This window comes from Impatiens glandulifera, chromosome 1, assembly GCF_907164915.1.
Source record: "Impatiens glandulifera chromosome 1, dImpGla2.1, whole genome shotgun sequence".
NCBI lineage: Eukaryota > Viridiplantae > Streptophyta > Magnoliopsida > Ericales > Balsaminaceae > Impatiens > Impatiens glandulifera.
The window spans coordinates 88,199,861-88,271,949 of record NC_061862.1 but is presented as its reverse complement, the minus strand read 5'-3'; the positions used below and the strand labels follow the sequence as shown (position 1 = coordinate 88,271,949).

The following is a 72,089-nucleotide window of genomic DNA, read 5'->3' as shown; positions in this document are numbered from 1 at the left end:
ATGCTATCATCAAGAGATCTGTACAGAACATCTAGAGCCATGTTGTTGAGGTTGTTCTTCATCTTTTCTTCACTGGTCCATTTGGATTTCTCCTTATCGATCTTGATAGGACCATCTGTGATGACACTCCACATGTCGTCATGGAGAGAAGAGAGATGAGCACGGACTCTCTTCTTCCACACAATGTAGTTTTCCCTAGAGAAAGTGGGAATAGCGGTAGCACTACATCTTTGGTTATGGTCGACATTCTTGGAAAAGCATGAGAGCAGAAGCAAGGCTTTGATACCAATTGATAGGATCGGCTTAATCAATAGAGACGGGGGTTTGGCGATTGATGAAGGCTTAATAAAAATGGTTTGATAGAAATCCCGTTAAGGATTTAAATCACTTTTTATTATACGCAAACCCTTGTAAACACTTGAAACAGAATCAAGTGCGGAAATGTTTACTTAGGTTTGAAGTTGGGAACCAAGAATGAAAATATGACAGAAAGACACAACACAGTAGTTTGTTTATGGATATTCAGAGAAAACTCTCCTACGTCACCCCTTCTTCCAACCACCGAAAGGATTCACTATAATATGCTTTGAATCAAATATTGTTTGCACGAATAGCTCATTGTTGAACAGAACAGACTCTATTCAACTTACAAAATGAAGAATATCACTCAACTAATAAAGTGATTTGATTTTAACTCCCTATTGATTAACACACAGTAAAAGCAGGAAAGCAGTTGGAAGATAGAATAATCTGAGTATGAATAAATCGAATAATCTATAATTTCGGTGATACTTCCGTTGTCCTTGAAAATCTTTTAAATAAGAAACAGGTACTAACGGTCGAATCTTCAATTAATGACACATGGAGAGCTACCATTAGAACGCCTCCATACTACACAACAGACTGTAAATACAAGGATCGTGGAAATACAAAACTGGGAGTGCGCCGAATATTCTTCAGGGATGTACCTGCAAAACAAGTAGTGTGAAGGATATTCGCTTACGTGGCATTGGTTGATTGGTTGCAGCTGGTTGTCGTACTAATCTTCACTAGAAAGTGGAGCAGGAGTAGCGTATAGCTAGAGCACGTAGGTAGGCGGGTGCTAGCTTCAAGCAACTGCTTAAGCATGGCATTAGGCGTATTTCAATTAGACGACCTCGTCTAATGAAATCAGACGTCCCCGTTTAATAGCAATATCCATTAGACCACCTGGTCTAATGGGATTAGACTTCACGTCTAATTACAATCACTTCAGACTAATTTGAAGGAGTTAGACTGCACGTCTAACTTTCACTAGTTAGACTGCACGTCTAACTTTCACTAGTTAGATTGCACGTCTAACTTTCACATTCCATTAGACTCCACGTCTAATTACGGTTCCCTTCAGACTAGTCTGAAGGAGTTAGACTGCACGTCTAACTTTCTCTTTCCATTAGACTCCAGGTCTAATACCGTGTGTTAGACTGCACGTCGAACTCCGCTAGTTAAATTGCACGTCTAACTCAACCAGTTAGACTTCACATCTAACTCCGTGTGTTAGACTGCACGTCTAACTCCTCTAGTTAGACTACATGTCTAACTCAACCAATTAGACTTCCCGACTAACTCCGCTAGTTAGACTGAACGTCTAACTCAACTAGTTAGACTTCACGTCTAACTCTGTGTGTTAGACTGCACGTCTAACTCCGCTAGTTAGACTGCACGTCTAACTCAACTAGTTATACTTCACGTTTAACTCCGCTAGTTAGACTACACGTCTAACTCAACTAGTTACACTTCACGTCTAACTATGTGTGTTAGACTACACGTCTAACTCCGCTAGTTAGACTGCACGTCTAACTCACAATATAAAGGCAATCCGTCTAATGAAACTCATGTAGACTTAGTCTAATAATCTGTTTCTAATACACCTGCATCAAAAACACTTAGACATCTTAAATTGAGTTTTATATATGTTCATCATAAAAATTCCAATAGTCAAACTACTTTGACACTTAGTCAAAATAATTTGACCCAACAGGATCAACTAACACAGACATTAGCTCTGTCTCCCCGAACGCTGACGGAACGTCCCGAGAACGCTGAACGCGCACAAAACAACGTCATTTTAGACTTCGATCTTCGTCTTCATCGCGACGCTGTTTGGATAAGGATGAAGAACCGTGGATGATTTCTCAAACTTGAAACTCCTTCTTCAATCCATTTTGACTCATTTAAATCCTGAAATGATCACCCTACGATGGTGATCATTTATGACTATCAAAATAGGGATGAATCATAAATCATCCCTATTCCAACGACTTCAGCCAAGAATATCCAAAATCCATTAATAGTTTTTGGCCGATTCAGGTCACTTGAAGCCAACTGACTTATGAATGCTATAAATACCTTCCCAAAGTAATTCCGAAGGTAGAGAATACAATCTCCACCTTTAAATTGGAAGATTTCAGAAATCCGCCATTGAAGCTTAAAGCTTCTGGATTTTTCGAAAATTCGTTTGATACCTTAAATCTTGGATCCAAGCATCCCAACAAAATTCTTTAAGGTACAAAGAGTGTTCTTCAATCCTTAGTATGCTTAATATCACCCTCTAATTCATATTTACAGTTTGAATTTGAAATTTTTATATTTTAAACTACAAAAGCTTGTATGCTTGATTTTCATAGTGTTTTATGGATGGAAATCATTTATAGGATCATTTGGAACTATGGATAGGATAGAACCGATCAATCGATCTAAATAACAAAAACCCCAATTTGAATTTTCAAAATAAAAAAACGAGTTTAATGTTCTTGAGTTAATTACGTTGAATCATAGCTCAAAAGCTTTCCAACATGATTGTAATGATGTTGGGCAACTGTTTGGAAAATGTTTGATCCATCCCGATCATGTTTAATCAAAATCAAAATTTTCAAAATAAATTAAAACTTTTGAGTTCTTGAATTGGTCAAAACGAACAGTCATTGTTCTTTTTTTGATATCAATCAAGTATATGTAGTATAAGGAAGCTATTAGATATCTCCTTACAGTTTAAAACGATTTTAAAATTAAAAATCCGATTTTTTTTATCACAAATTGTTTTGACCAAATTGATCATCATCCAAGTCAATTGATACCTTGAAATGATGATCAACATGTTCCTGGGAAATTTGTAATGTTGTTCAAGCTCTTAGATCAAAGAATCAGAGCTAAAAAACAAATTTAAAAACCTACACTTTGGTGTTTTGACCAAGGCTTGCTAGCCTAGGACTGAGGTCTTACTAAGGATCCTCTGTCCGGACCTACACTTTGGTGTTTTGACCGAGGTTTGCTAGCCTAGGACTGAGGTCTTACCGAGGATCCTCAGTCCGGACCAAAACCTAGGACCGAGAGGTTAGACCGATGTTTTTGAACTAGGACAAAAAAATCCGACCGAGGATTTTCACCTAGGACTGGTAGTTCTAACTCTGGTTTGAGAGTTTTAACCTTGGGACTGAGACTCCTTAACCCTAGGATCGAGATTTCTAACCTTGGGACTGAGTATCCCTAACCCAAGACCAAGGGACTTAGCCTAGAACTAGCCCTGAATCGAGAGGTTAATACACCTTGACCGAAAAACCTCTCCCTAGGCTAGTCTAACACCAATAGGTTTTTACACCTAGACCGGTAATCCTAGACAAGGATCTAGATCCTTAACATCCTGACCGAGAGAATTTAACACTCAGACTGAGAGCTCCCGAGCCTAGACCGAGGGTCTTCGGACCCCGACCAACAAAAACGAACCCCACCATTGAGACTCTGGTCCTAAGGTCTGTTTGGTTCCACTTTATAAAATATAAAATTATTTTTGTAATTTTAGGACTTCAAATCATTTCTAAAAATCCCGAAAAATTAAAAAATGCATTTTAAATATTTTTGGGATATTTCGACAAATGCTCATTTGGTGTTTATTTCTAAACCCTAATACCTTTAAAAATGACAGTTATTCTTTAGGTGTTTCCACCCTAGTTTTCATCCGGTACAGGTACCATCATTTTATATATTGTTATTTCAATATTTTAAATAATGTTAAACCTAGAAGAATGACTAGGACCGAAAGAATAATCGGTTAAAACTCAAATATTATACAACCGATTTTCAAAAGATAACTTTATAAGTAGAGAGTTTTTAAAACGGGTCCGGAGGTGTAGTGTGAAAGCCCTTTCTCAAGTATCACCAAACTATAAACTAAAAGAAAACTTTGTCAATACGTTTGTATATGTATGCACTTTTATTGATTTTTAAAAATCAATTGACGACACTATTTCAAAATAAATAATCTTTTAAATAAATTATGTTTAATTAATTTAAACTAATAGATTTTTTATAAAATCAAACTGTAATTTAATTACCATAAATTCTCGAATTATTTAAAATTGAACCTCCGAAATTAATTATTTTTAATTAATTTCAAAAAGTTGTCAGGTATGAGTGACATCTTTTAAAATTAATGTTTTATTTTAAAAGAAAGTTCCTGATATGCAAACCGATGTTGAACTTCTTGAACCTCGAGTTTTTCACTTGAACCCACACAAGGGTGTTTTCTGGGGTTACACCATTAAAATTTTATGTATTCAAAAATTATAAGAGACCATTAATCTAGTTGTTTGATTCTCGTCAAATACATAATTTGAAATTTGTACGTATATATTTAAGTGGACATAATGATTATACATTTATGTGGACATAATGATTCTGTTTAGAGTTACATTATAACAAAAAAGACTTTCGACGACACTTAAAAAGACTTCTCCCAAATCGTAAAAGCGTCGCCAAAGATATTACCGACACTTATTCTTGCGTCGCCAGAAGCAAGGTGGGCGCATGTTATAACGACGCTTAATTAAGCTTCGGTAACATTAATTTAAACGTTGCTAAAGGTCTATTTAATTTTTAGAAATTCTTAATATTATAATATTAATTTATTTTTTACAATTTTATTTGAATATTTATTTGTTTTCTATTAAATTAAATAATCATTAAGAAAATTATTTTATACTAATTATTGACATTTTTAATTATAACAAAATTAACATAAATTCTCTTAACACAATTATCTAATAAAATCACAATTATCTCATAATATCATATCATAGTCAAAAGATTCAAAAGATTTCAAACAAACAAAATAGTTTTGAACAATAAAGTTAAAATAGAAAATAGAAATTGATGATTTTCATCTACTTGATCTTCTTCTTGGGTCTCACTGCAATTATGTAAAAGAATATTCTTTTTAAGATACGAAATAAAAATGTATTTTAATGTGAATTAAATATAGAAAAAATTTGAAAAAAAAAACATGTTTGTTGTGTCCACATTTCTTCTTCCTGATAACTCAATGATGAATATTTCAGTCAGTAATCAATAACATCATAAGAAAAAACCTAATATAAATGATTAATTTTCCTTCTATAGTATTATAATTCAAACAAAAAGTATAAACTTTCATATAAGCAGATTAACCATATAAGAAGAATAATCAGCACATCTAATATTATAATTAGATATCTAACAGTGTACTGCTAATTATGAATATTGCAATAATCAAAACAAAAAAGACATAAAAAGGTAAAACAAATACCTTACGTAGATTATTTTTGCATAACCTGGAAGATGACAACTCGAGAATAAATACTTCAGTTAGCCATTAATACTGTCAAAAGAGAAAACCAAAACCAAATGATTAATTTAATATTTACAATACTATAACTCAAACAAAAATATATAAAACTTTCACATAAGCAGATTAACCATATAAGAATAAACATCTAATACAAGAAGATAAGAAGAAGAATCACAAGATCCGCACATCTAATATTATAATTAGAGTTCTAACAATGTACTGTCAATTATGAATATTGCAATAATCAAAACAAAAAAGACATAAAAAGGTAAAATAGAAAGACCTTACGTAGATTCATTTTTGCATAACCTGGAAGATGAGAACTCGAGGATGAGTACTTCAGTCCGCTATCAATACCATCAAAAGAGAGAACCAAAACCAAATGATTAATTTTATATTTACAGTACTATAACTCAAACAAAAATACATAAAACTCTCATATAAACAGATCAACCATATAAGAAAAAACATATAATACAAGAAGATAATAGAAGAATCATAAAATCCCCACATCTAATATTATACTTAAAGTTCTAATATTGTACTTCCAATTATGAATATTGCAATAATCAAAACAAAAAACATAAAAAGGTAAAAAATACCTTAAGTAGATTCATTTTCGCATAAAGTGGAAGATGTCTCGACAGCTCCCTTGTCAACCAACAAAGATTCTAACTTATTTATTTGTGCTTGCATCTTTTCTTGGTTAGCAACCATCCTCTTCAATTCTTGTTTTATATCATTAATATCATCAACCTTTGTTCTATCATCCACAGAAAAGTCAACAGTCCTTAAAGATTTTAGATACGCTTGAAGACCCAATCCTCTCACGGGTCCATATGTATCAGGACCAATCACTTGTGAGTATATATCGCTATGAAAAGCTCTTATGTCTTGTCCCTCCTCAGAAGGTGTTTATAATACAAGAAGATACTAGAAGAATCACAAGATCCCCACATCTAATATTATACTTAAAGTTCTAATATTGTACTGCCAATTATGAATATTGCAATAATCAAAACAAAAAATATAAAAAGGTAAAAAAATACCTTAAGTAGATTCATTTTCGCATAAAGTGGAAGATGTCTCGACAGCTCCCTTGTCAACCAACACAGATTCTAACTTATTTATTTGTGCTTGCATCTTTTCTTGGTTAGCAACCATCCTCTTCAATTCTTGTTTTATATCATTAATCTCATCAACCTTTGTTCTATCATCCACAGAAAAGTCAACAGTCCTTAAAGATTTTGGATACGCTTGAAGACCCAATCCTCTCACACGTCCATATGTATTAGGACCAATCACTTGTGAGTATATATCTCTATGAAAAGCTCTTATGTCTTGTCCCTCAGAAGTTGTTTGGATTAACTTGTTTTTAATTAATTCCTAAATGTATTAAATTTAACGTTAATACATTTTTAAACACATATAAAATGTATACGCATAACATAGAATGACATTGTTAAAGAATAAAAATATAACTTATAGGACTTGTAAAAAATGTTGTAAGAGTATTCATTTAGATCAAATATAGTAGAGTGAAAGAAAAATAAACAATCTAATGAGGCTACCTAGAAATTAATTCATAGCACACCAAATTGATAATATTTTAATTAGAAAGTGTGAGGAACCAAAATATCCATAAAATAATGATTGAGGAAGTAAGTGATATTCAAATCAATTGTCAATCATTCAAAGTATTTGAAAATGAAAATATTAGCAACGAATAAAAAATTCACGGAATAAACAAGTTGACCACGAGAATATTTTATAATGTTAAAGATAACGATCAATTATCTTTAGATAGTATTAGTTTATTTTTACTTAATGATAATTGTCATGATTTCCTATTATTAAGTTGTTTCTGTTCATTTAGTAAATAAATATTATATTTGTTAGACTAATAGATTACTTAGCGCAAAAACCTGATCTAAAGTTATAAATGAGAAGTTTATGGTTTAACAAGAAGGATGCAGCTAAAGGTATAATTTACAACTTATTTGGTCTGCCTGAACCAAAAACGAAAGAGAAATCTGGACAAATCATACACAGCTATTGGACCATTCTATATGATATGCCTTTTATGCATATTGATACGTAAATGTTCTGAAATCGTAATATCAGTATAGCATTCATGTAGATCGACAAATTAATATAAAAAGACATGTCCATGGAAAGAAAAGAGAAGTGAGAAAACCTGGACATCAAGAGCAAAAAGAGCACAATATTATGTAGATTCCTAGAGAAGAATTTAACTCTTCTTGGAAGCAATCCAATCAGTCTCTTCTCTTTGTGTCAACTGAGATTCTTATTATCATCAACAATAGCGGGATTCACGTGAGACAAAAATTAATGGGCCACTCCAAACAATTGATAATATATTTTTATATAATAACATATTTTGGTATCAGAGAAAGGAGGTCGATGTTGTACGATGTTGTACGCGGCTGAAGAAGAACAAGAAGTTAATCTAAGAGATTAAATGTGGAGTTTCATTTTCACTTCTAAAAAATAATGGTATGTTTTTAAGTCATTTTAAAATAATAATAATAATAAATAAAAAGTAACAATGTTATAAATAATATAAGACTAAACGAGAAATTAATTAGGAAGTAACGTACATGATACATCTACAATTATCAACAAGACAACTTAATTCTCATTTCTGAGTTCATTTTAGAATAATTTGCTACAAAGAATTTGTGATTTATTAAATACATTCCAACTGTTGTTAAAAGGAAATATTAATACTTGATAATTGAATTTCAGCTATAAACAAACAACCTAGAAAAATCACATGCCGATGCTGTGTTTACTCCATATATAGTTAAAGAACAAGAAAACCTTCAAAACTAATAAATATACTTTATTAAACTTTATAAATAAAATAAAACCGGTTATCATTTGTCGTACATGTTTAAGTAGCTATGAATAGAAGAAACCAAGAACAAAAAGCGGTAAATTATACAGGGTTTTTGTGTAATCGATCAACCGAGTATTTACAACATAATAGATCAAATGATCAATGGAATTCCGGTGTAAAGCTATAACACGTTGAAGTGAAAAAATATCTTCCTCTACCACAAGATATGCCTAAATTTTCAACTATTCTATAGACAAATGGCTCATTGGGAATACTCTAGATAAGTTCAAAACAAGCTCGAGACTGCTACAAAATATGCAATAATTTCCTCATGCAACAAGCTTTTTGGCCATGTGTAAAACTTAGCCTTCACATTGCATATATTCCCTCATCTAATTGGACCATGAACAAATCTTACTATAAGTTTATCAAAAATAACAAATTGATTACCAATACTCAAATTATTCAAGGAAATGAAGAACATATTGTAACCAGTACTAAATTATCCATTGCACAAATCTATGTGGATTACACTAGAAATAACAAGCTACAAGAAACGCTAGAAAAGTATTTATATAAATAATGATGAATCATCTTAAACAATGGCATATCTACTTATGGACTATCTGGGTGGTAGTCCTGGTGACCCAAAATATTAGATATATATATATAATAAATTTTGTAAAATATGTTTTAGCTCGGATAAATTTTAACAGAGCATTACTTCTCACATTAAATGCAAAGTACATCACAATAAAGTAGGAAATGAAAGAGCTTAAGAAAGAAGAAGAAGATGCTCTCACCTCTCTTTCTTTCGCAGCAATGACAATTCAGTATTTAGGGTATACCCCATTTTCACACCTTTATCTGGAACATTGTCATTTTTCTCAAAATAATTTGATCTTTTTTCTATGAAAGTACTATAGAGTGCTTGTTTGTTTTCGGTTGATATTTTTTAATTTTTTTACCAAACACGATTGATTCAAAATACAAATACCTTACCTTTATAAAACCCAATAACCCATTTTGTGAAACAGGATTTCTTCTAAAATTTACTCAAATGGGTGGCAATTGGCTGGCAGTGGACACATCGTGGGTGGGAAAGGGAGTAACTTTACAGAGACATAAAATATTATAACAGCATAAAAAGATTTTCAAGTTTCTTCGGCTAAATTGTCAACAAAACAAACAGTCTAGTCTGACTGACAAACAGATAATAAACTTAAGTAGAGTAGATAAATTCAGTTTTAACCCTAAAAATTCCAATCTTGATAAAACCATCAAACAACAATAGAACAAGAAAGAAGAGATCAAATCCAACACATAAAATTTGATCACAGTAGAGTGTCAACTTATTCTTCGACACAAATAAGATTAAATATTATATTAATTTACTGTACCAAAATATTACTAACAAACTATTTATATTATAACTATGATACAGTTTTCTCTCCTTCAACCTCAATGTTCTTTGATTGTTTAAACATAATTTTGAGAACACGCCACAAACAAACACCATCTAAATATGAAGAAAACTATATACCCTAATTCATACATACTTAGAAGATGGATTAAAGGGAAACCAATAAAGTAACGAATAAAAAAAGGAAATCAAAATCGTTTTACAGAACAAAATGACCAACTTCAGGTAGAGAAACTTTTGGGTGCAAATTTATCTACACCACTTCACACTTAGCCTTCTTAAAAGACAACTTAGCACAACAACAGGATCTAAAGTTATAGATGAAAAGTTTGTGGTTCAACAAGAAGGATGCAGCTAAAAGTATAATAGAAGGATGCAGCTAAAAGTATAATATACATCTTACTTGGTTCATCTGAACCAAAGACAAAAGAGAAATCTGCACAGATCATACACAGATCATACGCAACTAATGGATCATTCTATATGATATTCCTTTTATGCATATTGATACGTAAATGATTTCAAATCGTAATATTAGAATAAAATTCATGTAGATCGACAAATTCATACAAAAAGACACATCCATGGAAAGAAAATATAAGTGAGAAAACCTGGACAACAAGAGCAAAAAAAGCGCAATACAATGTAGATTTCTAGAGAAGCATTTAACTCTTCTTGGAAGCAATCCACTCAGTCCCTTCTCTTTGAGTCAACTGAGATTCCTATTATCATCAATAATGGCGGGATTCACATATAATAATAGTAGTAGAAAGCATAGCAAAAAGATTCTCTTGAAATGAATGTGCGCCTATTCACACATTTTCCAATAAAATTAAGTTGGGTTAGTCATTCAGATTTCAGACACACAGTAATTTCTGATAGTAAGGTTGAAGCTTGATTTGTCAACTTCAAAATGTAGGTTTTAGAGACTTAAGAACATTATTATACACATTTCTCTTGATTTACATATAGTACCTTCTTGAAATACCATAACACCATACACATTTTTTTCATGTCTAAGTAAAAATATAGGGAAGACTGTAATTCATGGTTGTTCATCATCTGTTTGCTTTAGGACAAAGTGAATCAACAAATAGATCTCATGATTTGCCTAATTTCTTTGTGTCCAATTTACTAATTTGAGATATAAAGTAAAAGAATCATATCATATAAATATGTCCTTCTTAAAGCATATAAACAACTTGTTATGCATATATTTAATTTTTTAACAACGTGAGACAAGATACGAAGAATACGAGAAACAACTAACCGTAATCATTCAATTGTGACGATGATAAGTATTAAGACCTCGAACATGGGCTTGGAATTTTCTGAAAACACCCAATTGGAGAGTTCAGAATGTTACAATGTATGAAAGAAAAACCTATATACATGTGAGTGTGCTTGTAAGTTCTAATTTGTATGGAGAGTACATCAGCTCACTCATAAAGATGATTCAATCAACTATAAAGAAGTATCTATAATAAAGAAAAACAGTGACCTAAATAAGTCAAATATATACCATAATTCATCCTTAAAACAAAGAAGTATAACCATTCTTCACTCATAAATATGGTTCAATCATCTAGTGCAGCGATATACAACTTAGCATCAAAATCCAACTGAAAATAACTGAGAAATCCAAAACACTACAACAATGAGCAAAACACTAGGTCGGAGAAGAATGTAACTAACCTCGTGTGCGCGACAATCTGGCTGCGGAGAGTCGAAGGATGATAGTGTAGATGAAGGCAAACCCTAATGGTTGGAGAAGGATGTAACTAACCTCGTGCGCGCGACAGTCTAGCTACAGAGAGAGGAGAGAGAGGAGAGTCGAAGGATCAGAGTGTGATTAATGGTTTTTTTAGCTGATTTGATAACCATCAGACAAAGGATCTATGTAGAAAGAAAATGAGTTAGGCTCTTCTAGAAGGACTCCGTTAAAAACTTGAGTTAGGCTCTTCTAGAAGGACTCCGTTAAAAACTGACTCCTAATTTCAAAATATATATAAGTTAAATTTTTATTATTAAATATAATATAATGTTTAATTTATTTATTTTTGGTTATATTATTTTTTATTTAATTAAATTTAAATACTGATTACATAAAAGATAGGTGTTAATAAAAAATTTTAATAATATTATAAAAAAAATTAAAAATTATGAATTCAATTTTAATGTAAACAAAATTTTAATTCAAATTTATTTAAAAAAATTATAATAGTGAAATAAAATATTTATAAAGTTTAAAAATATAACATAGAAAATATTAAATTTAGAAGAGTTAAATAAAGTTTAACAAAGTTTGTATATAAAAAAATAAAGTTAGTGGTATATATACAAAGGTTGGCAAAAGTTTTTCTTTTTATAACTTTTATCCACGCTTGATAAGCGTTGATATTTAAGGGTGGTTGAAGATGTATTTTGTTGTAGTGTTAGAATGAAGCTTAATTTGAACAAACAAATATTATTAAATTTGTGAATAAATACATTACTAAAATATATTTTATAACATTATATCATCTAAATCAATACCCAGGTTTCACAGACGATTTCAACTTCAATTTCTCTTCTGAAATTGCTTCTTCTTTGTTATGTTTTGTCCTCGACAGCCTAGATCTAGGATAGGTTTTGACTTCTAAGCTAAGGGGTAATGATGGCGAGGGAGAAACGTATTCGTGGGTGAAATTTGAAGGGATACAGATGGAAGATGGAGGAGATAAGGTTTCTGGAAGGTCACCGACGTCGATCGCGGGCTTCTGGCGTTCGCGAAGGAGATGAACAAAACGACATCGTTTTATTTTAAATGAATTCTCTATTGCGTTCTGTTGGCGTTTCGTCGGTTGCTGGAGCGGGCTAACTGGGTTAGCATCCCATTAGCTGATCTCATGTGGACCCGGGCATGCGCTTCCTTGGTTACAACCGGTTGCGTGGAGTGTCCTGGCGCGTTAGATGAAGCTCAGGCACTTATATGAGTGCCACAAATTCTACTGCAAAGTTTAAACATAATTTTTGCCACACAAGATTATTATTTTATATTTTTAATAAAAGAGTTATTTGAAATCAAATTTTTTAACCATTTTCTGCGTTTTTCTTTACAAAATTAATACACAAAAATATTTTTGACAACATAATAAAAATATGTTTATTTATTTTATTTTTGGGTATTTTGGAGTATTTATATAATGTTTTTAAGCCATAAATTATACATAATTTATATTTAAAATCATAATTAAATTATTTTAACCCCTTTTGGGGTTTAATTTAGGTAAAATGAATACAATATTTTAACCCTAAATTGTTTTTTATTTTTATTTAATTTTTCTAATTAGGATTTAATTATCACCATAATTAATCCTAATTCCCTTTTAACTCTCTTTTTGATTATTTTGAATTAAAGAACTTCAATATATTATTTTAATATTATTATAAATTAATAATAATATTATAATTTAGGGTACGTTAAATTTTCATGTTTACCATTATACTCATTTTTATCAGATTTTTTTATCAATTGTAACTATATAACGGTATCTCTTTATGTGTGGAGTAATTTTATATTTTGTGTGTATCAACATCCTCAAAATTTCTACACCATAATTGTGAGACATGAACTATTGTCATTCAAAACACTTGAATGCTTCATGAGTGTAAATATTACTTGAATCCTTTAAGAGCTCAACTAGATAGTACAAAATGACACACTAGTAGTTGATTTAAAATCAACTTTTAACTCCTCATATATACGATCATCAATGAGTCTTTTGAAGTGATTGAAATTTTCTATAAACTTGTGTCTATATGAGACATACATTTTCAAAACACTTTTCATACTCTCACTTCTTTGGGTTTTAATCATATCCATACAAAACATATATTGTCAATATGTTAAACCCCACTTTTTCCTAATGAAAAACATATGCATCAACTAATCATTGTCTTAAAGTGCCTACTTTGTCAATATTTGATTCCAGTCTTTAAGAAAATATTCATTTTCATTAAAATCATATATACATTAAGCAAAATCCTTGGAAAACACTCTGAACTCATGAAAGACTTCACTTAAATATATGGCTGCATTTTAATAAATATTTCAAATACACAGACGATGATTTGTTTCAAGCCATTTTAATACTAAGGACGTTGCCATTACCGCATCTTGACCTGTAAGAATAGTTGTTTGTGTTTTTTCAAGCATAGATGTAGTAAATGTATCAAACAACCATTCAAAGTCAAAGTAGTTTCATCATATAATAAAGCTGCACAAAAAGTTATGGATTGCTTGTGATGATTAACACCAACAAAAAATGCAATTTTACGACTTTCATTGTTCTTCTTATAAGTCGTGTCAAAACAAATAACATCTCCAAAGTATCCATAATCAACTCGCACCTTAGCATTAGACAAAAAATAATTGTTATTAAATCGTCGACATCAAGCTGAATAATATGATAAAAATTGGGATCATCAAATTGTATTTTCTACAAATATTCTAACACACCCCTAAATCCCTAATCATATAATGTTTTGTTCTTTTGGATCGCAAGTTATTTTTGTAATTTTAGGAATAAAACCTAAATTGTTCCTCTCACCTACTTATTTGTCATAAAAGTATGTGATGTCTTTTGAGGGATTTTCGAATCAGATGTCATCTCAATTTGTAAACTCGCAGATGTAGTTATATTCTTATGACATCTATAAAGCTGAGATTTCATTGGACTTGCAAAGGATTTTTATGCTCACTAACAAAGTCCATTACTTTAAGCACTTCATTTTATCCCCCTCATTATCCTCATTTTAGCCTCACAACTAAACATTATTTGAGGACGACTACATTTTACATAAACGTTTTCACTTTTTTTCATTTTACATAAACATCTCCTTTGACCTAGTGCACTACAACAAAAAATTCTATCTGGTATTGAACCTGATTTATCATTGTATTTTTAACTGCGTCTTATACCAAATCCAATTTCTTTAGCATATGTTAAATATAATTCATAGACATCTTTTTTCTTCTCAAATTCCCTACCCATATGTGGTATAAATTATTCTGAAATACATAGGGATAGTACTCTCCAAACTCTACCGTTTTGATCAAAATTTAATTGACGACAACAAATCGTAGATTTATTCTCAATTCTAGATCATAAAAAAATAAATGTTTTGATAAAAAAATATACAATTAATATAATTAATAATTTTAAAATAACAACACATAAATATATTTCAGTTTTCTTTTTTCTTTTAAAAGGCAAATATTAATTTTATTTAACAATCGTATACAATAGCTCTCGTGTTAAGCTCTTCTTATAGTAGGCAACTCTCTGTACACTAGCTCTCGTGTGATGCTCGCTTTACACGAGAGATGATGTACGACAACTCTTTGTATAACAAATCTCGTGTGATGCTCGCTTTACACGAGAGCTGATGTACAACAATTCTCGTGTGATGTTCACTTTACACGAGAGTTTATGTACAACAACTTTCTTTGTACATCAATTCTTGTGTGATGCTCATCTTACATGAGATGTGATGTACAACAATTATTATGTAGAGAAAACATCACACGAGAGATGAGCTATTGTGTAAAGCGAGCATCACACAATAGTTGTTATACAACAGCTCTAATGTGAAGCGACCATCACACGAGAACTATTGTACACCAATTCTAATGTGAATGTCTCTATACACGACGGGAGATGATGTACATGAAACATGCTCTCATGCTAAGCGTGATTCACATTAAATACGTTACCTACCATTATTATCGTTGATATTGTTGTTGGATATCGTGATGTCGTTGTTTGTTACCTGAATATTAACAAAATATAACATTTCACACGAACCAAACATAACCATTTTGTTAGTTCTCAAAATCGTCAAGCGTGTTCGCGAGTTATAGAGCTTGTTTCCGGTAAAGAAATTGTGAATGATCTAGAAAGAGAAATCGTAAATCATAATAAAATGGTGAAATTAGAAGAGATGATTGATGATGTGAAATGATTATGGCAGATGAAGTGATAGAGCAAGATGTAAATTTAGGTTACTAACGGACTGACGAATGACAGAACGAGGAACGGAATGGCTCGGGCTTGGGTTTCAAATTTATTTTTATTTTTATAAAACCAACTCAATTTTAATAATATAATTTATGTTTTATTTTGATGGTTGGAAGCCGAGGGTAGATGGGTTTGGAAACAGAAGATCCAAACTTGGATGTATCAATATTTTCCTTAAAATAAGTGAAACCATATATTAACGGGATTATTAAATTTCTTATTTTATTTATTAAAGTTGTATTATTACTTACATTATTTAAAATTAATGAAACTATTATATTTTCTATAAAATATTGAATATAACTTTCATACATTTGCTAGTAATTTATGTATTATCAAACTTAATATATTTAAAACAAATTATTTTCTTATTTATTTAGTGTCCATGTTAAAACTATACGAAGTAAGACATATACTTTGTTCACAATTGGAATATCAAATATCACTTATAAATACAAGTTTAATAGTTGGATTATATTAATATTTTTACTCTTGATATATTTTTATATCGAAATAAACTATAACTGAAAAAGTATGAGCTACATATTTTGTCATATCATATTTTGTCCTTTTCTAGAATTACAATGAGTTATCTACAGTGGCTAAATTGTTAAGATGTATACAAAATAAATGTATTTAAATTAATGTTTGTTTCCACACTTACTGTTATAATTTCTTATACAATAATTACATGCGGGATCTTTCAATACCATTAATCATAGTTTTAGACTATGCTAATAAGACGAAGTTGGTTGGTTGCTAGAGGCACCCTATTTTCCATTTCTTTTATGGATATACTATGTCTTGTAGCCGACTATGACATTGGTGGCAGTATTGTTGAACCTCCTCCGAATCCAATGGATATTTTCCTCGATAATCGTGATTCCCCTAAACATACACTAGAAAAAGAAAAAAGAAAACTCCAAAATTGGTTGTAGTTAGTAAAATTAACATAAATTATGAATAATAGTATTAATTTAAAATTTAATATTTAAAACCTGATAGAATAAAAAATTGTGAGAATTAAACTTTTAGATTATTAGAAAATTGAGAAAAATTAATGAGAATGTGATTTAAAATGTTATTAATTATTCATTATATAAACAAAATTAAAGAAAAAATGGTCTGAAAAAGAAAGGTTAAAAGTAAAAAAAAAAATTAAGATGAATATTGCAGGATGATAGGGCATGGACATGAAAATTTATTTTATGCTGTTCGTGTTAAAAACGGGATAAAAAAAATAGCCATCAAATTAATGAAAAAAATGGAATGGTCCATAGTCTCGTGCCTTTGATCGTGTTGTTGACTCATCATCAAGTCGGGCTCGTGTTTGTGTTGACTCATCGTCATGTGACTCATGTCAGGTTCATGCTTGTGTTGACATTACTCTTGACTTGAAAATGTTGGATATGATACATAATTAGTTACAATTTGAAATTTTGTTCAGCCTTAAACTAGGTTAATCCTTGTAAAGTTTGAAATTATGTGGCTTGTTAAAGATTCATGTGATATCACCGCTTTTAAGATGAATGTGTTCATGTTCATATGAATTTGATTTACATATTGCCAGTTTGAAAATAACTGCTACCAAAATTATAACTTTAAAAAATATTTAAAAAATTATAAATTTATCTAAAAATTAGATATGAGTGTCAAATATATTTATTTATAAATACATGCTATGACAAAATTATTTTTATAAAATTATTTTTATAATATATATTTACATTTGATTTAACTATTTTCTGTTCGAATTTTCTTTTAAAATTATTATTATTATTATTAAAATAAACTAACTTAATTATTTTATAATAATATATTTTTAGAAATATTTTAATAAAATTAATTATGATATAAATATATATTTATAATACAATACTAAAAAATATAATATTTTTTTATATTATAAACTTATTCTAATAAAAAAGAATATATTTTAAATAACAATATATTATAAATAGAATTATATGCATTAAAATGGTTAATCTTATTAAAATTATTTTTAATATTATAAAAATCACTTTTTTTAAAATTTATTATAATAAGTTTATAATATATATTTTTATTGTATTATATATATATTGAAAAAATTAATCTTATTGAAATATTTCATTTTAAAGTGTTTGTTTAAATATATATGATTCTAAATTATTGTTATTTATTTAATTGGTTATATGTTTAATAAATATTTTAATAATTATTCTAAAAAATATATTATAAATAAAATTTTATATAAATAAAAAAAAAATAATCTTATTAAAAATTTAAATTAAAGTGATTGTTTAAAAATATTGAATTTGAAATCATCATTAAATTTGACAATTATAAATATTAAAATTAATAATGTTATTCAAAATTTCAAAAACAAATCTTTCTAAAATTAGAATATTATATAAATTAAAATTGATTAAATTTCATATGTTGTTTAGAGGTTTTGTATTAAATTTAAAAAATGTTAAATTTCTTATTTCTTATTTTTTCATAATTAAACTAAAATATTAAATATATATTATAATAAAGATTTTTATTGAAAAAGTAAGTGGTTCCTTGTAGATTATCTCTTAACTATTAACACGAACTTCACGATTCAATTTTTTTAGATTTAAATGCAGATAACGGTACTATTATTTTAGACACAAGTAGAAAAAAATTAACACAAATAGATTTTTTTTTATAACTAAATAAATTTGATACATATGGTTAAATTTGTAAGCATAAAAATATAATATTTTTAATAAATAATTATATTTGATGATATTATATGTTTAAAGAGGTTAATGATAAGCATTTGTAAATTTAGTGTTCTGTGTGATCAAACCTTACCATGTGTGAGATAAAAAAGTAAAAATAAGCTTCAATAACACATGTAGTCATATTTACCCCTTTCTAATGGATAGAATGATTTCATTTTAATAATATTATATATTCAAATCTTTTAAAACTTATAATATATTAATAATAACAAAATAAGTATCACTGTTAAAAAAAAAAGTTTTACCGAAAGATTTTTTCGACAGATTTATATGCCAAAAGGAAGAAAACTGTCGTCAATAAAAAAAATGTCGTCAGTCTCTACATTTCTTTCGGTATTTGGTGACAATACCGAAAGATACAATCTATATCTTTTAGTTTTGAATCCATTTACAAAACAGTCTTTTTTTTCAAAATTTAATACCGAAAGATATAGACTATATCTTTCAGCTTTAATCCCTTCCAAAAATTTTAAAAAAACGGCTAAGTGTTGGGTTTTCTTTAATGGATATACCGAAAGATATAGACTATATCTTTCGACTTTGATCCTTTTCAAAAAAAAATCGAAAAACGGCTAAGTGTTGAGTTTTCTGTAAAGGATATACCGAAAGATATAGACTATATCTTTCGAGTTTGATCCTTTTCAAAAAGAATTTTAAAAAACGGCTAAGTATTGTGTTTTCTTTAAGGGATATACCGAAGGATATAGACTATATCTTTCAGCTTTGATCCATTCCAAAAAAAATTCAAAAAACGGTTAAGTGTTGGGTTTTCTTTAAGGGTAAAACCGAAAGATTTGGCTAAATCTTTCGGTTTACCCACTTCCCAACTGTTTTTTTTGTTATTTAAGGCCAAACCCGAAAGATTTATGTATATCTTTCGGCTTAGATGGTAGATACTGAAAGATTTAGTATAAATTTTTCGGTTTGGTCACTCTTCACTAATTTCTTTTCCCTTTTTCAATTTGTCTTTTGGTTTCTAAGTACATGAATCTTGTTTAATTGTCCAAGCATATTAATTGTGAGACAATATTTCAAGTTTGGGTATTGTGATTGAAGTTACAAGTATATGTTTGTGTTTGATTATATAAAGATGTATATAAGGTTTGTGTTTGATTATATTTAGAATGAGTGAGTATGTTTTATATTTATATGTGTAGGGTTTGTGGTTAATTTCTATGTATAAGATTATGTTTAGGTTTTAAAATAGAATATAATCAAGCTTAAAAAAGTTAAAATAATAAATTTAAAAGGTCGAATACCGAAAGATTTAGCCAAATCTTTCAGTTTTGAAGGGTAAAACCGAAAGATTTGGCTAAATCTTTCGGTTTTGGTCACTTCCCAAAAGTTTGTTTTTTTGGTTATTTAAGGCTAAATCCGAAAATTTATGTATATCTTTCGACTTAGATGGTAGATACCGAAAGATTTGGTGCAAATATTTCGGTTTTGGTCACTCTTCACTAATTTCTTTCCCCTTTTTCAATTTGTGTATTGCTTTCTAAGTACATGAATCTTGTTTAATTGTCCAAACATATCAATTGTGAGTCAATATTCCAAGTTCGAGTATTGTGATTGAAGTTACAAGTATATGTTTGTTTTTGATTATATAAAGATGTAAATAAAGTTTGTGTTTGATTATACTTAGAATGAGTGAGTATGTTTTATATTTGTATGTATAGAGGTTTGTGTTTAATTTCTAAGTATATGATTGTGTTTAGGTTTTAAAAATAAAATATAATCAAACTTAAATCAAGTTAAAATAATAAATTTTAAAAAGTCTAATACCGAAAGATATAGCCAAATGTTTCAGTTTTGAAGGGTAAAACCGAAAGGTTTGGCTAAATCTTTCGGTTTTGATCACTTCCCAACAGTTTGTTTTTTTTGGTTATTTAAGGACAAATCCGAAAGATTTATGTATATATCTTTCGGCTTAGATGGTAGATACCGAAAGATTTAGAGTAAATTTTTCGCTTTTGGTCACTCTTTGCTAATTTCTTTTCCTTTTTTCAATATGTGTTTTGGTTTCTAAGTACATGAATCTTGTTTAATTATCCAAGCATATCAATTGTGAGTAAATATTCCAAGTTTGGGTATTGTGATTGAAGTTACAAGTATATGTTTGTTTTTTATTATATAAAGATGTATATAAGGTTTGTGTTTGATTAGACTTAGAATGAGTGAGTATGTTTTTATATTTGTATGTGTAGGGATTTGTGTTTAATTTCTAAGTATAGGATTGTGTTTAGGTTTTAAAAATAAAATATAATCAAGCTTAAATCAAGTTAAAATAATAAATTTAAAAGGTCTAATACCGAAAGATTTAGCCAAATCTTTCGGTTTTGAAGGGTAAAACTGAAAGTTTTGGCTAAATCTTTCGGTTTTGGTCACTTTCCAGCCAAAGCCGAAAGATTTAGGTAAACTGTCGCCCAACAAATTAGGAGTAATACTGATAGTTTTAGGTAAAATTGTCGGTATTGATTCTTTATATCGCGAATTGGGCAGAAACCCTCCCCTGTTCTCTTTCTCCGCCGAAACCATCTGTCTCCGCTCTCCATTGAATCTGCCGCCGCCACTCTCTCTCCGACGACGCCGCTCTCGTTTCTATCTCCATCTGCTGCACTCTCTCTTCCCGCTGATTTGTTCGTCGATCCCGTACGCAGGTAAGTAGATATGTCTTCCTTCCTTTCTTTCTTTCGTGTATAGATCTAGCCATTAATTCTTCTTTTCTTCTTTTGTTTATAGATCTATTCTACATTTCTTTGGATTCATAAAGTTTGGTCTTCAAATCAGGTTAGTATCTCTCATTTATATATTTGGTAATTCATTGTGATAAATCCTTGTAGAATAGTTAGTATGAATTAGTATGTATGTATTGTGATATTGTAATTAGAATTATTGGTTCAATTAGCTGAATTTCTGAAATTAGTATGGATTTATTGTGAAATTAGACTGAAATTTGGTGAAATTAATTTAATTGCTAAAAATTTGTGAAATTAGTTCAATTGGCTGAAATTTGGTGAAATTAGTTTGTAATCTTTGTTGACTGATTAATATGTATTGTGATATTGTAATGAGGATTATTAGTTCAATTAGCTAAAATTTGGTGAAATTAGTATGATATTATGAACTTTGGTGAATTAAAAGTATATGGATTAATATTGAAGTTATTGTAGATAGTTATAAGTATATATATATTTTGGCGAGTCAAGCAAAACAAATATTCTACGCCCATGATATGGCATCACGACCCGATTGGAAGATTGTGACAAAAATAAACACGTTTGACAAATATATAGTTAAGATTAGATTTATGTTTACCTTAAACTTCAATATGCTCGTATTAATATATTTGTGTACATGTATCATGCCTCCAAGAAGACTCATTAAGACATTTAGGGGGCTCATTTCACAGGTTGACGACCTTAGCACCCGATCTTTAAGTAGCCGGGGGAGCATTTAGGGGAGTCGACAATGGACCCGATGTTCAATCCGGTCCCAATAGCTTCTTCCCCCACCAAGAAACCAAACACATGATGATGATCTTGAGGAATTCATTTAGAGTACATATGCGGAGCATGAGCAGCATTAAGAGGATCCGGAGACTGAGCTAGAGCATCGTGAGGATCCAAAAGATGAGCATGACCAGTCCACTCTAGACACTGTTGGTGCCGGTAATTTTTTCACTAATATTTATTGTTTATATTCATTTTGACCACATAATATTAATTTGCTACAACAAGTCTTCCTCCACACGGAGACGAGGTCATAACAATAATATCAAACTTTCGAGAATGCCCCAAGGATTGAGGGTTCCATTTAGATTTAGAGATATAGATGGGAGGCCAGATGGTGATGCTAAGCGTATATGGTCTAGACATGTTGGATCGATGGTGCGAGACCCCACACTCATCTCGCATCGGCAGCTAAAGTGGAAGGCCTTGAGTACCGATCAGCTGAATTTACTATGGCGTGCCATGACAGTGAGAAATTGTCCTTGCATTTAAGTAACTTTCAATTGAAGTTTAACATTTGTTGGTTTTTATTTTTTAGAATCCATTCGAGAGCACATATATCCCTCTAGACACGTATAGATAGACCAAGATTAGGAACGGATCTAAGAAATTGAGTTAGGGTGGGCTTAAAAATAAAAAATGGGATACACTTAAAAAATAAGTTAAAAATTATGAATAATCGTAAATTTTGCCAATTTTTCTATAAATTAAAAAATTAGAAAATAAATTAAATTAAAAAAATAAGAAATTATAGCGTAATATATATAATATATATTATATATATATATATATATAATATATATATATATAATATATATATATTCGTGGATTCCTCTATTTTAGATTCGTCCCTTGTTAAATATTTAAAAATAATAATTATTCATTGGAAAATATTTTTTGAATTTAAACAAAATAAAAATACCCAAAAATTATAAAAAAAAAAACTCAAATAACCATATCAAACAAACTTTAAAAAATAATTATTTAGACTCAATCACACATTTTTTTTTTCAAAATAATAAATATTCAAACAACCTTATAAAAAAAACACTCAAATAACCATATCAAACAAACTTTAAAAAATAATTATTTAGACTCATCACAACCTCTTTCTTTTTCCCAAATAATCAATATTCAAACAGCCTCATAAAAAACACTCAAATAATCATATCAAACCAACTTTAAAAAATAATTATTTAGACTGGCCATAACCTTTTTCTTTTTCCAAAATAATCAATATTCAAACAACATATAACCTCTTTATATATTAAAAAATAAATTACACAGCAGCATGGAAGACTGAACATAAATATATTTTTATCTTAATGTTATATAATAAAAAAAAATTATAGCCAAGGTAGGGTTGGGCTTAAGCCGAGCCTAGCCCTTTAATTTATCCGTCCCTGACCGAGATGACACACGCCAAACAAATATGTGATAGGTGACGCTCTGATTTGAGTCGGGATTACGTGCGAATTCATAACGGAGATGAGGCGACTGTACTTGTGTGTTCCCCACCATGCTATGATCCCGCAGATTGGAAGTTCCTCTGTAGAAACCACTATTTCACGGAGAGTTTTAAGGTACGTAAAATTTCAGAAAAGAAATATGTACCGACGACAGTTCTAACTATAGTTTTATTTTAAATGTTGAAAAAAAGGTCAATCAATATTGGAAACCAAAGACAAGTGAGGTTTCCCCACCATACGGGTAGTAAACCATTTTCACGAATGGAAAAGAACCGGTATGTACATTATTCTATTCGATTAAACTTACTATAAATAATGTAACTAATTTACTGATTTACAATTTATTTGAACAGAAGGATAAACTTGGACGTCCACCGACTATTATAAAGAGGTTTAGAAAGACTCAAACCCCGAGAGTCACCAAAGACAACCCGACCTCAATGTCGGACCGACTGTCACAAGAGAAGATCGTAAATTAAAGTTTAATTGAAAATTTAATAGAATTATAGCTTAATTATTTAATAAAATTTTAAAATGTGCAGACGGAGATGGAGCAAGTAATTACTAACATAGATGATATCTCCGACTTCAAGGTGACCAAGAGAGTGTTTGGGCCCCAACGACACGAGACGGTGATAGGTATGGAGTCAGGCGTGCGGTCATCGCGCTTTCACGGTGATCGGCGGATGAGTGACAATTCTCAACGTGGAGGGTCGTCGCTAAGGGAGGAGAACCAACAGCTCCGGGCGCGAGTCAATAAACTTGAAAGTAACAATGACAAAATGCAAGCTAAATTGACGGAATCTTAATAAAAAATTGCATTTATATTATCATAGTTACCGTATCAACCACCACCCCCGAGTTAGTACATTTCAGTAAATGTGTTTTTCATGCATTACGTACTTTTTGGATGTGGATTAGTTTATCATGTTTGGATAAGTACTTTTTGGATTAATATACTCTATTTCGTATTGGATTAAGAATTTTGGAAATGTAATGAATTTTTTGTTTATAAATTGTATTGTATTTCTTTTTGTTTGGCTGATAATTGACAAGTTAATGTTACGTAAAAAATAAACAAAATCATTAAAAATATAGGGAATACCGAAAGATATCAAGGAATCTATCGGAAAATCCTATTTACATAATTCCGACAGTTTTACATAAATCTGTCGGAAAAGCCTATTCACATAATTCCGAAAGATGATACCGAGAGGTGATTGAAATCTGTCGGTAAATGTGATACCGAAAGATTCATTGAAATATTTTGGTAAAGGCTATACCGAAAGATTTTCAATGAATCTTTCGGTAAAGGCATTTCTGAAAGATTTCAATAAATCTTTCGTTATTTATCTAAAAAAAGATTAAATAGTCTATTCGGTTTTTATATATTCGAGTTGTTGTTAGTCTAATTAGAAGAAATACAATCTATGTTAAAATGTCATTTTATAATTAAAGTCGATAGATCTAATCATATCTCTCAGAAAAGGATATGGCGAAAGATATGCATAAATCTCTCGGTATAAGTTTTACCGACAGTTTTGTTATCTGTCGGCTAAAGCCTTTAAACCTTTACCGACAAGAACAATGCCGACAATCTTACAACTTGTCGGCAAAGGGGTATTACCAACAGATATATATAACTTTTACGAACAGATTAGTTATACTTTCGGTAAAAGACTTATTTTTACTAGTGTATATATATACTTGATGTATGTAAATTTATATGTAAATACTAAATATATTTCAAAATCACAATCGATTTAAAGGATTTTCTTTAAAAAAAACAAAATAAAACTTTTATGAGAAGTTAAAAGTTTTTTTTTTCTTACCCTCTATTGTTTTCTTTAGTTTGGTTTGGGTGTCTTGTTTTTTTCTCACTAATTGGATCAAATTTTTCATTCCAATTCTTTTATAATTTAAACAATATTTTTAAATGTTGGTGGATCATTTGATACACATACATTCCGATTATCTTGGTGATCATTATTCGAGTCTGTGTTGTCTCCTTATTAGCAACATTTTTCGAGTCTGAATCTGATTTTTTTCACTAAAGTTGATCTTCCAATATGTATCCTCCCATTATTGATAATGATTTCTCATTTTTCTATTCATGTACATAGATGGTTATTTATCATTTGACAAAAACCTTCTTTTGGCGTTGTTTACCAATCATTGGTCAAAGACAAATTTCATTACCACTTATAATATTTGGTAAAAGTTCTTCCAACACCGTATGATTGGTTTGTTCGATTTGCTTTATTTCATCATTCATCGTTATAAATTTTTGGAGTCACTCCAAAAAATATTATAAAATTATTGAAATCTTTTAGATTAGAATTTTAATTATTACAAATTTATCTTATTATTTAATATTTAAATTTAATTATTTTAATTAATAATAATTAATTTATTTTAAAAAATAAATAATATATTTTGAGTGCTAAAAATTAATAACCAATGATGCAACAAATTCATTCAACAAATGATATGTTATTGTACATGTGTTATTAGAACATTTTTTTTATTTTTTAATTATACACGGTAAATGTCACCATAAAAGCATTTAATATTTTCTCAATTGTTTAATATTTAAAGTTATTATTTAGTAATTTATCTCTATTTAATATTTTATTCTTAAACTATTATAAATAATATTTTAAAATTATTAATATATATTATATATATTTTATAATTTAAAATGTATTATTAAATATTTTTGTTATTTTTTATTTTATTTAAAATTATATCAGTAACAAATTCTTAATTATTAAGGTAATCCAACTTAAATCATAAAATACTAATATTCAATATAAATGTAACTCAAACTATTAACTATAATGGATTGAGTTTCTAATAAATTTCTTACAAAAATAAAAAATAAAAAAATATTTTTTTAAAGAAAGAACGGAAAAGTTTGAATAAATAAATAAATATATATATATATATATATTTAAAAATTATATATTTATATATTTTATTAAATTGATTTGTTTATTTATTCTATTTTTATTTATTTTAAAAAAAAATAAATATTTAAATTATTAACTGTAAATATAACTAATTAAAAAAATAATTAAGAATTTTATATTCTCTTAAATATATATTTATCAAATATAATATATATTTTAATATATATATTATTATTTAATTTATTATGAACTCTTTTATTACTTTAAAAATAATATAAATAAATAAATAAAAGTAACCAAATATATAAACATGTATTTACAAATAAAAGATAAATTATTAAATAAGAAGTAAAAAATAAATTATTAATAGAGAGAAGCAAAACAAATTATTAATTAAGAGAATCGAGATAAATATACATTTTAATTTATATTTAATCATTACTACCTTAATCACCCTCCCTCATAATCATTAGATACCTCATTCGTTTCAAATTTGTTTGCTATCCTTGTATTTGATTATTTTAAAATTATTTAAGAAAAGGTTGTAGTTGAATTTGTGTATAATAAAGTTGGATATCTAAAAAAAAAAGTAAAAAAATTAAAAGGTCAAACAAAAAGTAGAGTAAAATATAGAGTGATGATAAAATATAAATAAAAAAATTCCCTTATTGCAGGTCGGATCGGGTTTATTTAATATAATAAAATTGATATTTAACCCGTATAAGATATCAGATTAGTTATTGACCCGATCCAACTGATCTGCAAATATGGAGGGTCCGAAGTCCGATTACAGTTCCAACGAAGAAGAACTATATATAGAGAGAGAGAGAGAGGAGTGAGGACGGTGAGAACTGTTATCGACGTCGTCATTAGAAACAAGAAGAAGGTAGAGATAGAGATAGAAAAGAAACGAAATACTGGAATTGGCGGTTTATTTTCACATTCCAGGTTCTTTCACTCAATCTCTTATGCTTATATCTATAGTTTAATCTCCTATATCTGTCTGTTTGATGTTATCAATTAGGAAGAAAACTAGAACTTGTTTCTGTTTCTTTACATAAGTTAGACGACAATCCCTAGTAGCCCCAGTTTTCAATGATAGAGCTTCTAGTAATTCCATGCGAATTAGACCTAACCCACAAATTCATACGGTAAACTTTGCAGTTTTTCTTTCTTCACAAGTTAACGAGTTGATTTTTCTAACCTTATCATTGAAATTGGAATGAAATGATACTCATTTACGAACCTTGTTTTGAACCTGACATATTGTTGTTTGTTCTATTTCATTCTTGCCATAGTTTTCCTCCTTAGGTTCAAATGTCATGCGATTTTGTTAAGATACAAAAAAGATCAGCAATGTCATTTTGTGTAGAACTAACTTGCTGCTGGTGGTGCCCAACCCATGTTCTTGAGCTTAATCATCACTCTTTCCTCTTTCATTCTGCTTAAGCACTTGCTAGAACAAGTTGTAGATTGTTGAATATGGCTTTTAAAGATGCTAATTTGAGTTCTGTCACTAGTGAGGATAGTTTAGTCTTTGAGATTTATAAACCATTGAGTTCCCATAATTTATAGAATTCGTATCACCCTGATGAGATGTAGGTAGGTAGGTAGGTAGGCAGGCAGGCGTGATTTGAAAAATTGTATTTTGTCACAATCACGATCCCTTTGAACCCTTTGAATAATCGTCAAATTTAAAATTGAATGTGATTTGCTTTCCATTTGGCATAAGATTGTTCTAAAGGTCATGATCCAGGTTATAGTTTTACTTTGCTTCATTTGGTATAAATTAAGATGATCTCTTGTTTTATGATCCAGATTATAATGTGATTCCTTTTGCTTAATTTGATATAAAGATAATATTTTCTAAATAACAATTCAGGTTATTTTATGGATCATTGTGATTTTTCACAAATACAATAAATGTAGATCATCATCCGGATCATAAAAGGTGATAACAAAGAGGTTGTTGTTCTACTGTTTATTCTTTTATTGTTTTAGATCAGTGTCAGTAAGTCCAATAGAAGTAAAAAATAACACTAGAATTTAATTAGATCATTATCTAGAAAACAATCAGAAACCAAATCAAAGCAAACAATATCCCATACAACTACAAATTTGACGATTTCATATTGCATTAAGATACAATTCAAGTTTTTCATGTCTAAATTATTCTTTCCCATAATATATAAATTTGGGACACTAGAACTTGCTATTCTTATGATTGTTATCATCACTTGATATAGAGAGGAGAAGTTAAACTTGATTCCTGTATGTTCTTCTTCCCTGCCTTCTTCTTTTATTCTTTCTTTTTGCTATATAAAAGGAATTCATTCAATGAAAATAAATACAAACATGTGGGATATCAATAGTAACGATACCTGATTTTGTTTAGATTACAAGTTCATAGAAAAATGACTGTGTTATTGTCAGATTATGGATGATAAAAAGCAATCAAAGGAAGTTGCATTGGATGATCTAACAGGTGATTCGAGACAAGAACAACCCATCGTAGATGAAAATGTGGGGCAAGTTGTTTCGGCCGAAGTGAACATGGAAGCTTCCATTTCATCAGACGATGTGACGAGGGCAGGAGGATTTGGAGCTAGAGATGACATTAGCAGCTTTCTTCCGGTTGCAAGTGACTCAACAGATTTCGAAGCTTCTCTTCGTGATGCTCGAGAATATGAAGATCCTCAAGAGGAGATTAAGAGACCCGGCCTTGGATGGACTGAATCTAAAAAGTAAAAATAAAAGAAAAAGAAAAAGAGACCATTTTGCATTTCAAAATTACAAAATGTGACTTTTTTTTAATATCAGGGTTTATTCCTGGGAAGATAGTAATCACTAATCAGCGTTCTTAGTGACTTTTTTTTTGTCCTCTTTTGTTGTGCAGGACTCTTTTTTATATAATGTATTTTAAATGTTCCTTTTTTTAGACCTTGAAGATAGCATTCTTTGTTATGATTGAATAGAGATGTTTGGATAAGGGATATAATTAATGAACAGTAAATTAATTACCTTATACACGGATTCATTGGATCCACTCTAATTCGGTGGGAATGCTATCGATGGAATGCTATATATAGCATTCCCGTTTTCATCAATTTCTCTTCTTCTAAGACCATCTCCAACAGAACTGCAAATTCATTCTTATAATCTCTTTTTAGCTCTAACCCTATTGCATATCCAAATTCAAAATAGGAATAACATATTTTTCTCTCTTCAAACAACTTATATTGGTGTATATTTGTGTTGTTACAGTTCCTCAAACACAACAAAATCTAATCAAATAATAAATAACCCTTCAACTTTCTAATCAAATAATAAACAGCCCTTCAACTTTACAGATATTTCAATTTAGATATATTTTTTATATAATTTATTTTAAAATTTTTATTTATCCTTTTAACTATTAATTTAATTGAATTTTATATTTAGTTTTGTATAAATTTATTTATATATTTAATTTTTTATTTTTATCTTATATATATTATTATTAATATTTTTTACGTATCATAAATTTATAGTAATAAATAATATTGATAAAAAAATTAAAATTTAAAAAAATACAATAATTACATTTCTTAAAAAATACTTAAATAATCTATATTGTGTTTATTTTATAATGTTTAATTTTTTTATGTGTATAAATTATTGATTTATAATTAATTTTAACATAATTTTCTTTAATGTGTGTGAGTTTGAAAAAATATTGAGGTTTAATTTGTAAAATTGATAAATATATAAGTGGTTATTGACAAAGTTAAAAAGTTAGGGTAAAATGTAATATTTATAGAATATTTTTTTGAGTTTAAAAATGAATTTTTGAGTTGGAGATTAATTACTGTTTGATGTGACATTTACTTTGATGTAATATTTACTCCATTTTGGGTTTAGGAATGGATATATTGGTTAGAGATTGTGTAATGTTGTATGTGTCATTTGCTCTTTGTGGTCACTACGTATATTGCATCTCAATAATAATGAGTGTTTAACAACTACTCCTTCGTTGAGCTTTATCCTTCTTCCTTACAATTGGAGTTGCCTCTGAACATTTACAAGTTTGATATTTGTATGTTTTTTTTTGCTAGCTATAATGAATTAAAAAGAATCTTTCAAATTTCTATCCTTTATATTGTTCTGCTACTTCACGTTTTAAATTCAATATTTTATGTTAGTTGCCTTCATTTAGAGTGGATGATTAAAATGTTAAATATTGTCGACAGGACCATTATCCATTTTAAGTAATTCCTTCTTAAGGAAGCACTTACATGGAGAGATAAATTTAGTAGGCTCTCTCTTCACATGGCAACATATACAATATAAAAGTAACATTTGAAAACTAAACTTACAGTTACTAAAAAAATCATAAATTTATTTATATTTCTGCATTAATATTATTCATAAACTAAACTGATTTTATAATATGGGATAAAATCTAATAACTTGTTCATCATAATATTATTGTTTTTCATTTGGATGCAGACAATCTTGGTAATATAATTGGCAAACTAGAGAAATAATTAGCCACAAAACTTCCATAGTCATTCACGATTCACTAATCTAAGAATCGGAATTAAAATTAAAACTGAGAGCTCTAATTTCAATTATTAAGTTTAATAGATATTTTATTATTAAGAATTAGAATTAAAATTAAAATTTTAATGAAATTTAATTCAGTGTAATTTTATAATTTTAAATTTCACTCTTTTTTTTTGTTAGGAATTGTATGATTTTTTTTATGTTAATTTAAACAAAATAACTTATTATTTTATCATTTAATACATGATTAACGTTTTCAATCGATATTCTTTTTTAAATTTAGGATGTTAAAATCTTGAACCGGTATTTTTTTTTTTATTTAGTAAGTTAAAATTATAAACTGATGTATATTTTTTTTAAAAAAATTTAAGAAGTTAACATGTGAAACCGATATTTTGTTTTTGAATTTAAGAAGATAAAATGTTTAACCGATATTTTTTTTAATTGGACTCGAAACTTAAACAAAATTCTTGACATTTAACTATATTATCCTTAATGGTCTTATCAAACCAATATTTTAATAAAATAGATAATTCTAATGTCAATTTTAATTCTACTCCTACAAACATACCTTTAAGGTTGGACAATTTAGTTTAAAATTTGAGTCCATCTGTGACCAAATGACATCGCAATATACTATTATTACAAATCTTTTGATTGTTTCGATCTAGGTTTAAATCTAAATTTCTAAGTGCGACAAAGGCAAAGATGGAGGATGATATTGATGAAATAATTAGCATTGTGATACCTCAAATGAATGTTGACAAAGCTTATGAAATTTGTTACCAGGACGGTGCGAAAAAGGAAGTTATGTCGGCGCTATCAAGACATTTGAGATGATCATTTGTGTTTGGGTTTGTTCAATAATTTTTCAATCCGTGAACTATATATGAATATGTGGTTTATTTTAAATTGATAGTATCTAGGTCAAATGCTAGTTTTTGTTGTATCTAGATATTTTCAATACTTTTGATACATACATTTTGAGGGAAAAATAAAAATATAAGATCTAGTTGGAAGGTTGGTTTTTTTTTTTTTTTTTGTTAGACATGGAAAAAGAAATTAATAAATAAAACAATATTTATAGAAAACATATATAATTTGACTTGATATTTATTGGTTCTAATTGTTTTTTTTTTATGCTACTCTAAAAAATATTTACATTTCATTGTGATGCTCATACATTTATCATTTTTTTTAAAGTTTTTATTTTATAGTCTTAACAATTCTTAATTAATTATTTTTAATATTAGACAATGAAATTTTTGCAGATAAAAATCAACTGCGATATAAATTAACAATAATAAAAATTAACTTCATTCAAATAAACAAATTATAAGCAAACCAAACATTATTAATGATAATGGTAATAATTATATGGTCTTAACAAAACAATAATTTTTTTATCAATCATTATCGTTCTTTACATTTAATTAATCTCAATCATATTCCAATTTTTTTATTTAAAACGATCGCCCACCTTAGATGTTTATATAATGGTGTGTGTAAAAAAATTGAATTATTTTGTAATTTCAATTCCTATGTTTGTTTGATTATAATTTCAATAAAATTCAAACTATAAATACTAAAATTTAATTTGGGACAAATTATAGAAAATTTTAAAAATTATAAATTCATAAAAGGATAAAAATAAAATAAATTAATTATTTTGATTTAATTAAAATAATTTCTAAAAATAAATTAAATAATTATATAGGGAAAATTTTGTATCCATTTATCTCAAAATAATTAAAGTAGAGGCAAAAAATAAATTAAATAACTATTTAGAAAGAAGGTTATATCCATTTATCCCAAAACAATTAAAATAAGGCTAAAAATAAAATAAATAATTATTTATGAAAAATATTGTATTTATGTGTCCTAAAATAATTAATAATATAAAGGCCAAAAATAAATAATTATCTTATAAATGTTGTATTCATTTAAAATAAAAATAATAAAGGCCAGAACAAAATTAAATAATTATCTTGGATAAGTATTGTATTTATTTAATTCAAATAATTAGAATTAAGTCAAAAATAAATTATATAATTTTTAGGGAAAATATTGTATCTATTTATCTTAAAATAATTAAAATTAAGAGTTTAAATAAATTTAAATAATTATTTTGGGGAAAATGTTATAGCAATTTAAATTGCAAAATAATAAAAATAAGCTCCAAAATAAACAAAATAATAAAAAAAAATAGGCAAAAATAAAATTTATGTCTATTAATTTTTTTTTTGTGGTTTGCAGATAAATAAAAATAAAAATAAAATGTCAAATGGACCAAAGCACTTTGGCCTAAAGCAAATAGGCCCTAGGACACGCGAAGCTTAGGCGCACAACCATATGGACAAATAGAGGGTTAATGCATAATGTAACAGAAGAGACACATTTCGCCCAACACGGACGGAATGCCCAAGGTCACTCCCAACGACGTGTTTGTGATCCGAGTTCATCTTCTCCCCCAAGATAAATGATAAGCACGACTAATTTCTTTGAAAATCAGTACGACTAATTTCTTTGAAAATCAGTCATTCCTTATCTTCGTCCATTCTCAACTAAATTGATTAATTCTGTTGAAGTAAAATGACTGTCTTAGTTTCGCGATCATTTCACATGCAGGCCTAGCCTGAGTCATCTCTATGTGGATAAAATTAGGCTAAATAAGTGACCGACTGTAGACATAGAAATTTTACGTACCCCAACTTATAAATAATATTATTATTTTTATAATAATATTAGGAAAATATTTTAAATTTTTATATTCAAAATATCTCAAATAAGAAATTAAAACCTAATTAAAGGTTAATTATTGTGATAATTAAATCATAATTAGGAAAATTATTCAAGATTCCAAAATAATTTAAGGATAAAATATTTTATTTATTTTACCTAAATTAGACCTAAAAAGAGGTTAAAAATATTTATTTATGATTTAATCATGAATTATGTTTAATTTATGACTTATAGCAATTAAATAAAATACCCTTAAATTCTCAAAAATGCCAAAAAAAAAGATATGATCTGGATATCCTCTAACACCTCTCATGAGTGTTCTCCAAGTGTTGGTATAAATCTAGAACGCCTTTATATCAATTTATAATTGAAAGTTTTGAATGTTTTCAAATTTTATTGTATGATCGGATTTCATCTGTTCTTGAGCTTGATTGTGTGATTTCTTTGTTCAGAATCATTATATACATGAAATTTCTGTTGAAAGAGAATCGATCAAATAACTTGAATAAAATATTTGAAAATTTAAATTTGAAAACTGGATTTTAAGATTTTTTTTGTTCTTGGTTTTAATCTGAATTTTTCGATTCAGTTAGTTGTTATACATGTTTGTTAACATGTTAGAATGATCTCCAAGCAATTGTAATAATGTTTTGATCATGTTTGATCGAACTAAAATTTTAAAATTTAAACTTAAAAACTGGATTTTTGAAATATTGTGTTCTTGAGTTTAATCTGAATTTATTGATTCAATTAATTGTTATACATGTTTGTTAACATGTTAAAATGGTTTCTAAGCAACTGTTTTATCATTTTGATCATGTATGATCAAATATTGTTTTTGATTTTTTTTGGATTTTGATTAAATCTTCAAAAAAATGTTTTTGATGCTCTTGTTTTGGTTGTGTTCATCTATATTCAACATTTCAAAGCTAATAGAACAAAAAGCAGATCTTGAAATGACCTAATTTGAAAATCCAAAAATTTGACATAGTAATGGTATTTTGAAATTGATCATTGTAAAGACTTCAAAGTCATGATTTATATTAGGTATTTTGTTCTTCATAATCATATGAACTAACTGTAACTTACGGATCATGATTTAATGATCCCAATTAAAAGTTATGGACTTTTGAATTTTTTTTTATCAAAACAAGAACACTCGGTCCTAAGATTTTAGCCTAGGACCGGTGATTCTCGGTCATGTTCTTCAGTAGAGACCGAGAAAACGAACCCTAGGTTTAAACTCAGGACTGAGAAAATTGACCTTGGACCGAGGATCCCAAGACTGAATTTTCTGACCCGGGACATGTGTTCTTCAGTTAGGACCGTGGACTAGGACCGGTGTTCTTCAGATAGGATTGATCCCTCCCATTATCCTATGACCGATGATTAGGATTGAGCTTCCTAGACCTAGGACCGGTAAACCTAACTCTATCCTTAGACTTAGGACTGAGCCCTCACTTAGCCTAGGACCGGTAAACCTAACATATGATTGATATTTCTAACACTAGGACCGAGCCCTCACTTAGCCTAGGACCGGTAAACCTAACCTTAGACCTAGGACCGACGTTTCTAAGCCTAGGACCGAACCCTCACTTAGGCTAGGACCGATAAACCTAACCCTAACCCTAGACCTAAGACCGAGCCCTCACTCACCTAGGACTAAACCACCCAAACCCAACCGAGCCTAGATCGGCTAAATCATATCTAAGCCCTAAGACCTTGATCCTAGAGGCCTGTTTGGTTCCATTTTTCAAAAATCCAAAATTATTTTGGTAATTTTTTAGTCACACCCCATTTTAAATGGTATTCCTGAGGTTAGAACATGATTTTCAAATATTTCTGGATGTCTCCCAAAGAAAATATTTTTGATAAGACTTTGTTTGGATACACACTATAACACATTTCTCTGATATTTTCAAGTTTTGTTAAATCGAAATACCAGCGCAATATGTACACACCCCTTTTTAAATAAATTTGTACAATTATTTACGCGAGCTAAATATATCCTTGTTTAGGACCCCTAGACTACTAATTAAAGAAATAAATGTTATAAATAAGTTTATCATAGCCAAATCTTTATTTTCATGAATCGTCCTTAGGCGGGCACAAATGACATAACATGAAAGCCCTTTCCCGAGCGTAAACAGACAACGAACCCCTTTTTAGTAACTCTGGTATAAATACGTTTATGTATCATTTAATTAATTTTTATAAAATCACTTGGCGACTCTAATTTTCAAATAAATAATCTATTAAATTAGTTATGTTTAATTAATTTAAACCGGGTTATGGATAAATTGTTATTTAGCCCCCATATTATTAAAGTTTGTACAAAGAATTAATTATTTTTACATAATTGATTTCTCCCACTCCATGTATTATCAAAATCTTTTTAAAACTATATGTTTCATTTTAAAAGATGTCTGGCATGCAAACCAAGGTTGAAACGCATCGAACCTCAAGTAAAGACTTTGTGTCCTCTCCTCATATTACCACGTGTCCACAAAACGATGTTGTTGCTTCCTCTCCCCAGCCCCTTTTCCGGTGTGCTCCATCGACCATTGATGATTTTTGTCCAAAATCCGTCCGACTCAAGCCATCACCGACTTCGGCAGGCTATAAAAGGGATGCCCGATGAAGACGAAGTATGAAACAAGTCATACATCATCAATAATTTCCTAACAAGATCTGTCATTAAACATTTTAAGATTTTTAGGTGTTTTAGAAAACTTTGTACAAAACTTCTAAGCTTAATTATGGTTCATCCAAAATTTTAAACAAGAGTTTAAGAGTGTTTTCCAACTCACTATAAACTATCATTTATGTTGTAATTCGTGTTATTAACAAAACTTCAAAATTTTACAATTAAGTTTGTGTTCATAAATACCGCGCGAATATTCAATTTATTGATTTGACTTTTATCTAAAATCATTTATAAGATTTCTATCAAAAACGAATTTGAATCAATCAACCCGAATAAAAAATACCTAATTTTGATTTTAAAATTCAAAAAACAAATATATGTTCTTTATCTTTAGCTCAAGAATGAATATCCAATAAACTACCCAACTATTTGTAAACGACTCGATGGGAGTATTTCTAAATCAATCCTAAAGTATTTGAGGCATGTATGTTCAAATTTAAAAAATTCTAAAAATGCTTCGGATTTTAAATCTATTCAAACTGACATCTAGTTGGTTTTATCCAACTGGTTTTAATTCTAATGACCTTAAGGAAATTGTCCGTAAACTTAGAGTTCAAACAAAACCTTGAATCAAAAAAATGAATTTTCCAATTGAAAATGGTATTTTCTGTCAGGGGCTCCGTTGAGGTCCTTGCCAGTTGAATGACTACTCTGTATTATGTCAAACAAGTTTTAAGTAAGGAGTTAGGGATGGAAATGGGATAGTTTGGGGTGAGAAATACATTTATCATCCCTGTCCCATTTTACTTAGCTGATTTGTTTTTACTACCATCTCTGCCTCGTTCGGTTTGGACAATCATTTATACCATATTCTCTAAAAACAATTATATAAACTATTTTTTTAATATAATATATATTATAATATAATGAAAACTTATATTATTATACAAAAATAAACTTATAACTCGTATAAAATATAATGAATAAATAAATATTTTGGTCATTCTATATATTTAATTGTGTTTATAGTGTTCGAGGCAAAATCGAGATAAGAGATTTAGGGGTCACAAATATCATCCTCGCCTCATCCCCGATCAACTACCGGTCAAACTAGGGAATAACTGCCCAAACGTGGCAATTCGATTCGGTTATCGTTGGGCGTTTCAAATTGTCACCTTAGGGGAGATGTCCCCATTCCATTAAAATAGTTCTATCATTTCAAATTTCAAATATAGCCAAAAATTTGTGAAGTAAATATCATTCTTTAACGGACACATAATACATGGCATAAAAGTCCTTTCCCAATACATTAAATATAATGAATAAATAAATATTTTGGTCATTCTATATATTTAATTGTGTTTATAGTGTTCGAGGCAAAATCGAGATAAGAGATTTAGGATCACAAATATCATCCTCGCCTCATCCCCGGTCAACTACCGGTCAAACTAGGGAATAACTGCCCAAACATGGCAATTCGATTCAGTTACGTTAGGCATTTCAAATTGTCACCTTAGGGGAGATGAAACTCCCCATTCCATTAAAACAGTTCTCTCATTCAAATTTCAAATATAGCCAAAAATTTGTGAAGTAAATATCATTCTTTAATGGACAAATAATACATGGCCAGAATAGAATTTCTTAAAATTATTTTAAAATATAATTTTTTTAATCAAATTTATCATTTCGGTTCCTCATCTTTTTTACGAGAATCGAGATATTATTAAGTTATGAGTTTTTATTATTAAATAAAATAATGGTTAGCCTAAAAGTTGATTTGAAATTATTTTAAAATTTAATTAATTTTTTTAATTAATCACGCCTATACACGTGATGCTAACTTTCTACGTGATTTTGTAATTCTTAATCTTAATCTTTTTTATTCATAATTTTAATTTTAATTTTTATATTTATATTTTTTAATTCTTTCAAAAAAATTATTTTATTATCGTAGAATTATCTCAAATATGGAAAGTCATTAGCAAATCAATCAATTAGACTAAGTGAGTTGTTAATTGACTGAGAATGGAATGTTGAGAAAGTCAGTAGAAAATCAATCAATTAGACTAATTGATTTGCTAATTGGTCGTTGATTGTCAAATCAATTATATGTTTTTATTGTTTAAATCATTTCATTTTCTACAAATGTAATTTTTACTATTTAAGCACTAGACTTTTTATGTAAGAGACACAACCAATAAACGAGCAATAAAATTTCTCTTTTCTCTTTATTTTTTATACATGGTATCAGAGCAGGTTTTTCCTTTTTGAAGGAATCTGTTCATAATTTTTCGCTGCCTCCCTCAATGGTGGAAATAGCCATTGGAGGAGAACTCAAATGATTATATAATCTCATATTTTTCTAAAATTATTATATATCACAAATTTCAGTGCGTTTTTCATAGTTAAGTCAAATGTGTATCGAACATCGTATTTGTGTCTCGACAGATTTATTTTTTCTCCTTTTTTTGGCAAGCATCGACTTCTCTCTTGACAGATTTCTTCCAACATTTCATCTCTGTAAAAATTATCACTTTTCACTTTAAGAGCTGAGCCAAGAGACAAGAGCCAAAACAAGAGCCAAGTGTCAAGAGCCACTCCTCTAACTAAGTGAATCATGGATTTGAATTAGTCAAATTGAAAGAATGTCATCAACATTTCCATCTCCACGACAACATCCTCTCCACTCTCATAGCTGCCCAAGGCCTTTCCTATTAAGAGGCTAACATTCTCATCAAATCTCTTCCAAGACGATTTGAGTACGTATGTGGCAAGTTGGGCAATCTTAACATCTATTACCCAACTTGAGGGGAGTGTAGAATTATCTCAAATATGAAAAGTTATTAGCAAATCAATCAATTATTATTAGACTAATTGAGTTGCTAATTAACTGAGAATGGAATGTTGAGAAAGTCAGTAGCAAATTAATAAATTAGACTAATTTATTTGCTAATTGGTCATTGATTGTCAAATCAATTATATGTTTTTATTGTTTAAATCATTTCCTTTTCGACAAATGTAATTTTCACTATTTAAACACTGGACTTCTTATGTAAGAGACACAACCAATAAACGAGCAATAAAATTTCTCTCTTCTCTTTAAAGAGAAATTGTATTGTTCGTTTATTGGTTGTGTCTCTTACATAAGAATTCTAGTGCTTAAATAGTGAAAATTACATTTGTAGAAAAAGAATGATTTAAACAATAAAAACATATAATTGATTTGACAATCAATGGCCAATTAGCAAATTAATTAGTCTAATTGATTGATTTGCTACTGACTTTCTCAACATTCAATTCTCAGTCAATTAGCAACTCAATTAGTCTAATTGATTGATTTGCTAATGAATTTCCATATTTGAGATAATTCTACAATTGTTTATCACACAATAAAATAAAAAATAAAATAAATTAGAAACAAATATGTTAACTTATTTTTATTTTTTAAATTTAAGAAGTTAAAATATAAAACTGATATTTTTTTAATGATAATTGAACTCTAGATTAGACTATTGACATAAATCATTGTGCCTAACTAATATCTTAATAATATAGAAAATTTATTTAAATTGTTTTATTTATTTTTTCAAAATTAATAATTGAAATTAAATTTTAATTTATATTTTTTCTAAACATAGAAATTAAATTAAAATTGAATGTGAATTATTATGAATTTTTAATTAGAATTTAAATATCAAATCTAATTTCAATTTAAGACGTCCAACCATATATATATATTCTTAATTTGAATTTGATTGATTTATCGGATTAAGAGTTATGAATAATTTTGATATATATGTGAGTAAATAGATACTTGACTCGGATCATGAGTTGATCTGCCAATTAACTTGAAACGATTAAAAATAAAATTAAAAATTATATATGAATGTTTTGAACTTGCAACCTAACAAAACAGGTACAACTCTTAACCAACTAAGCTAATAAGATTTTATATTTTAAATTCAGCATCAAATTTGATGAATGTGAGACATTCTTAACAATTAAAGTTTATTTTTTTAACTAACTAATTTATATATATATATATAAATATAAAAGAATGCTTAAATTGAATTATATTGATTTTTGGGGTGGAGAGTTGTAGTTAATTTGGATATATATATATATATATATATATATATATATATATATATATATATAAATATATATATATATATATATATATATATATATATATATATAAATATATATATATATATATATATATATATATATATATATATATATATATATATATATGTGTGTGTGTGTGTATGAGTAAATAGATACTTGGGTCGAATCGTAGGTTGACCCATCCATAAACTTGAAACGGTTAAAAATAAAATTAAAAATGTTATATGTATGTTTTGAACTTGTAACATAACAAAAAAAAGTATAACTCTTAAACTAACTAAGCTAATAAGACTTTATATTTTAAATTCAATACCAAATTTGATAAACGTTGGACATTCTTAACAATATAAGTTCAAATTTTTAACTAACTAATCTCTCTCTATATAAAATAATGTTTAATTTGAATTTGCTTGGTTTGTCGGATCGAGAGTTGTGTTTAATTTGGATATATATGTGAGAGTAAATAGATACTTGAGTCGGATCGTGAGTTGACCCGTCCATAAATTTGAAATGATTAAAAATAAAAATAAAAATATTATATGTATGTTTTGAACTTACAGCCTAACAAAATAATTATAACCCTGTAACCAAGTGTGATTGGGATGTGGTTTGTCAAGAGATAATAGGTCGGTAACAATTGAGAGTGGTTAAAAAATATGAATCAAGTATTTTATTGACCAAAATGTGATGTGACGAGGTTAAATGTTAATTGAGATTGGTGGTTTGTTTTCTTAGGGATAAGAGACATATGAAAGTGTGATTGAGATGTGATTTGTCGAGAGATAAGAGGTCAGTAATAAATGATAACGAGGTCACAAGATTAGAGGTCGATTGAGATTGGTGGTTGGTTTGTTATAGGATAAGAGGCATGTGAAACTGTGATTGAGATTAGTGGTTGACTTTCCGAAGAATAAGAGGCGTTTGGAAATGTGATTGGTGGTTGGTTTGTTGAGGGATAAGAGACGTGTGAAAATATTATTGGAATTGGTGGTTGGTTTACTAACGGACGAGGCGTGTAAAACTGTGATTGAGTTTGATGGTTGGTTTGTCGAGGGATAAGAGACTTGTGAAAGTGTGATTGAGATGAGGTGTGGTGTGGTTTGCTAAGGAATAAAAGACCGGTAATAAATTATTGTGAGGTGATAAAATTAGAGGTCAATTGAGATTGGTGGTTGGTTTGTCGAGTGATAAGAGGTGTGTGAAAGTGTGATTAAGATTGGTGGTTGGGTTATCGAGGAATAAGAGATGTATGAAAGTGTGATTTGAATTTGTAGTTGGTTTGCCGAGGAATAAGAGGCCGGTAATATTATGATTGGTGATTGGCTTGTCAAGGGATAAAAATATTGGTAATAAAGAATCATAAAGTCACGAGATTAGAGGTTGATTGTGATTGGTGGTTAGTTTGCCGAGGGATCATAGAAATGTAAGTGTGAGGTTACGAGATGAGAGGTCGATTATGATTGGTAATTGGTTTACCGATAAATAAAAGACCGGTAACATTGGAATTTGTGGTTAGTTTGTCGAGAGATAATATGTTGATTTAGGTCGATGGTTGGTTTCTCGATAAATAAGAGAGGCGTGTGAAAGTGTGATTGAGATTGGTGGTTGATGGTTGGTTTATCTAGAGATAAGAGGCGTGTGTAAGTGTTTTTATAGTTATAAAATAATTTTAACTTATTAATAAAAAGTGAAATGTTATTTGTGAATTTTATAAAAAAAAATTAAAATTTTGATATTTATTAGGTTACACAAATATATATATATATATATATATATATATATATATATATATATATATATATATATATATACTCATCAATCACAATTAGTCTAATGATTAAAGTGATCACCTTCCACATTTGAGACTAGAGTTTGAATATTTTGTAAATGCAAATTTTAGTGAATTATATTTGTTTGAGGGAATAATGTGGTGGTGGTATATGTGGGTATAAATGTGAATAAGTGTTTAAGAGGATAGTGTGATGATGGTATATGTGAGTAGGGTGTAAACGAGTTCGGCTCGACTCGTTTTTTATTGGCTCGAGCTCAATCGAGTTTTCAATATTAAGCTCAAACTCGAATCAATCATATAATCATAGGATCGAGCTCGGTTCGAATTTAAATATATTTATATATTAATTTCTTATATTTATAAAAACATAATGCAAGTCGAGAGTTTTGTCAAGAAATTTTTTTTCAAGTCGTGTATTGTATTTGAGATGAACTTGAAAATATATTAGACTCAATTAGGTTTATTTTGAAAAATAAAACACTTTCTAGTGAAATAAAAATAGTTTTGTATCTTATAAAATATAATACATTGAGATTGCATATATTAAATAATATTACAATATAACTATATTTTGATTTAATTTTCAAAAATTATGTTTCTATAATTAAATTAATGTGATGGTGGTATATGTAATGTGGGTATAAATGTGAATAAGTATTTAGAAAAACATAATGGAAGTCTAGAATTTTCTAAAGAAGAATACTTTCAAGTCGTGTGTTGTATTTGATATGAATTTGAAAATATATTGGACTCCATTAGGTTTATTTTGAAAAACAAAACACTTTATAGTGAAATAAAAAATAATTTTATATCTTATAAAATATAATATATTGAGATTGCATGTATTAAATAATATTACAATATAATTATATTTTGATTTGATTTTTAAAAATTATATTTCCATAATTAAATTCATATCAAATCTATTTATTTCCTTATAAGTATTATATAATATATATTTTTTTATTTATAAATATTATTTTGGTATATCTTGATATACTAAAATATTGAAAATCTCATATTTTTACCGTACCATAAATTTCGGTACAGATATCATACTTTACTTTTTTTGGTATATCGAAAAAATTGATATTCTCGATATATTGTGGTACGATATTTTTTATATATACTTATAATATCAGTAATATTTCTCACCTCTATGTATATTTTATGTTATATTAAATAAATATAATATTTTTGTATAATAATTAACAAAAATAATATTGTCGGGTAGGTTAGATATTTTGTTAAGATAAAGTCTATTCCAAAATTTAAAATTTTATAGTATATTTTTTTCTAACTAGTTTCATCTATCAAAATCTACAAAGAACCAATTTTCGGTCTACAATTGTTGTAGACGGATCTGAACAGGAAATGACTAAGGACAATCAAACCATTCAAAGAGTCATAGGAGGATTTGGAATTTGGAAAACAAGACAGAAAATATGGTTGTGGATAATTAAATTTTAGGGAAGCCCATAAGCAATAAGCCCATAGATAGTCTTATGGGTATGTTTCAAAGTTTGATTAAAAAGTAAAATATATAAAACAGTTATACGATTAGGCTCGAAAAAGCTTGACGAGCCATCAAGCGAGTCTTACCTAAGCTCAAATTTGGCTTGAATCTTAAACGAATTGGCTTGAGCTTGACTCGAATTCGATTTTGATTAAACTCAAATCAAACTTTGACCAAACGGCTCGGCTCATTTACACCCCTATATGTGAGTGAAAATTTGAATAAATTATAGGTGTTTGAGGGGATATTATGATAGTGATATATGTGAGTAAAAATTTGAATAAATTATATGTGTTTTAGGGGACAGTGTGATGGTGATATATGTGACTACAAATTTGAATAAATTATATGTGTTTGAGACGAAAGTGTGATGATGGTATATGAGGGTATAAATTTGAATGAATTATATACATTTGAAGAGATATTGTGATGGTGGTATATTTGAGGGAAAAAATGAATTAATTATATGTGTTTGAAGGGATAGTGTGAGTGTAGTATATATATGAGTGCAAATTTGAATTAACTATATGTATTTTAGTGATGCTTATATTTTATTGAATCTATTTTTTTCCTCAAATTTTCAATAAGATGTAAGATTTCATTGAAAAGATTCTTATATGCGATTGAAAAGTGTTGCTCTCAGTTAAGTTGGTCGTGTATTGAAAGTATCTCATCCCATATTCAAAAACTTTTCTATTTGACATCTCTTGTAATAGTTCGAAATAATGTTTCTATTAGAAAAATGCAGTATTTAGTCAACCATATTTGTCATATCATATATTTTTTTCTTACTTATGTTGTATCATAGTTGATTAAGCTAAAATATTTCTTGAGTTTATGGGTGATTTATCATAGTATATTTGTTATAATATATTTTTGAGATATGATGTTTCCACCTATTTGTTTAGTTATTACTCTAGAGATTTAATGAGGTAATATTTATTTATTTGTTTCTTATGAGCGTATAGATATAGTGATATGTGCGTGCATAGACTTGGTTCTTCACATTGGACATGAATCATTTTGGTTATTCTCAATTTGATATATTTCTTATAATCCATATCTCTAATATTATTCAAGTATTTTATCCTCTTGGTCAATAAAAGTGAACTATATATACCATATAAAAATGTATCATATGAAAGATAATAATGGATGGAGAAAATATTACTTATGTTTATTTCAATCATCACAAAAAATTAAGAATGAAGAAGCCATGAAAACAAGTATTGTGAAAGAAGATAAAAAATGACAACTTTTGGAGACAATTATACTATCAATGTCCTCATGCTAATTGATAACACTCATACTTTATCAGATGATAATCTTCTATTGTTTGTTTATATCAATGAAAATGAAAAGTTTGTGTGTATACATTGAAAATAATATAAAAGTATGTTTATACAACATTATCACAATATTCTTAGTCAAAATATTATTTATTTAATTCTTAAAGCAATTTAAAAAAATATTGTCTATGAAGTCTTTATGAATTCATACAACTTTATTGGTGTAGTTTTTACCCCGAACTTTCAAACTATCATCTTTAGAGGTTCCATATCCGTTAGAATTATAGAATCATAACTGAGGCCATTGTTCTTGAGTCGGCCAATGGCTAAACATAATTCAAATTAAATTTTAATTTTCTTACAATGCTCAAATAGAAAATTAATAATGATCAATCAATATATTATCAATGAACAATGACAAGAAAAATGACTGATCAATTTATAATTACGAAAGTTAATACTCGAGAGAGAAAAACAATCGGTAAAAATCAAATTTGTTTTACAATAAAGTTTTTGAATTTACAAACATGTGAAAAAGTTCTCTACAAACTCTAAAGAAATTCCTAGAGCTTCGAAATATAATAAGTGATAAAGAGGGTAAGAGGTTGACCACGTGCTCGGGTAAAATGCCCTTTAGTAAGGATATGAGGCCAGCAATGACAAACAATTCGGGTTTTACTTAATTTTTAAGTTTAGAGTTATATTTTTGTCTGAAAATTAACTCATGATCTATACATTATGAATCCAACGATCTTTACATTATGAAGTTCTCTACAAACTCTAAAGAAATTCTTAAAACTTCGGAATACAATAAGCGACAAAAAGGGTAAGAGGTTGACCACGTGGTCGGACAAAATGCCCTTTAGTAAGCTTATGAGGCCGGCAATGACAAACAATTCGAGTTTTACTTAATTTCTAAGTTTAGAGTTATATTTTAATTTGAAGATTAAGTCACGATCTTTACATTATGAATCCAATGATATAACAAAATAAATTGGTTGAGAAAACATGTCTAAAATGTTATAAATTTTTCTTCTCCAATTCATTAATCAGGCGATAAATTCATATATATAATAACATAAATGTATATCATAATTCTATTATAATATTTATATTATTATTTATTCCTATTATCTAAATCATTTTTTACAATAAATTATATTATAAAGATTAACGTCTTAAAATTTTATTTATATTTTTTTGGTATGTTATATACCTAGTTAATTAATAATGATAACATCATTTTGAAACATATCAAACAACATTTATTGAGATTATAAATGAAATACAAAGGGATTTATTATTTATTATTATTATTAACTTGAATATATATAGATGCTACATACTAATAGAACAAGGAATCTAATCCATTATTTTGCTAGAAACATCTATATGTACATGTATTACTATGAACTAGGCATAATTACACTTTCCATTTCTTGCTCTTCACGCCGCGGTTCCTCTTCAGATTGCGGCGGTTGAGTTCCACTTTTCCCCCAAAGTAGAGTGAACAAACCCGCAACAATGAAGAATGTACCTATTAAACTGATTAGAAAAATATAGATATGATTAAAAGTTAGAAACACTTTTTATGTCTGAATTTGGATTAATTTAAAAGAAGTCTATTAAAATAGTTTAAAACCTTCCAACATGAATGCTTTCTCCTAGTGCGAGGAAACCAATAACCATGACAAGAACCATTGATGTTGGGCTAAAGGCTGCCACAAAAACCGGGCCTTTCATTTGTGTCAATGCACTTATAATATATGCCATCACTCCTGAAACAATTATTCCCTACGCAATTCACAATACCATTAAAGTTAATATTTTTTTCACTTAAACAACTTATAATTATTACTTACAGTGTAGACATATGCCAAAAAGATGACATTCCACCCGATCATCCAAGAAGCGGGATGCTTGAGCTCCAACCCTAAAGCAACTCCAACATTCATAATTGCTCCTAAGAACGATATTATCGATATTATTGTTAGAGGAGACGGATACTCCACAAGAACACTACCCTGAAAGAAAACAATTCACCCACCGAATTTAAGACCTAAACAAAATCGAGAAAATAATCATAAACAAAATGTTGTATATACCATGGTAACGCAATAAACAACATATGAGACATTCGCGATGATGACAAACACGGGACCTTCAATCCAATTCTGTGTAAATCCTTCATGGGTAGTTGATGTTTGAGATTTGGAAGAGACAGCAATGGCTGGTCCATTGTAAAGGCAAATGAGAATAGCACCACCAGCTGCAATCACGGTTCCTAATAACTTTGCCTGGCTACGCCTCTCTTTGAAGTTCACTTGTTCCATGCTATTCAATTCAATTTAAATTGTCCAAATTTATTTAAAATGACTAAAATACCCCTTAAAACCCCATTTTATATAAACACTTTAATAATAAATATATACCCCAAACTCCATGCTAGAAGAAATATGAGTGATGGAGTGACCCCAGAAAGACATGTTGAGAAACTAGCCGGTGTCATCTTTGAACCAGCATAAAGGATATTTTGGTCTATTACAGGCCTGTACCATAAATTTTAAAATTTTCAGAATTTTCTATTAGAAGATAAATGAATATTGTTGACAATTCTTACTCGAGAATGGTTAGCATTACGATTTTCCACATCACATTTCTACTCATCCTGGGTATTGAATTTCTGCCAAATAAAAATAATAAATTCTAAATTAGTTGAAAAGTTTTTAAAATGATTAATAAATTATAAATAGACATAAAATAATTAATACCTTCTAAAATATAGCAAAGGGATTAAGAATGCAGAAGCTATTATATTTCTATAAAGAGCAAAAACCGCAAATTGCATTCCTTTGTTCAATGCTGCTTTGGTAATTAAGGAATTTGTTGCAGCTAAAACTTGAACAAGAATCACTCCTGCCCATGGTATCATAGCTTGTAATCTCGCAAATGACCACATAATTTCTTTTTAATTACCTGATTATTGTACAAATATTTATTAGGTAAACCTATTAGATAAAAATAAAAAATAAAAATGATTTTTTACCCTTGTATAGAGGATTGGATAAATGGAATTGAGGTAGAATTAACAAAGGTAAAAATATTAGATTTATTTTGGTTGTATTTAGAAAGTTCAACTTGTCAATTTATATTATTGTAATATTAAAATTTTAATTGATTTCTTCTCATGTTCAATACTTAATTATTCTCATGTTAATTAATTAATTATTATTGATATCTTCATGTTAAATAATTAATTATTACCGTGAATTAACAGATTCTCATAAAATAATGTTAAATCTTATATTCACGATCAGTTAAATGATAAAAGATTTCTTTTAAAATTAAATTAATATTTTATGTATAATATTTTTAAGAAAACAAAACTAAAAGTAATATGTTCTTATTTAAAGTTAAACATAACAATTCTAAATTATAATTTAGATTCTCACGTCAACAACCAAAAATAAAATTTTGCTCGAGATTGTGATATCTTTTTAAAATTAAAACTTGAATAACTTTTCACATTGAAATATATATAACTAATTTAAATTAAAATTTTTTATTATTTTAAATTCAATATAAAAAAATTATAATTTAGTATGATTTGAATTTGCCAATCATAAACAAATGAAAAACTCATATATATATATATATATATATATATATATATATATATATATATAACCACTATACACAATTTTGATGAACCAAATTGAAGAAAGAAATAAAATAAAATAAAAATCAATTAAAATTCTCAGCAAATTGTTTATCCTCTTCAATTAGATAAATGGTAAACCCTTTACTCGATTGAAAAGAATAAGAAAAAACTTTGAAAAAAAGAAAGAAAACTTTGAAACATTTTTAACAAGTATGTGAAATGAATAAATTAATGAGAAAAGAAACTAGATTTTGATTATATAAATAATATTTAATTTGTTAGGCCAAGTCTGCCAAATCCACATTCTCCAACATTTTTTTTATTTTCGCCTCATCCAACCTACCTTCTTTTCAACTGCAAGAACAATCAGTTTCACACAATTAGTTACATACATCTCTTCCACACGGAGAGCACACTTGACTCAGGCAGTTCCCGGATGTTTGAGAATGAATTTGAACACTTTTCCAGTGAAATTTGCGTTTGTGGTGGTTGGAAGACGAGCAAAAGATTTGCACTTCTCTCTCTTGGAGGTGGAAACACTTCTCATGGAGCCTATAATAACACGACTCACATTTGAATCTGATTATAACCCCAATTTCTCCGCATCCATCTAACCAAAAAGACTTAGGGGCATCTCTACTCAAGTACTTATGAACGCCTCCGGTCTCGAGGGGCATTTCATCTCTTCCTTGCATTGTAGCAATTGTGGTAGAAGCTATAATTGCAATACTTGCATTTGTGTCTCTTCACGATTTTATCTAGGCCACATAAATCGCACCAAAAGTGTTCACTTGTCGCACCATCTCTCACCATGAACTCGTGTTCACCATTTACGGGACACATTTACGGGACATCTTACTAGAAACCGGTCCACGTTCTTAGCAGTTCTTAGCATTGATCGACGAAGATGTCATTTCTAATTAAAAAAAAAAAATTAAGAAGACAAAAACATTAAACCAAAATGCATGTAATGAGATTTAAATGCTAAGAGAAAGTTTGCAATTGTTGTATGCTAATTACCTCGTAAAGGAAATAGGGAGTCTTGCAAATGTCTATCCCAAATAAGTGAGAGTTAATAATGTAACTTGTGAGATTGAATTGGTGGTTGGCTAACCATTTTGAAGTCTTATTTCGAACTTGAAATAAAAATGAGTTAATAGTGTGGTGATGAAGGGACAAAGCATAAAGTCAATGTTTTAATTTATATAACCACTTCATTGTCCTTTTGCTAAAATTTATAATCGTATTTTTTTATTATCAATTTTAGTAATAAGTATATTTTTCTACCTTAACAAATAACAATATCATATCTTAAATTATTAATATTCTCTAATATATCATTTAATTTTTAGTGTTTGTAAATGTATTTTAGGTTTTCCATATATATATATATATATATATATTATAAAAAAAACAGTTATTACAAAACTTTGGATACATGATTAACTATATATTATTCAATTTCTCGTAGCAATTTTTATAATTATAGTGCATTATCTTTTGATTTTCTTAAGTAATTTTTGTGTGCCTTTCTATAATAGTTTTATTTTGTTCATACAATTTAACAATATATTGTGATTTATAATATTTTTTTAAAATTGAACACACGAAGTTAATTATCTACTCATATTTTTTTTAAATCCAAAATGATATAAATGAGTAACAATAAAACGAGTATCACTAAACACTCAAAACAAAACGAGGAATAATTAATGAAAAAACAGCAACGAAAAATAAAATGTTAAACGACAAAAAAAAAAAACACTTAAAAGTCTAAAGGTTCTCAAGAAGATAAATTTATTCTCCAACTGCTTCCACAAAATTTTCGGATAAAAGTTCCTCAATCTATATATATAATAATAGCTTTTCTGGATGCTTATTTCCTAGTCGCGAGCGTCGGTAAGTTCTCTAATCTTGGGTGTTCTCGGAAGGTTACCTTTCGAAACGATTTAGTTGTTAAATCTTCATGATTTTTGAATTGACTTGTTTCTGTATTTACTTTGCTTTATTATTGTGTTATACTCTTCAACAATGGGGAAAAAGAACAATAATAAAGCGAAAGAAGTAAAAGACTTCAGGAAAATTGATACAAGTAAGAAATCGATGACTGAAATTGAGCAAAAACAGAGTTATGAGAAGGCTGAAATAGTGCAGAAATAAAGTTCTGAGAATGCTAAAATAGAGCTAAAGGAAAACATAGAAAATTCTCAGAATAAAACTAAAAAATAGAAAGTGTTTAGGCAGAAGTCAACAAGGATGGAAAATGAAGGGTTGAATATAATGAAAGGTCTAATTTCTACGGACTATATAATCAAATTACGAAATTGTTATTTCAAACGAAGAAATAAGAGATTGTCTTAGCAAGGAAAAAACAAAACAGTCCATAGCCCAACTTAATATTCACTATTTTCAAGACTAGAAGTTATTCAAAAAGAAAGAATGTGATAAGATAGTTAGTTGGTTTGTAGAAAGAATGCGGGAGCTAATGAAGTGCCCAAAAACCAAGACTTACACTATCAGAAGTAACTCCAGTTGGAAAATAAATGAAGTCTGAAAGAAAAACACTTAGCAGAAAGCTGAAACTCGGGTACAATACAAAATCAAAATTTACTTGGGGGATTTTAAACCAAATGTTGAGATTCTCAAATCTCGTTTTGAGTTTAAATTATCTCTCAAAGTTGAAGAGAAGTGCATTAAAGAGTGGGAATATGTAGTTGTTGGTAATTACATAGGAAAGAATCATGTAACATTCCCGATCACTAAGGATGTCTTGCTAAAGTAAAGGGAACACATTGGACTGGAAAGGTATCTGCAAATATCAATGATCTTTATTTCCTGAAGTTCAAGTAGGGAACAAATTTGGAGAATATTATGAAGTTATGGCATACTCATGTCGGGTCAAACTGCATGAAGCTGGAAAGATGGTCGGAATGAATGAACCTACTTAATAAACTGAAAGAAACGGCTCAAATTTGGTTCAAACTAAAGATCATTCCGGCTCATATGTACAATGCAGGAACACTTAGTCATTTTTCTAGTCTCCTGGGAAAATCATTGTATATAGACCCAATCATGGAAGAAAGTGAACACATTATATATGTTAGAATAAGCATTAAAGTGCATCCTAGAAATACTCTACTAGCAAAAATGACAGTTATTGACAAAAGATGTAAGCCCACAGTCATGGATATTTTATACGAATTGAGGCCAAATAGATGTGCATTCTATAATACTTTTGAAAATTTCAGTAATAAATGTGCAAAAGTAATTGAATAACAACAGGAAATCCTGAAAGTTTAAGAGCAGAAAGAAAACCTAAAAGTTCAGGAGCAAAATGAGAAAGCCCAGAAAAATGAAACTGAAGAATCAAGAAATGGAAGCATATAGATAAAACTAAAGATGAAGAGGTAGAGGATGAAAATGTGGAAGATTGAGAGGAATGAGAAGATGAAAAGTCAGAAGAAAGAGAAGATGAAGTATCAGATAAAGAATAAGAATAATTAGAGAATGAAAATAAAGAAGAATTAGAGGAAGAAAAATGTGAAGAATTAGGGGATGAAAGTAATGGAAAATTAGAAGATGAAAGTGATAGAAAAATAGTGGAGGAAAGTGAATAGGAGACTATGAAAGTAGATCGAAATAACTCAGACAAAGTTGAAGTCAATGAATGCGCAGGTAATTGTGAAGTTTCTAAAATACTGAAACAAAACTTATTTTATCAAATGAGTGTTGGCTCAACTAAAGCAAATATAATCCAAGGGAATGATGTAAACACAGCTCACAAACAAACATCATTATATGCAACAGTTCAATCACCAATAATCAAGCCTAGATGTGAGGATGCGACGTAAATATAATCGCTGGAATTTGAAGAATGCATACTGGGTTTTGAGGAATGCAGATTGGGATTATAAAACAGAGTAAGAGTAGTCAAAGAGGAAGCTCACAATAGAATTAGAATTTTAAATTTGTAGGTCTTGTATGCTTTTGTTGTTTGTTACTGTAATCTTTGTTTGTTTGTTTCTAATTAGATACTCTAGGGTCGTTGTTTATCATCCTTAAATCAAAGCTATAGATTGTCTAGATTTAATTTTGACAATTTCTCCCACTTTTGAGTTTTTTAATAAAATTGCGCTAAGCTATTTTTCCAAAAAAAAAATAATATTTAAATTTAAAGTGCTCGGATTGTCGGGTTAAGGCACATGGTTAATTTGGATACTTATGTGTGATAAAATGAATACTTGGGTCAGATTTTTATCATAAACTCGACCATAATTTAATGGGTATGAGTATAATAAAAAATAATAAATAAAATTAATAATTATAAATTTATTTAAAACAATATTAAAAAAATCAACATTAACCGTATATATGATGGGTGATAAGGAGAGAATTTAAAAGTGGGAATGAGCGAGAATAACGTGGTATCACCTCATTGTTGGGAAAAATGAAAAAATATGAGTTAAGAGAAAATGGAGAGATTTTTTCGTCATTCCATTTCTCATTCCCTCTCAAAAATCCATCTCCCAATAATTTCTCATATATATATATAAGTATTTTTTTTAATTGTTATTTATATAAATTATATATGCATACACAAAATTATAAATATAAATTAACAATCTTAAATGATCTAGTGGTTGAAGTGTTCGTACCACATAACAGAGACCATGGTTCAAATCCTTGATGGTTAATATGTGAAATAAGAGCATTGGTTTATCGAAGTGAGAAGATATTTGAATGTAAAATGATATTGATGGTTAAAATATGCGATGAAATTGAGAAGGTTTGGAGTTTGTTGATTTAACCGAAGTGAAAATGTAAGTTCATGAGATTATAGGTCTTTTGAGTTGGACAAAAATATGGAATGAGATTGTTAGTTAGTCGAAGTAAGGATAAGTAAGTCGGGTTGTTTATTATAAAATATGTGAGGAGTGGGTTGGTTGATCGAAGTGAAAGTAAAGTCTCGAAATGAGAGGTCAATTGAGATTGGTGGATAAAAATATTGAATGAGATGGTTGGTTAGTCGAAGTGAGTATGCCACACAATGAGAGGTCGAATGGGGATTGGTGGGCCAAAGTGAAGATAAAATAGATTGGTAATGTACCAAAGTGAAAGTTTAAGGTCACGATATGAGATGTCCGATTAGGGTGGATAAATGTGAAATGAGGTGGATGGTCAGTCGAAGTGAGGATAAGTAAGTCGGTTTGTTTATTATAAAATATGTGAGGAGATGGGTTGTTTGACCAAAATGAAATTAAAGTCTCGAGATGAGAGGTCGATTTAGATTGGTGGATAAAAATATGGAATAAGTTAGTTGGTTGGTCAAAGTGAGTATGAAATACAATGAGAGGTCGAATGGAGATTAGTGGACCAAAGTGAGGGTAAAAGATATTGGTAATTACCAAAGTGAAAGTTTAAGGTCACGATATGAGAGGTCCAGTTAGGGTGGATAAATGTGAATGAGATGGTTGGTCAGTCGAAGTGAGGATAAGTAAGTTAGTTTGTTTATTGTAAAATATGTGAGGAGTGGGTTGGTTGATCGAAATGAAAGTAAAGTCTCGAGATGAGAGGTCGGTCGAGATTGGAGAAGATGTCATATTCTATAATACCACACCCAACAGTCCCAAAGACAACCAAAACTGGGGACTGTGGTGTTTTTACTATTATGCATTTGGAATACCTTACTACCTCATTGGATGTATCAAATGTGGTCACCAAACAAATGAATTTTTGGAGAAAGAAATGGGCAGTAAGGTTATTTCACCAAATTGTAGACCCGTAATCTAAATTGAATAGATATACATTTTGTTATGAATAGATACAATCAATTTTTGTTATGAATAGATATACAATCAATTTTTGTTATCTATATAATCAATTTTTGTTATGAATAGATATACAATCAATATTTGTTATGAATAGATATACAATCAATATTTATTATCATTAGGGCATGGGATGTGGGAGCAGACCTCCTCACCATTGATCAAGAACCTTATCTCCTTCGAATTTGAGCTGATTTTTCTGATAAGCATCTGATGAAATATGGTTCCTGAAAAAAAATAATGTCGGGGCTTTGAATAGATAATGGAATTGGGTCTGCAAAGCCCTATCCAAAAGATCATGGTGAGTAAACCTCTCCTTTATCTTTGTCAAGCTAGGGCCGGTGGATTTCCATGAAACACGGCCAGTAAAACTATTAATAATGGTTTCAGTTGGTGCCATCTGCAAAGAAACAGTTGGGTTAATTAATATCAAATACACAATGTCAGACAAAAACTAGGAAAATTGCATTTGCATACCACGCAATTCAATTGCGTGCCACACAATTGAGTTGGTGTGCCACGCAATTGAGTTGGCGTGCCACGCAATTGAGTTGGCGTGCCACGCAATGGCCACGCAATTGAAACAAATTCACAAACCATTCAGAATAAGCAAAACATATACCAAATATTCACAAAACATTCATAAACACTCTCAACATTTCAAACTATATACCATTCTCAGCATTTCATACCCTAAAACCTAAACTAAAACCTTAAAACCCTAAAACCTTTCATACTCAACATGCAAGAAAGGGACGAGTAGTCAAACTAACCTAAGATATGTTGGGCGAACATCGGGGAGTCAGGCTGGAAGCGTCCGGGGCTTGGCAATCGTCGAGGAGTCGGGCTGGAAGCGTCTTGTCTATCATCGGGGCTCGAGGGGTTGCGCGTCTTCCTATAGAGAATGTCGGGGGGGAGTCGGGGATGGTGTAGTTGGGGGAGTTAGGGCTTGGGCGTGGGCGTCTGGGGGAGGGCTGGGGAAGAGTCACGGTCGTGGGGGGAAGAAAAAGGGAAATAAAAGTGAGAATGGGGTTATAGGATTAAAAAAAATAGTAAGGGTAAAACTGTTCAAATTTTAAAAAAATGTTAAATATAAAAAATGAAGACATGGAAGTTATTTTTGGGAATAACCCTCTTTTGAGGTCATTTGATCAAATTTCTCCTTCTATCTCTTCTACGAGGGTACAATTATGACTTTTATAAGATGAGAGTATGTGTCTTTTTTTCGATATAAACGGTAAATCACGGTATATGGTAAGTATTCAGTATGATTGATATCTTAACCGATATTTTCGATTACAAAATTTTAGGTAATCACATATAAATATAGATAAATAAAAATATAGTCTTCTAATTTAACCTCATCAAAAGGATTAATAAGAGTAATGAATGAATTAGTTGACACAACTTGAAAAAAAAAACCCAAATAATAATAATTTTAGTTGCCACCACTTAAAAGAAATATTGCCTCACCTTTAGAGTGTTTGATCTTTTGGGTTATTTAATTACTTACAAATAATTTATTATCACATCACATGCATAACTTTTCATTATAGAAAACAGTATAGGAACTGCACTTTAGTCATTTTTGTTTTTGTTATTTTGATCTAGAATAGCAAAAAAATTATCTTTACTTAATTTTTTTAATAATCAAATTAATTAATTAATAAAATAATCCTCCTTTATTTTTATCAAATTTAATTTTAGATAAAAATATATATTGTTTAAAATGTATAATTCAAATTTTTTTTTAGCTCTTATTGACAAATAATAAAAAAAAGTATAAACATATTTTAAAATCCACCTTTATATGTAAAGACACTCAACATATTTTAAAATCCACCTTTATATGTAAAGACACTCACTTAATATCCTAGATTTAGTGTTGGATTTTGACTATAATAAATAAAGATTTTACATCAAAAGTCCTAACAAATGTAAAACTATAGAACAATAGTTACCTTGTCATGTAATGCTTATGTTGTGGTGGTGGACATAGTTATTTGTTCAGAATGTATCAAAAACTCATATCCGGTTAAAAAAAATTTAATCTAAACACACAATAAAAGAAGATATAGAAATAAAAATATAAAATATAATAGAGAACACAAGATATAACGAGGTTCGACCAACAATGTTTACCTCCTCAGAGAGTCATCAATTCTATTGATTTTCCATTGAATAATGGTCCAAGTAAACCTAAGTTGCAATGTCTCTATTTATAGAGTACATCAAAAGTCAAAAAGAATAAACTAATACTACTAAGCCTAATAAAAGTTTAAAGCCCATTGCAATATATAAACTCTAATAAAATATGAACTCAAAATCCAACGAGAAATTTGACAAAATGACCTCAAAGATGAGGTTATTTGACCTGGTGGCAAAATATATTTTTATTGCGTTCGTGGTCTTTTTTTTGACGAAATTACCCTTGTAGCGAAACGCTAAGGGACTTAGCGTTTCGCTAATTGGATTAGGTTTAGTATAAATACTCTAATTTTTTCATTTCTTTCATTTTCATTCTCTCTTCTCTTGTTCTCTCTTTCACGGCGACGGAGGCGGCGGCTATGGCGACGGAGGCAGCGGTCCTTATGAAGATACAGATTTATGTTCTTATTTACCTAATCTTTATTTCACCCTAACCTAAATCGATTTTTGTTTTTATTTACACGGTCTTCATTTTTTTCAAACCCTAAACCTATTTTGCATGCAGGTAAGGTGATTCTAAGGATTTGAAGGTCGAAGAAGATATTCATTTCAAACCTAATTCGATTTATGTTCATGTTTCCATGATCTTCATTTCAAATCCTTCGATTTAACATGTTCTTATTTGGTTCATATTGGTTCATATTTTTGGTTCATATAGGTTCATATATGTCGATGATGATATTTGCAGATAATCTCGGATCATATGGGTTTTGTTTCAGGGAAGTTTCGCTAAGGACTTACCGTTTCGCTAAGTGCTTAGTGTTTCGCTAAGTGCTTAGCGTTTAGCTAAGTCTTAGTGTTTCTCTAAGTGCTTATCATTTCGCTAAGTGTTTATCATTTCGCTAAGTGCATAGCATTTCTCTAAGTGCTTAGCATTTCGCTAAGTGTTTAACGTTTCGCTAAGTGCTTAGCATTTCGCTAAGTGCTTAGCATTTCGCTAAGTGCTTAGCATTTCGAAATGGATATATATTGAACCCTATTTTTTATTATTATTATGATTATGCATTATTAACAATATAAGTTCAAATTTTTAACTAACTAATCTCTCTCTATATAAAATAATGTTTAATTTGAATTTGCTTGGTTTGTCGGATCGAGAGTTGTGTTTAATTTGGATATATATGTGAGAGTAAATAGATACTTAAGTCGGATCGTGAGTTGACCCGTCCATAAATTTGAAATGATTAAAAATAAAAATAAAAATATTATATGTATGTTTTGAACTTACAGCCTAACAAAATAATTATAACCCTGTAACCAAGTGTGATTGGGATGTGGTTTGTCAAGAGATAATAGGTCGGTAACAATTGAGAGTGGTTAAAAAATATGAATCAAGTATTTTATTGACCAAAATGTGATGTGACGAGGTTAAATGTTAATTGAGATTGGTGGTTTGTTTTCTTAGGGATAAGAGACATATGAAAGTGTGATTGAGATGTGATTTGTCGAGAGATAAGAGGTCAGTAATAAATGATAACGAGGTCACAAGATTAGAGGTCGATTGAGATTGGTGGTTGGTTTGTTATAGGATAAGAGGCATGTGAAACTGTGATTGAGATTAGTGGTTGACTTTCCGAAGAATAAGAGGCGTTTAGAAATGTGATTGGTGGTTGGTTTGTTGAGGGATAAGAGACGTGTGAAAATATTATTGGAATTGGTGGTTGGTTTACTAACGGACGAGGCGTGTAAAACTGTGATTGAGTTTGATGGTTGGTTTGTCGAGGGATAAGAGACTTGTGAAAGTGTGATTGAGATGAGGTGTGGTGTGGTTTGCTAAGGGATAAAAGACCGGTAATAAATTATTGTGAGGTGATAAAATTAGAGGTCAATTGAGATTGGTGGTTGGTTTGTCGAGTGATAAGAGGTGTGTGAAAGTGTGATTAAGATTGGTGGTTGGGTTATCGAGGAATAAGAGATGTATGAAAGTGTGATTTGAATTTGTAGTTGGTTTGCCGAGGAATAAGAGGCCGGTAATATTATGATTGGTGATTGGCTTGTCAAGGGATAAAAATATTGGTAATAAAGAATCATAAAGTCACGAGATTAGAGGTTGATTGTGATTGGTGGTTAGTTTGCTGAGGGATCATAGAAATGTAAGTGTGAGGTTACGAGATGAGAGGTCGATTATGATTGGTAATTGGTTTACCGATAAATAAAAGACCGGTAACATTGGAATTTGTGGTTAGTTTGTCGAGAGATAATATGTTGATTTAGGTCGATGGTTGGTTTCTCGATAAATAAGAGAGGCGTGTGAAAGTGTGATTGAGATTGGTGGTTGATGGTTGGTTTATCTAGAGATAAGAGGCGTGTGTAAGTGTTTTTATAGTTATAAAATAATTTTAACTTATTAGTAAAAAGTGAAATGTTATTTGTGAATTTTATAAAAAAAAATTAAAAATTTGATATTTATTAGGTTACACAAATATATATATATATATATACTCATCAATCACAATTAGTCTAATGATTAAAGTGATCACCTTCCACATTTGAGACTAGAGTTTGAATATTTTGTAAATGCAAATTTTAGTGAATTATATTTGTTTGAGGGAATAATGTGGTGGTGGTATATGTGGGTATAAATGTGAATAAGTGTTTAAGAGGATAGTGTGATGATGGTATATGTGAGTAGGGTGTAAACGAGTTCGGCTCGACTCGTTTTTTATTGGCTCGAGCTCAATCGAGTTTTCAATATTAAGCTCAAACTCGAATCAATCATATAATCATAGGATCGAGCTCGGTTCGAATTTAAATATATTTATATATTAATTTCTTATATTTATAAAAACATAATGCAAGTCGAGAGTTTTCTCAAGAAATTTTTTTTCAAGTCGTGTATTGTATTTGAGATGAACTTGAAAATATATTAGACTCAATTAGGTTTATTTTGAAAAATAAAACACTTTCTAGTGAAATAAAAATAGTTTTGTATCTTATAAAATATAATACATTGAGATTGCATATATTAAATAATATTACAATATAACTATATTTTGATTTAATTTTCAAAAATTATGTTTCTATAATTAAATTAATGTGATGGTGGTATATGTAATGTGGGTATAAATGTGAATAAGTATTTAGAAAAACATAATGGAAGTCTAGAATTTTCTAAAGAAGAATATTTTCAAGTCGTGTGTTGTATTTGATATGAATTTGAAAATATATTGGACTCCATTAGGTTTATTTTGAAAAAAAAAACACTTTATAGTGAAATAAAAAATAATTTTATATCTTATAAAATATAATATATTGAGATTGCATGTATTAAATAATATTACAATATAATTATATTTTGATTTGATTTTTAAAAATTATATTTCCATAATTAAATTCATATCAAATCTATTTATTTCCTTATAAGTATTATATAATATATATTTTTTTATTTATAAATATTATTTTGGTATATCTTGATATACTAAAATATTGAAAATCTCATATTTTTACCGTACCATAAATTTCGGTACAGATATCATACTTTACTTTTTTTGGTATATCGAAAAAATTGATATTCTCGATATATTGTGGTACGATATTTTTTATATATACTTATAATATCAGTAATATTTCTCACCTCTATGTATATTTTATGTTATATTAAATAAATATAATATTTTTGTATAATAATTAACAAAAATAATATTGTCGGGTAGGTTAGATATTTTGTTAAGATAAAGTCTATTCCAAAATTTAAAATTTTATAGTATATTTTTTTCTAACTAGTTTCATCTATCAAAATCTACAAAGAACCAATTTTCGGTCTACAATTGTTGTAGACGGATCTGAACAGGAAATGACTAAGGACAATCAAACCATTCAAAGAGTCATAGGAGGATTTGGAATTTGGAAAACAAGACAGAAAATATGGTTGTGGATAATTAAATTTTAGGGAAGCCCATAAGCAATAAGCCCATAGATAGTCTTATGGGTATGTTTCAAAGTTTGATTAAAAAGTAAAATATATAAAACAGTTATACGATTAGGCTCGAAAAAGCTTGACGAGCCATCAAGCGAGTCTTACCTAAGCTCAAATTTGGCTTGAATCTTAAACGAATTGGCTTGAGCTTGACTCGAATTCGATTTTGATTAAACTCAAATCAAACTTTGACCAAACGGCTCGGCTCATTTACACCCCTATATGTGAGTGAAAATTTGAATAAATTATAGGTGTTTGAGGGGATATTATGATAGTGATATATGTGAGTAAAAATTTGAATAAATTATATGTGTTTTAGGGGACAGTGTGATGGTGATATATGTGACTACAAATTTGAATAAATTATATGTGTTTGAGACGAAAGTGTGATGATGGTATTTGAGGGTATAAATTTGAATGAATTATATACATTTGAAGAGATATTGTGATGGTGGTATATTTGAGGGAAAAAATGAATTAATTATATGTGTTTGAAGGGATAGTGTGAGTGTAGTATATATATGAGTGCAAATTTGAATTAACTATATGTATTTTAGTGATGCTTATATTTTATTGAATCTATTTTTTTCCTCAAATTTTCAATAAGATGTAAGATTTCATTGAAAAGATTCTTATATGCGATTGAAAAGTGTTGCTCTCAGTTAAGTTGGTCGTGTATTGAAAGTATCTCATCCCATATTCAAAAACTTTTCTATTTGACATCTCTTGTAATAGTTCGAAATAATGTTTCTATTAGAAAAATGCAGTATTTAGTCAACCATATTTGTCATATCATATATTTTTTTCTTACTTATGTTGTATCATAGTTGATTAAGCTAAAATATTTCTTGAGTTTATGGGTGATTTATCATAGTATATTTGTTATAATATATTTTTGAGATATGATGTTTCCACCTATTTGTTTAGTTATTACTCTAGAGATTTAATGAGGTAATATTTATTTATTTGTTTCTTATGAGCGTATAGATATAGTGATATGTGCGTGCATAGACTTGGTTCTTCACATTGGACATGAATCATTTTGGTTATTCTCAATTTGATATATTTCTTATAATCCATATCTCTAATATTATTCAAGTATTTTATCCTCTTGGTCAATAAAAGTGAACTATATATACCATATAAAAATGTATCATATGAAAGATAATAATGGATGGAGAAAATATTACTTATGTTTATTTCAATCATCACAAAAAATTAAGAATGAAGAAGCCATGAAAACAAGTATTGTGAAAGAAGATAAAAAATGACAACTTTTGGAGACAATTATACTATCAATGTCCTCATGCTAATTGATAACACTCATACTTTATCAGATGATAATCTTCTATTGTTTGTTTATATCAATGAAAATGAAAAGTTTGTGTGTATACATTGAAAATAATATAAAAGTATGTTTATACAACATTATCACAATATTCTTAGTCAAAATATTATTTATTTAATTCTTAAAGCAATTTAAAAAAATATTGTCTATGAAGTCTTTATGAATTCATACAACTTTATTGGTGTAGTTTTTACCCCGAACTTTCAAACTATCATCTTTAGAGGTTCCATATCCGTTAGAATTATAGAATCATAACTGAGGCCATTGTTCTTGAGTCGGCCAATGGCTAAACATAATTCAAATTAAATTTTAATTTTCTTACAATGCTCAAATAGAAAATTAATAATGATCAATCAATATATTATCAATGAACAATGACAAGAAAAATGACTGATCAATTTATAATTACGAAAGTTAATACTCGAGAGAGAAAAACAATCGGTAAAAATCAAATTTGTTTTACAATAAAGTTTTTGAATTTACAAACATGTGAAAAAGTTCTCTACAAACTCTAAAGAAATTCCTAGAGCTTCGAAATACAATAAGTGATAAAGAGGGTAAGAGGTTGACCACGTGCTCGGGTAAAATGCCCTTTAGTAAGGATATGAGGCCAGCAATGACAAACAATTCGGGTTTTACTTAATTTTTAAGTTTAGAGTTATATTTTTGTCTGAAAATTAACTCATGATCTATACATTATGAATCCAACGATCTTTACATTATGAAGTTCTCTACAAACTCTAAAGAAATTCTTAAAACTTCGGAATACAATAAGCGACAAAAAGGGTAAGAGGTTGACCACGTGGTCGGACAAAATGCCCTTTAGTAAGCTTATGAGGCCGGCAATGACAAACAATTCGAGTTTTACTTAATTTCTAAGTTTAGAGTTATATTTTAATTTGAAGATTAAGTCACGATCTTTACATTATGAATCCAATGATATAACAAAATAAATTGGTTGAGAAAACATGTCTAAAATGTTATAAATTTTTCTTCTCCAATTCATTAATCAGGCGATAAATTCATATATATAATAACATAAATGTATATCATAATTCTATTATAATATTTATATTATTATTTATTCCTATTATCTAAATCATTTTTTACAATAAATTATATTATAAAGATTAACGTCTTAAAATTTTATTTATATTTTTTTGGTATGTTATATACCTAGTTAATTAATAATGATAACATCATTTTGAAACATATCAAACAACATTTATTGAGATTATAAATGAAATACAAAGGGATTTATTATTTATTATTATTATTAACTTGAATATATATAGATGCTACATACTAATAGAACAAGGAATCTAATCCATTATTTTGCTAGAAACATCTATATGTACATGTATTACTATGAACTAGGCATAATTACACTTTCCATTTCTTGCTCTTCACGCCGCGGTTCCTCTTCAGATTGCGGCGGTTGAGTTCCACTTTTCCCCCAAAGTAGAGTGAACAAACCCGCAACAATGAAGAATGTACCTATTAAACTGATTAGAAAAATATAGATATGATTAAAAGTTAGAAACACTTTTTATGTCTGAATTTGGATTAATTTAAAAGAAGTCTATTAAAATAGTTTAAAACCTTCCAACATGAATGCTTTCTCCTAGTGCGAGGAAACCAATAACCATGACAAGAACCATTGATGTTGGGCTAAAGGCTGCCACAAAAACCGGGCCTTTCATTTGTGTCAATGCACTTATAATATATGCCATCACTCCTGAAACAATTATTCCCTACGCAATTCACAATACCATTAAAGTTAATATTTTTTCACTTAAACAACTTATAATTATTACTTACAGTGTAGACATATGCCAAAAAGATGACATTCCACCCGATCATCCAAGAAGCGGGATGCTTGAGCTCCAACCCTAAAGCAACTCCAACATTCATAATTGCTCCTAAGAACGATATTATCGATATTATTGTTAGAGGAGACGGATACTCCACAAGAACACTACCCTGAAAGAAAACAATTCACCCACCGAATTTAAGACCTAAACAAAATCGAGAAAATAATCATAAACAAAATGTTGTATATACCATGGTAACGCAATAAACAACATATGAGACATTCGCGATGATGACAAACACGGGACCTTCAATCCAATTCTGTGTAAATCCTTCATGGGTAGTTGATGTTTGAGATTTGGAAGAGACAGCAATGGCTGGTCCATTGTAAAGGCAAATGAGAATAGCACCACCAGCTGCAATCACGGTTCCTAATAACTTTGCCTGGCTACGCCTCTCTTTGAAGTTCACTTGTTCCATGCTATTCAATTCAATTTAAATTGTCCAAATTTATTTAAAATGACTAAAATACCCCTTAAAACCCCATTTTATATAAACACTTTAATAATAAATATATACCCCAAACTCCATGCTAGAAGAAATATGAGTGATGGAGTGACCCCAGAAAGACATGTTGAGAAACTAGCCGGTGTCATCTTTGAACCAGCATAAAGGATATTTTGGTCTATTACAGGCCTGTACCATAAATTTTAAAATTTTCAGAATTTTCTATTAGAAGATAAATGAATATTGTTGACAATTCTTACTCGAGAATGGTTAGCATTACGATTTTCCACATCACATTTCTACTCATCCTGGGTATTGAATTTCTGCCAAATAAAAATAATAAATTCTAAATTAGTTGAAAAGTTTTTAAAATGATTAATAAATTATAAATAGACATAAAATAATTAATACCTTCTAAAATATAGCAAAGGGATTAAGAATGCAGAAGCTATTATATTTCTATAAAGAGCAAAAACCGCAAATTGCATTCCTTTGTTCAATGCTGCTTTGGTAATTAAGGAATTTGTTGCAGCTAAAACTTGAACAAGAATCACTCCTGCCCATGGTATCATAGCTTGTAATCTCGCAAATGACCACATAATTTCTTTTTAATTACCTGATTATTGTACAAATATTTATTAGGTAAACCTATTAGATAAAAATAAAAAATAAAAATGATTTTTTACCCTTGTATAGAGGATTGGATAAATGGAATTGAGGTAGAATTAACAAAGGTAAAAATATTAGATTTATTTTGGTTGTATTTAGAAAGTTCAACTTGTCAATTTATATTATTGTAATATTAAAATTTTAATTGATTTCTTCTCATGTTCAATACTTAATTATTCTCATGTTAATTAATTAATTATTATTGATATCTTCATGTTAAATAATTAATTATTACCGTGAATTAACAGATTCTCATAAAATAATGTTAAATCTTATATTCACGATCAGTTAAATGATAAAAGATTTCTTTTAAAATTAAATTAATATTTTATGTATAATATTTTTAAGAAAACAAAACTAAAAGTAATATGTTCTTATTTAAAGTTAAACATAACAATTCTAAATTATAATTTAGATTCTCACGTCAACAACCAAAAATAAAATTTTGCTCGAGATTGTGATATCTTTTTAAAATTAAAACTTGAATAACTTTTCACATTGAAATATATATAACTAATTTAAATTAAAATTTTTTATTATTTTAAATTCAATATAAAAAAATTATAATTTAGTATGATTTGAATTTGCCAATCATAAACAAATGAAAAACTCATATATATATATATATATATATATATATATATATATATATATAACCACTATACACAATTTTGATGAACCAAATTGAAGAAAGAAATAAAATAAAATAAAAATCAATTAAAATTCTCAGCAAATTGTTTATCCTCTTCAATTAGATAAATGGTAAACCCTTTACTCGATTGAAAAGAATAAGAAAAAACTTTGAAAAAAAGAAAGAAAACTTTGAAACATTTTTAACAAGTATGTGAAATGAATAAATTAATGAGAAAAGAAACTAGATTTTGATTATATAAATAATATTTAATTTGTTAGGCCAAGTCTGCCAAATCCACATTCTCCAACATTTTTTTTATTTTCGCCTCATCCAACCTACCTTCTTTTCAACTGCAAGAACAATCAGTTTCACACAATTAGTTACATACATCTCTTCCACACGGAGAGCACACTTGACTCAGGCAGTTCCCGGATGTTTGAGAATGAATTTGAACACTTTTCCAGTGAAATTTGCGTTTGTGGTGGTTGGAAGACGAGCAAAAGATTTGCACTTCTCTCTCTTGGAGGTGGAAACACTTCTCATGGAGCCTATAATAACACGACTCACATTTGAATCTGATTATAACCCCAATTTCTCCGCATCCATCTAACCAAAAAGACTTAGGGGCATCTCTACTCAAGTACTTATGAACGCCTCCGGTCTCGAGGGGCATTTCATCTCTTCCTTGCATTGTAGCAATTGTGGTAGAAGCTATAATTGCAATACTTGCATTTGTGTCTCTTCACGATTTTATCTAGGCCACATAAATCGCACCAAAAGTGTTCACTTGTCGCACCATCTCTCACCATGAACTCGTGTTCACCATTTACGGGACACATTTACGGGACATCTTACTAGAAACCGGTCCACGTTCTTAGCAGTTCTTAGCATTGATCGACGAAGATGTCATTTCTAATTAAAAAAAAAAAATTAAGAAGACAAAAACATTAAACCAAAATGCATGTAATGAGATTTAAATGCTAAGAGAAAGTTTGCAATTGTTGTATGCTAATTACCTCGTAAAGGAAATAGGGAGTCTTGCAAATGTCTATCCCAAATAAGTGAGAGTTAATAATGTAACTTGTGAGATTGAATTGGTGGTTGGCTAACCATTTTGAAGTCTTATTTCGAACTTGAAATAAAAATGAGTTAATAGTGTGGTGATGAAGGGACAAAGCATAAAGTCAATGTTTTAATTTATATAACCACTTCATTGTCCTTTTGCTAAAATTTATAATCGTATTTTTTTATTATCAATTTTAGTAATAAGTATATTTTTCTACCTTAACAAATAACAATATCATATCTTAAATTATTAATATTCTCTAATATATCATTTAATTTTTAGTGTTTGTAAATGTATTTTAGGTTTTCCATATATATATATATATATATATTATAAAAAAAACAGTTATTACAAAACTTTGGATACATGATTAACTATATATTATTCAATTTCTCGTAGCAATTTTTATAATTATAGTGCATTATCTTTTGATTTTCTTAAGTAATTTTTGTGTGCCTTTCTATAATAGTTTTATTTTGTTCATACAATTTAACAATATATTGTGATTTATAATATTTTTTTAAAATTGAACACACGAAGTTAATTATCTACTCATATTTTTTTTAAATCCAAAATGATATAAATGAGTAACAATAAAACGAGTATCACTAAACACTCAAAACAAAACGAGGAATAATTAATGAAAAAACAGCAACGAAAAATAAAATGTTAAACGACAAAAAAAAAAACACTTAAAAGTCTAAAGGTTCTCAAGAAGATAAATTTATTCTCCAACTGCTTCCACAAAATTTTCGGATAAAAGTTCCTCAATCTATATATATAATAATAGCTTTTCTGGATGCTTATTTCCTAGTCGCGAGCGTCGGTAAGTTCTCTAATCTTGGGTGTTCTCGGAAGGTTACCTTTCGAAACGATTTAGTTGTTAAATCTTCATGATTTTTGAATTGACTTGTTTCTGTATTTACTTTGCTTTATTATTGTGTTATACTCTTCAACAATGGGGAAAAAGAACAATAATAAAGCGAAAGAAGTAAAAGACTTCAGGAAAATTGATACAAGTAAGAAATCGATGACTGAAATTGAGCAAAAACAGAGTTATGAGAAGGCTGAAATAGTGCAGAAATAAAGTTCTGAGAATGCTAAAATAGAGCTAAAGGAAAACATAGAAAATTCTCAGAATAAAACTAAAAAATAGAAAGTGTTTAGGCAGAAGTCAACAAGGATGGAAAATGAAGGGTTGAATATAATGAAAGGTCTAATTTCTACGGACTATATAATCAAATTACGAAATTGTTATTTCAAACGAAGAAATAAGAGATTGTCTTAGCAAGGAAAAAACAAAACAGTCCATAGCCCAACTTAATATTCACTATTTTCAAGACTAGAAGTTATTCAAAAAGAAAGAATGTGATAAGATAGTTAGTTGGTTTGTAGAAAGAATGCGGGAGCTAATGAAGTGCCCAAAAACCAAGACTTACACTATCAGAAGTAACTCCAGTTGGAAAATAAATGAAGTCTGAAAGAAAAACACTTAGCAGAAAGCTGAAACTCGGGTACAATACAAAATCAAAATTTACTTGGGGGATTTTAAACCAAATGTTGAGATTCTCAAATCTCTTTTTGAGTTTAAATTATCTCTCGAAGTTGAAGAGAAGTGCATTAAAGAGTGGGAATATGTAGTTGTTGGTAATTACATAGGAAAGAATCATGTAACATTCCCGATCACTAAGGATGTCTTGCTAAAGTAAAGGGAACACATTGGACTGGAAAGGTATCTGCAAATATCAATGATCTTTATTTCCTGAAGTTCAAGTAGGGAACAAATTTGGAGAATATTATGAAGTTATGGCATACTCATGTCGGGTCAAACTGCATGAAGCTGGAAAGATGGTCGGAATGAATGAACCTACTTAATAAACTGAAAGAAACGGCTCAAATTTGGTTCAAACTAAGGATCATTCCGGCTCATATGTACAATGCAGGAACACTTAGTCATTTTTCTAGTCTCCTGGGAAAATCATTGTATATAGACCCAATCATGGAAGAAAGTGAACACATTATATATGTTAGAATAAGCATTAAAGTGCATCCTAGAAATACTCTACTAGCAAAAATGACAGTTATTGACAAAAGATGTAAGCCCACAGTCATGGATATTTTATACGAATTGAGGCCAAATAGATGTGCATTCTATAATACTTTTGAAAATTTCAGTAATAAATGTGCAAAAGTAATTGAAGAACAACAGGAAATCCTGAAAGTTTAAGAGCAGAAAGAAAACCTAAAAGTTCAGGAGCAAAATGAGAAAGCCCAGAAAAATGAAACTGAAGAATCAAGAAATGGAAGCAAATAGAGAAAACTAAAGATGAAGAGGTAGAGGATGAAAATGTGGAAGATTGAGAGGAATGAGAAGATGAAAAGTCAGAAGAAAGAGAAGATGAAGTATCAGATAAAGAATAAGAATAATTAGAGAATGAAAATAAAGAAGAATTAGAGGAAGAAAAATGTGAAGAATTAGGGGATGAAAGTAATGGAAAATTAGAAGATGAAAGTGATAGAAAAATAGTGGAGGAAAGTGAATAGGAGACTATGAAAGTAGATCGAAATAACTCAGACAAAGTTGAAGTCAATGAATGCGCAGGTAATTGTGAAGTTTCTAAAATACTGAAACAAAACTTATTTTATCAAATGAGTGTTGGCTCAACTAAAGCAAATATAATCCAAGGGAATGATGTAAACACAACTCACAAACAAACATCATTATATGCAACAGTTCAATCACCAATAATCAAGCCTAGATGTGAGGATGCGACGTAAATATAATCGCTGGAATTTGAAGAATGCATACTGGGTTTTGAGGAATGCAGATTGGGATTATAAAACAGAGTAAGAGTAGTCAAAGAGGAAGCTCACAATAGAAATAGAATTTTAAATTTGTAGGTCTTGTATGCTTTTGTTGTTTGTTACTGTAATCTTTGTTTGTTTGTTTCTAATTAGATACTCTAGGGTCGTTGTTTATCATCCTTAAATCAAAGCTATAGATTGTCTAGATTTAATTTTGACAATTTCTCCCACTTTTGAGTTTTTTAATAAAATTGCGCTAAGCTATTTTTCCAAAAAAAAAATAATATTTAAATTTAAAGTGCTCGGATTGTCGGGTTAAGGCACATGGTTAATTTGGATACTTATGTGTGATAAAATGAATACTTGGGTCAGATTTTTATCATAAACTCGACCATAATTTAATGGGTATGAGTATAATAAAAAATAATAAATAAAATTAATAATTATAAATTTATTTAAAACAATATTAAAAAAATCAACATTAACCGTATATATGATGGGTGATAAGGAGAGAATTTAAAAGTGGGAATGAGCGAGAATAACGTGGTATCACCTCATTGTTGGGGAAAATGAAAAATTATGAGTTAAGAGAAAATGGAGAGATTTTTTCGTCATTCCATTTCTCATTCCCTCTCAAAAATCCATCTCCCAATAATTTCTCATATATATATATATAAGTATTTTTTTTAATTGTTATTTATATAAATTATATATGCATACACAAAATTATAAATATAAATTAACAATCTTAAATGATCTAGTGGTTGAAGTGTTCGTACCACATAACAGAGACCATGGTTCAAATCCTTGATGGTTAATATGTGAAATAAGAGCATTGGTTTATCGAAGTGAGAAGATATTTGAATGTAAAATGATATTGATGGTTAAAATATGCGATGAAATTTGTGGGTGGGTAACTAACATTCATGATATTAGAGGTTGATCGAGATGGATGGATAAAATATGCAATAAAGTTAGTGGTTGGGGCAAATGATATTCACGATATGGAATGAGAAGGTTTGGAGTTTGTTGATTTAACCGAAGTGAAAATGTAAGTTCACGAGATTATAGGTCTTTTGAGTTGGACAAAAATATGGAATGAGATTGTTAGTTAGTCGAAGTAAGGATAAGTAAGTCGGGTTGTTTATTATAAAATATGTGAGGAGTGGGTTGGTTGATCGAAGTGAAAGTAAAGTCTCGAAATGAGAGGTCAATTGAGATTGGTGGATAAAAATATTGAATGAGATGGTTGGTTAGTCGAAGTGAGTATGCCACACAATGAGAGGTCGAATGGGGATTGGTGGGCCAAAGTGAAGATAAAATAGATTGGTAATGTACCAAAGTGAAAGTTTAAGGTCACGATATGAGATGTCCGATTAGGGTGGATAAATGTGAAATGAGGTGGATGGTCAGTCGAAGTGAGGATAAGTAAGTCGGTTTGTTTATTATAAAATATGTGAGGAGATGGGTTGTTTGACCAAAATGAAATTAAAGTCTCGAGATGAGAGGTCGATTTAGATTGGTGGATAAAAATATGGAATAAGTTAGTTGGTTGGTCAAAGTGAGTATGAAATACAATGAGAGGTCGAATGGAGATTAGTGGACCAAAGTGAGGGTAAAAGATATTGGTAATTACCAAAATGAAAGTTTAAGGTCACGATATGAGAGGTCCAGTTAGGGTGGATAAATGTGAATGAGATGGTTGGTCAGTCGAAGTGAGGATAAGTAAGTTAGTTTGTTTATTGTAAAATATGTGAGGAGTGGGTTGGTTGATCGAAATGAAAGTAAAGTCTCGAGATGAGAGGTCGGTCGAGATTGGAGAAGATGTCATATTCTATAATACCACACCCAACAGTCCCAAAGACAACCAAAACTGGGGACTGTGGTGTTTTTACTATTATGCATTTGGAATACCTTACTACCTCATTGGATGTATCAAATGTGGTCACCAAACAAATGAATTTTTGGAGAAAGAAATGGGCAGTAAGGTTATTTCACCAAATTGTAGACCCGTAATCTAAATTGAATAGATATACATTTTGTTATGAATAGATACAATCAATTTTTGTTATCTATATAATCAATTTTTGTTATGAATAGATATACAATCAATATTTGTTATGAATAGATATACAATCAATATTTATTATCATTAGGGCATGGGATGTGGGAGCAGACCTCCTCACCATTGATCAAGAACCTTATCTCCTTCGAATTTGAGCTGATTTTTCTGATAAGCATCTGATGAAATATGGTTCCTGAAAAAAAATAATGTCGGGGCTTTGAATAGATAATGGAATTGGGTCTGCAAAGCCCTATCCAAAAGATCATGGTGAGT

At 29.1% G+C, this 72,089-nt stretch overlaps 3 protein-coding genes across 3 annotated transcripts; 1 reads left to right on the top strand and 2 right to left on the bottom strand.

The window, feature by feature from the left end:
• Window positions 1-27,438: 27,438 nt before the first annotated feature.
• LOC124922104 lies at window positions 27,439-29,618 on the top strand. Its single transcript, XM_047462830.1, has 2 exons — window positions 27,439-27,580; window positions 29,066-29,618. The coding sequence occupies exon 2, from the start codon at window positions 29,069-29,071 to the stop codon at window positions 29,378-29,380; it is 312 nt and encodes a 103-aa protein (XP_047318786.1). The 5' UTR covers window positions 27,439-27,580; window positions 29,066-29,068; the 3' UTR covers window positions 29,381-29,618.
• A 17,082-nt stretch (window positions 29,619-46,700) lies between these two features.
• Window positions 46,701-48,253, bottom strand: LOC124935468 (WAT1-related protein At4g08290-like). Its single transcript, XM_047475902.1, has 7 exons — window positions 48,066-48,253; window positions 47,915-47,977; window positions 47,727-47,843; window positions 47,400-47,628; window positions 47,157-47,318; window positions 46,937-47,088; window positions 46,701-46,839 (listed from the first exon to the last, which is right to left on the bottom strand). Exons 1-7 carry the CDS (start codon window positions 48,251-48,253, stop codon window positions 46,701-46,703), a joined length of 1,050 nt encoding a protein of 349 aa, XP_047331858.1.
• Window positions 48,254-54,934: 6,681 nt separating this feature from the next.
• Window positions 54,935-65,176, bottom strand: LOC124935458 (WAT1-related protein At2g39510-like). Its single transcript, XM_047475893.1, has 8 exons — window positions 64,989-65,176; window positions 64,838-64,900; window positions 64,650-64,766; window positions 64,323-64,551; window positions 64,080-64,241; window positions 63,861-64,012; window positions 63,646-63,763; window positions 54,935-55,183 (listed from the first exon to the last, which is right to left on the bottom strand). The coding sequence occupies exons 1-8, from the start codon at window positions 65,174-65,176 to the stop codon at window positions 54,935-54,937; spliced, it is 1,278 nt and encodes a 425-aa protein (XP_047331849.1).
• Window positions 65,177-72,089: the final 6,913 nt, after the last annotated feature.

What these genes read in the sequence shown, in the direction of transcription:
- LOC124935468 (XM_047475902.1), bottom strand. Translation starts at nt 48,253, where the DNA reads ATGTGGTCATTTGCGAGATTACAAGCTATGATACCATGGGCAGGAGTG. An exon ending in CCTTTGCTATATTTTAGAAG is followed by an intron (nt 47,978 to 48,065) that starts GTATTAATTATT and finishes TTTATTTGGCAG; the next exon opens with AAATTCAATACCCAGGATGA. An exon ending in TTGTTTATTGCGTTACCATG is followed by an intron (nt 47,319 to 47,399) that starts GTATATACAACA and finishes GTTTTCTTTCAG; the next exon opens with GGTAGTGTTCTTGTGGAGTA.
- LOC124935458 (XM_047475893.1), bottom strand. Translation starts at nt 65,176, where the DNA reads ATGTGGTCATTTGCGAGATTACAAGCTATGATACCATGGGCAGGAGTG. An exon ending in TTGTTTATTGCGTTACCATG is followed by an intron (nt 64,242 to 64,322) that starts GTATATACAACA and finishes GTTTTCTTTCAG; the next exon opens with GGTAGTGTTCTTGTGGAGTA. An exon ending in TTTTGGCATATGTCTACACT is followed by an intron (nt 64,013 to 64,079) that starts GTAAGTAATAAT and finishes TGAATTGCGTAG; the next exon opens with GGAATAATTGTTTCAGGAGT.
- LOC124922104 (XM_047462830.1), top strand. Translation starts at nt 29,069, where the DNA reads ATGGATGATAAAAAGCAATCAAAGGAAGTTGCATTGGATGATCTAACA.